General features: G+C 43.5%; 1 protein-coding gene across 5 annotated transcripts; it reads right to left on the bottom strand.

Annotated features, from left to right (window-relative positions):
• Positions 1 to 21,670: 21,670 nt before the first annotated feature.
• Positions 21,671 to 53,425, bottom strand: VEGFA (vascular endothelial growth factor A). 5 transcript variants are annotated; one of them, XM_083606263.1, is made up of 8 exons: positions 52,291 to 53,425; positions 45,289 to 45,340; positions 36,169 to 36,365; positions 33,345 to 33,421; positions 32,008 to 32,046; positions 28,900 to 28,971; positions 27,598 to 27,729; positions 21,671 to 25,521 (listed from the first exon to the last, which is right to left on the bottom strand). In XM_083606263.1, exons 1-8 carry the CDS (start codon positions 52,354 to 52,356, stop codon positions 25,500 to 25,502), a joined length of 657 nt encoding a protein of 218 aa, XP_083462389.1. In that variant the 5' UTR covers positions 52,357 to 53,425; the 3' UTR covers positions 21,671 to 25,499. The 5 variants fall into 5 exon arrangements, with proteins under 5 accessions (XP_083462389.1, XP_083462390.1, XP_083462391.1 ...); XM_083606264.1 differs by having other exon boundaries at positions 28,918 to 28,971; XM_083606265.1 differs by having other exon boundaries at positions 28,922 to 28,971.
• Between the last annotated feature and the right edge of the window lie 18,664 nt (positions 53,426 to 72,089).

Genomic DNA, 72,089 nt, shown 5'->3' with positions numbered 1-72,089 from the left:
GATAACCTACCTTCAGTCAAGTGATACAGTCCAGGAAAGATTGCATGCACTGTGTTCCTTTCTGGTATATCTGAATCAGCGCCAAGACTGTCACAGAACTCTAGCCAGGTGAAATAGAATCAGGACCAAACTGAACATGATGTTACTTATGTGATCACAATTAAGTTTTTTGGAGGGGAAGTAGAAGTCAATACTTGTTGAAACATCTCAGCCAAGGAAACACATAGGATGATCTCCAACATTAGCCATGCTCAACAGTAGATCTATTTGGGACATGGGTGGCGCTGTGGTCTAAACCACTGAGCCTCTTGGACTTGCCAATCCAAAGTTTGGCTGTTTGAATCCCCACAACGGAGTGAGCTCCCGTTGCACTGTCCCAGCTCCTGCCAACCTAGCAGTTCGAAAGCACATCAGTGCAAGTAGATAAATAGGTACCGCTGCGGCGGGAAGGTAAACAGCGTTACCATGCGCTCTGGTTTCCATCATGGTGTTCCGTTGTGCCAGAAGCGGTTTAGTCATGCTGACTACATGACCCGGAAAGCTGTCTGTGGACAAACGCCAGCTCCCTCAGCCTGAAAGCGAGATGAGCTCCGCAACCCTATAGGCACCTTTGACTGGATTTAACCATCCAGGGGTCCTTTACCTTTAAAGGTAAAGGTACCCCTGCCCGTACGGGCCAGTCTTGACAGACTCTAGGGTTGTGCGCTCATCTCACTCTAGAGGCCGGGAGCCAGCGCTGTCCGCAGACACTTCCGGGTCACGTGGCCAGCGTGACGAAGCTGCTCCAGCGAACCAGCACCAGAGCAGCACACGGAAACGCCGTTTACCTTCCCGCTAGTAAGCGGTCCCTATTTATCTACTTGCACCCGGGGGTGCTTTCGAACTGCTACCTTTACCTTTTACCTATTTGATATTAATGAACTTGAGTCCATTGATTTCAAGGTCTACTCTGAGTATGAGCTAGTTGCTTGTTACCCATACTGTTATTTTTTTTCAAAACAGAGAAACATTACCAGTTCCATCAACTCCATCCACTCTTAATGAAGGGGCCATAATCTGAGGGAGTCCTAATCCTAAAGAATCCATGGTATTTGCTAAAAAATGCAAATAGTTGAGGATTTTAGTGATTTTCCTAATGCTTCAGCTGTTCTTTTAACTCCTGTGACCTTCTTGCTATTTAACTGCCATTTTTAATTTTAATGGGCAATTAACACTTCGATCAGTGAGAGATAGAACATGGCATATTATTGGGTGTTATTTCAGATTCAGCATCTTCCAAATCAGCCCTTATTTTGTAACTGCTGCAGTGGTAAACTGAAACCTAATTATATTAAGGACCGAAGAAAATCTAGAAGAGACACTGGATATGCACCCAATTTTAAAAGGCAGTGGCCCTTTGATCTGCAGGGCTGCCTTCCGCCCCATGTCTTCCCCTCCAAAATGTTTGTGCCGTATTTGGGTAGTTTCAATTTCAGGCATGTCTAGATTGCAAATCTAACCCTGTTGCAAATGTGTTTAATTGTCATGGCTCCTAGCCAAGGAGAATCTTGTGAATAGTAGTACTGTGAAGGAAGGAAGTATATTCAAGAAATAATTCTCAGCACTATAGTGCCTAGGTTTCTTGGAGGGAAGACTGTGTCAACCTAAGCTGGTTTCAAACCATTTCAAAGCAATTTCACATGAAGAGAAAAATAATTGGTGGCAAAACCATGACTTAACCAATGTTAATAGCAAGCAACTTTTTGAAAAAGATGAAATCTCCCAAATACTACAGGTTCCTTCATTCCCATTTTACTGTGAAGCAAAGTGAAGTCTGAAGTTCTATCCTTATGGAGAGAAACTGCTTCCAATTGTGTCTCACTTACTTAGAGAAACAGCTCATTGGCATATTTTTAAGAATTTATTCCAAGTATTCTGTGCTGCTTTTTCTATTGAAAAAAGTCTTTGAAGTGACAGTCAGGCAGTAAAATTGCGATAACAGACCAGAAATTAAAATGATTTAAAAAGCAACAAAACATGCATGCAGTTTTAAGGTCAGAAAAGGAACCGAAAACAGTTAAAGTGCCTTTTCTTGAGTCCTGTTGGGATCATGCTGGCCTGGTGGAGATACACACTTGCCCTCCTTCTTTCATCTAGCCAGGTGTCCCCCAAAATTAGATCAATTCCTGAGCTAGTCTAAATCTCTTCCCAGTTTGAATGTGTGTCAAGTGGCTGAGATGGCTTTGGATCCAAGCCATTTCCTTTTTTTTTTTTAATAAATTTTTTATTAATTTTCCAACATATATTAAAACACAATACAACTGACAATACATAAACAAACAAACATATAAACACATATAATTTCATAACCTCTTTTCCTTAAACCTTATTTCAACGACTTCCCCATACCTCCCTTTTCTGCATCCCTGTTTTAAACTTTTCCAGCAACCCCTAATTTCAATTACTTATAGTTCACTTTCTTTAATCCTTTTTCTCTTACCCAATTATTTGTCACTGCAATTCTGTTTTACATTACCCATGACATTTTAGCACTCATTAATTTTACAACAGTTCTTAAGATAAACTTTAAATTTCTTCCAATCTTCTTCCACCGTCTCTTTTCCTTGGTCACGGATTCTGCCAGTCATCTCGGCCAGTCCCATATAGTCTATCACCTGAATCCAAGCCATTTCCTAACCCTCTGACATACTTCCTTTTCAGTCCTTGACATAAGGTAAAAGTAATGGACCCTGGACGGTTAAGTCCAGTCAAAGGTGACTATGGGATGCAGCACTCATCTCACTTTTCAGGCCATGGGAGCCGGCATATGTCCACAGACAGCTTTCCAGGTCATGTGGCCAGCATGACTAAACCGCTTCTGGCGCAACAGAATGCCATGACAGAAACCAGAGCGCACGGAAACGCCGTTTACCTTCCCGCCACAGCAGTGCCTGTTCATCTACTTGCACTGGCCTGCTTTCAAACTGCTAGGTTGGCAGGAGCTGGGACAGAGCAATGGGAGCTCACCCCATTGAGCATATTCGAACCGCCGACCTTCCAATCGGCAAGCCCAAGATTCTCAGTGCTTTAGACCACAGCGCCACCTGCGTCCCTTTTAGTCTTTGACATAGGCTGGGGCCAGGGCATCAGATGTTTCTGCTGTGGCAGAGAGAAGGATTCCACATCGGGGTCTTCATTTCCAACACTGGAGCTTTGTCTCCAGAATCAGAGAGGGAGACCCAATCTATAGAGTCGCATATGATAAAGAGTTGTATCCCAACACAGAAAAATGGTTAAAAACAGCAACAGTTGGAAAAACCAACAAGCCAAGTAAATGGCAGAAGCACAATTAAATCAAAAGCCTTGATGAATAAGACGGTCTTAACCTCATACCTAAACAGAAATAATGGAGGAGGCTCAGGAATCTGTCTGAGGAAAGCATTCCAAAGAAAAGGCGCCACCACTGAAAAGGCCCTTTCTATACTGACACTAGAACATTCTTCGTGTTTCTCAAGCCAGATGACTGACTGTTATGTCCCCTGATCTTGCTATGCTTTACCTCTAGTAACCTTCCACCCACCCACCCTTTATTTTGAATCTGGCTCCTATTTTAAACATACATAAGGTGACATGTAGAAACTTTCTTAGAAAACGGTCATAAAAAATGAAGAAAATGCAAAGAAAGGCTCAATGGAAAGCAGAAAATTACAGTGTCTGGGTCAGTATTTACAATAATTATAATTATTATAAAGTACAATAGGATATAGAAACCCATAATTCTCATGGTACTCTCTGACTTTTAGACCTATCTTTAGAAAGCACACACTCATACAAGAGGCATAAAAAGAATGCTATGGAGTCATCTGACTCTGTGTTGCAAGTGTTGGTGGAAAGGCGGGAGGAGAAACATGCTTGAAGTGACAATGTGAGATACTGTGTGGTCTTCTGGACCCAGTGTGGATAGACAATGCTTAGATCTAGGTTACTTGAGTTCAAGTAACACCCTTTCTCACAGTGCTGTAATGTTCATTTTCATTCAACCACATTTTAGAAAGGGAAGGTGCATCAGGTGCTATTTCTTCAAGCAGAAAAATCATTTCTATGTTGCAAAAGGCAATCAAATCCATTAAAAAATATATTATTCCAATTACTGAACTTTGGCAATCAGTAGTTCATCTTCAGGCAGATTTGCACAGAATTTTTTTGAAGCCATTGGCTAAGTACACACTATACTACCCACCACACACAAACATATTACCATAACATCTCACTCACTCTGAATCCACACAATGCAATAGTCAATTCTGTTGCACTCTCTAAATTCTTTATTCCATTATTTTTCTGAGTTGGGATGGTTCGTCTATCTCTTATGCTGTCTCTTGCTGTTCATGTGTGGCCTAGTGATGCACTATTATCACAACTAAACAGTGAGCTTTGACTGCAGAAGTCATTTGACATTGGCAATTTCTATCACAGACAAATGGACCAGAGCTCACAAAATTATTTTGAAACGAGATGAAAACAAAATTTCCAGACCCTCCAAGTGTCCCTATTTTCCAGGGACATCCCTGATTTACATAAGCCATCCTGGTTTCTGATTTTCCCGGAATGTCCCACTTTTCCTTATGATGCCCCTATTTTCATTGGAGAAATGTTGGAGGGTATGGAGTTATATGTTGGAAACTGCCCAGAGTGGCTGGGGCAACCCAGTAAAATATGTGGGGTATAGATAGTAAAATTATCATTATGTAATGAACGTCCCTATTTTCATCAGAGAAATGTTGGAGGGTATGAATTTCTACATTTTAGGTAGGAAGAATCAGATACACAAATGCAGGATGGGCGTCACCTGTCTTGACAGCAGTGCATGTGAAAAGGATCTAGGATTTTTAGTAGACCACAAACTAAACATGAGTCAACAGTGTGGCATGGCAGTTTAAAATGGCTAAGGTAATTCTAGGTTGCGTCAGCAGAAGTATTGCGTCTGGATTGTAAGAAAAAATAGTACTATTCTATTCTGTTTTAGTTGTTGGTTTTATTTATTTATGAAATTTGTATACTGCCTGAAATTTTTGAGCTTTTTTATAGAAGAAACCCCAAATTGAACACATCCAGATGTATGGCAGCCCTAGATTCATGACATAATCATTGCAGGTTAAGAAGGACACCAGCACAGGGTAACAAAGTCAATGTGAGGCCTGGAGGCCAAGTTTGTATCCAAAGTAGATGCACACATTAACACCATACATTTAAAGCGCTAGGATGCTACATTAAACAGTTATGTCTTCCTCCAGAGAATTATGAGACCTGTAATTTGTTAAGAGTGCTGAGACTTGTTAGGAGACCCCAATCCCCTCCCAGAGCTACAATTCCTAGAGTACCCTAGGAAGAGAGATTGGTTGTGAAACCAGTATAGGAATGTCTATTAATTTCAATGAGTCTATTCTGTGTATGATGTTGGATACATCCACACGTTCACTGAGGGGGAAAATAAAAGAGCTGGATATTTATTATTTGTTTCAAAGGGCGCCCAGGATGGCAAACACCTAAGTGGTAGAACAATATGATGAAAACTAAAATATATTTAAAACACTGAAAAACATCTAAAAACATTTACAAGTGTTAAGAACATCTAAAAACATTTGTTTACTCAGGCCTTTTCAATCTGGCATGGTAATATTTTCCCTGTGTGTGGATTTTTCTTATACATGACTGTTATTTGATGGATATTTGAGTTTGTTTTGGCCATTGGTTTAATTCTGTTATTTATCCTTTGCTGTGCATGGTCCTGGACTCTTGTTAGAAGAGGGGCAATCACAAATAAAACAAACAAACAAACAAACAAACAAACAAATGGGGGAGGGGAAATAGAGGGGTTGTTGACCATAAAAAACTCTCATATGTCATCGTCACTGATACCACTCACAAGGTTCCCAAAAATGCACTGCACAAGTGTGCATTTGACAACCTATGAGAGAGAGAAAGGATCAGAATGTGTCTGAGGACAGTCAACATGACATTGCTGATAGCATCCAACCTGCTATGTGTGGCCCATTTCAACACTGCCACGTGGAAAAGAACTATGTCACGTCTAAGGAGTATAGCATGTTACTGAAACATATGTGGGGAATAGTAGGGATTCCACCTTTAAGAAACAGTAGGAGTGCAAAAGGAGCTCGTGTGCAGCTCTCCTCTCATGTGCCTGTACAGTTTCCCCACCTGTCTGATCAGCAGGTCTGAGGCACAGTAGTACAGAGAAGGGTGCAGTCTGCTTGGAAAGACAAGACACAGTCTGCATAGGAAAAGGAGTGAGCCCAGTCTATTTCTAGAACATGCACTACTATTTATAGAATATGATGATGACATCACAGTGCTATACGAAGAGACAGATGGATGGATTTGGAAAGTCGAAACTAGCTTTGAATAATCTGTTAGGGCCCTTTCTATTGACATAGGCAGACAAACGAAGCACCTTCAAATTAAAAGAGACTGAATAAAAATAATAGGGTTGTACCAATCCCACACACAACATAAGCAACAGCAACAAGCTGAAGTAAGCAAAAGCTGCAGTCTAACCTCTCTTGCTATGCTGTGTGAGAAAGCTCTGGTTTCATTTTATCAAAATAGCCGTTCTCAGGTCATTGGCTCAGCTGGCAAGGTGCTATGGAATGTTTATGAACATCCCAAATATTCAGAAGCTTAAAAGCTGTCAGCACGCATTCTAGCAGATGTATGGGGCTGTGTGCTACTGGTGGGAAGAGTTCTGCACAGAATAGAATAGGCAGCATTATTAACCACCAGAAGTAACCAGCTGCTAAACTGTACGTGAGTGCTGTGAATGTATGAAAGTGGTATTTGAGTACTGCATGAGAATAGTTTGTGGTATACCGTATATGAGAATAGTTTGTGGTATATACCAAGCCAACAAACGAAAGATAATATAAGAAATGTAATTAATTTAATTGAGTACCTGGAAGTAAGGAATGAAAAACAGGTCGCTTTGATCTTTCTAGATGCGGAGAAAGCCTTTGATAATATTTCTTGGTCATTTATTATCAAGGTTTTAGAAAAAATGGAGACAGGTAATTCGTTTCTAGGAGGTATCAATGACACACTGGGCAATAGATATAGGACACAATATAGACTTAAATCTCTGGGAGAAACTTTGGAAAAGGGATTTGAATTTTACTGCGTGTTATTTTCTGAAAGAGAACTATTTGAAAATGATTCATAGATGGTATCTAACTCCAAGTAGGTTGGCTAAGATGTATAAAGCAGAATCAAATATGTGTTGGAAATGTAAAGAAATGGAAGGAACTTTTTTTCATATGTGGTGGACATGCAGAAAGGTGAAAGAATATTGGGAAATGATTTATAATGAGTTGAAAAAATGTTTAAATTTATCTTCCCCAAAAAGCCAGAGTCCTTTTTGTTGGGAATAACTCAGACAGAAATTCCCAGGTGCCATAAAAGTTTATTTATGTGTGCAAAAACAGTGGCTCATGTTCTGTTAGCCCCAAAATGGAAAGTGAGTGAAGTCCCTTGTAAAAAGGATTACCATTTAAGATGTTATAATATGCAGAACTTGCAGGTTTAACTCACAGAAAAAGAGAGCAAGAAGAACGTATATTTAAAGAAGAGTGGGAAATATTTATTGAATATATGAAAAATAATTGTAGACAGCTGAAAACACTGGCAGCATTAAGATAAATTCAACAGAGTAAACAATATTTGATTGATGTAAAAGTGGAAAATTGATTTGAATGGTTATAGTAAAATATGCAGTAGAGTATGATATATAATATGAACCATGGAATGAGAAGGGAAGTCATTTGATATTTTTAAAGTTTGTAAAATGTTTAATTTGAAATGTAGAAAATGAAAACTCAAAAAAATTACATATATATATTGGTTTGTGGTATATATGAGCTCTGTGTATAAGTGGGTGCATATGTGGAAGGATACTAATGGGGAGTGTGAGACAATGCAAGGGAAATTGGCACAAAGAGGTTATTACCTACTAAGAAACCACATCTGCAAATTTGTGGAGATTTCCACTTCCAAGGCAATATGGAGTCTGACATATTGAAATCAGTCCAATGTTCCAGCTAGCCTAATATTTGACTAGCAATGACTCTTTGGATGAGGTCCTGTAAATCAGAAATTATGACCTCTGATTTTCCCCTATAACAGGATTGGCCCTCATTTCATGCAGGTAATAATATATTTAGTAAAAGGAAATATTAGTGAACGGACCTCATACTTATATGGAGAAATTGCTTGCCAAAATGCATACGTAGGAAGAAATGCAAGTGTAAATGCAGACTTATTTTTTAAAAAGAAAATGCGAACGGATGCGAAAATAGGGCAAACTGAACTAAAATGAAAAATGAAAAATAGAAAAACCAAAATTGGCAGATTTTTCCCATCCCTACAAGTATGGGACTTTGGGCCCTCCAGTTCCCAGCATGGCCAAAAGCCGGGTCACACATTTCCTATCCTTACCATACACTTAAAATTTCCAATTTGACACAGCCATGTAAGCCATGGTGGGGTTTGGTCATCACGTTACTCTTCATTAGAAACATGGCTTATTTCTAGAGTGCATCTTTATTCTGCTCAAAATGTGATCTGTTTTCCTCTGAAGTGTGAGGGGACCACAAAGCTTTTAATAACCCCATTCCTCAGGGAAAAGAAAGGTACATTTGCTTAAGTGGATGAAATTATGACTCCAAAGTAATTCATCTCTTCCTTCTGTCTCAAAGAGCAATGCTTGTTCCTGTTGCTCCCCTGTCACACACACACTTCCTTGTTCCTTCCAAGACCTTGGCTCCTTGTTTAAAGAACTTCAAATCACAACAACATGTGTATTGTTTTGTTCATGTGTGTATAAGAGATGAGGGAACGCAATGTATCCAAACAGTGGGGCAAAGGAGAGCATGTAAAATAATCATGGAATGATGCTTGCATTAACACACACCTCCCCCCAGTCTGCTTCCAGGCCTTACAAACATGCATGATTCAGCTGACTTAAGTATTTCTTAGTATTTCAAAGAACCAGTAAGCATATCTTTAACCTCTCCCATTGGAATCAGTGTGGTATAAAAGAGTCTAACTTTAAAATGGATTGTGGCCCTCTGATTCACAGATTTCATAAATCGCAAAGGCTCTTTATGATACTAAAGGTACAATCCAAAGGAGGTGGCTTAACTGCCTTATCCTACGCCCTGGATCAAACCAGCAGGTGAAGTCACAAAAACACACTAGTCACGTCCCTTCATCTTTTCGGCACTTTCTTCCCTGGCAATTTCTCTTTAATTGGGAACAACAGAGCCTCCAAATATCCTTATTTTGCAGCGACAGTCCCAGATTTACAGAAGCCATCCTGGTTTCTGATTTGATCCTGGAATGTCCCATTCTTCCTTAGGACATCGCTATTTTCATTGGAGAAATATTGGAGGGTATGGAGTTATGCAGCCTGCAAGCCAATGAGATAAGTAACTATACAACAGACATCAGAAGGCAGCCCTGAATAGGGATATTGTTTAATGTTTAATGTTTTTTTTATATATGTTGGAAGCCACCCAGAGTGGCTGGGACAACCCAGTCAGATGGGTGGGGTATAAAGAATAAAGTGGTGATGGAATATTATGTCCCTATTTTCATTGGAGAAATGTTCGATGGTATGGAACAATGGGAGGGAAATTTGCAGGGGAGATAAAGGCAAATCTTCTGAATTCCTTCATATTTCTTCCCATTTCTGAGTGCACATCAGGGGATTGGGCTGGATCTGGATCCAAGGCATTTTCCAGTTCTCCTGTAACACGCCGTGATACACACCTTTTTGGCTGTCCAACTTTGGCTGGACCAGGGTGTTAGAGGATCCCTCAGCAGCAAGGAGGGAGAATTCAACAGGAGATCTCCCCCCAGAAAAAATATGAGAGCAATGCTGGAGAGGGATATCCCTAGATACACCCACCCAACATGAAAATGGCTGGAAATGACTGACATCACTGTGCTTAGCAGACGAGGGCCATGCAGGCCTAACACAGGATGCAGTGAGGAGCATCAACTTGGATGGCTTAAAAAAAGATGATTAGAGAAATTCATGAAGAAGAAGCTGTAAATGGCTATTAGCCACAATGGCTATGTTCTACCTCCAGTTGCTGGGAATGGCAGGGGGGTTCTTGCCCTCGTGTCCAGCTTGTGTGCTTCCCTCAGGCATCTGGTTGGCCACTGTGGGAACAGAATTCTGGACTAGATGGGCCATTGGCCTGAACCAACAAGCTCTTCTTATGTCCAGTCTTCAAAACCCCTGACATACTTCTCCACATTTCTGAGGAAATTACTTGAAAAAACAAAAGCATTCTTTAGCACACAGATGATTCATTCCTGATATGTGACCAGAGGCAGGAAAAATAGTCTTGTGATGTTGATGTATTTTGCATGAGAGTCCAAAGCTTTCTCACTCCAGTATAAAATCCAGATCCCTTCTTTGAATTGTTTAAGAGGAGGCCCAGGGGGCCAGAACATTGCGTCTTTTGCATCAGACTCCAGATATCAAACCTTTGAAACTTAAAAAAAAACCAAAAAACTTTGCTTACAGGATAGCTGCAGTGACCACACAGGTCAGAATGGAAAGTGATGCCTTGCTACATCCCTACTGCCACCACCTCTGCTGTTCACGAAAGCGTCAGCCCTGGGGTGGTCTACAAGGATTGCCTTGAGAACCTGTCGTGAAGGAATATGACATCATAATATTAATTGCTAAAATTAATTGTTCCCAACATCAGATCGTTGAAGATATACTGACCTGGAGCTTAGTAGTTAGACTTTGATTTTTCATGGGTACAGGGACGCGGGTGGTGCTGTGGTCTAAACCACAGAGCCTAGGGCTTGCTCATCAGAAGGTTGGCAGTTCGAATCCCCGCGACGGGGTGAGCTCCCGTTGCTCGGTCCCAGCTTCTGCCAACCTAGCAGTTCAAAAGCACGTCAAAGTGCAAGTAGATAAATAGGTACCGCTCCAGCAGGAAGGTAAACGGTGTTTCCGTGCACTGCTCTGGTTCGCCAGAAGCAGCTTAGTCATGCTGGCCACATGACCCGGAAGCTGTACGCCAGCTCCCTCGGCCAATAAAGCGAGATGAGGACCACAACCCCAGAGTCGGCCATGACTGGACCTAATGGTCAGGGGTCCCTTTACCTTTTAGCCTTGGGTACAACTTTCTTCAGTGGGTCGAATCTTGAGCTCCATGAAATGAGCTCTGCAACAGCACAGGAAGTGGTGCAGAGTGGCCACAGGAAGAGGGTGAAAATCCACAACAAAAATCCCTCTTCCCAATTCCATTTGCAGAAGCTGTGTTGGATCTAGCCCTATGCATTTATCTAATGCAGGGGTTGAGAACCTGTGTCTCTCCAGATATTGTTGGACACCAACTGCCATAAAGCTCAGACTACATTGCCAATTTCTTAGAGATTGTGGGAGTTGTAGCGCAGTGACATCTAGGCGGCCACATGCTCCCCAACTCTGATTTGAGTCCAATATGTTAATCCACATTTCATGAAGATATCCTTCCTTCCCACCCCACCTCCTTCTTAAACATGCCATCTATCCATTTCCTGAATGATTCTGCTTGAAAGAAAATCTATTAATTATTTCCTTGTTTCTTCACTCATGATTTTATTCCCCCCCAGTCAGTCATCTTTTTCCTAAAACTAAAACAGCCTTTGAGAAGCCTTTAAGAACTCCCATCAACTCCAGCAGTATGGCCAACAACACCTGAAAGGCATCCTTACTGGGCTAAAAGTATCCTTAGGTTTAATGTTTATAGATGAATGCAACACATGGAGCTAAAAGTTGTGGCACTGAATAAGCTGTTGTTCAGGTCTCTTTTGTCTCATCTGAACCACCAAGGCCCAAACAGATTCCTTCTCGTGAACACTTAACAGATTTACAGGCCTCAGAAATTCCCTCAAGACATGTGGAAAGTTTCTGGAACAAAGCCTATCATTCAGGTAATAACAAGAGAACATCAGACAGACTGTGACCCTGGCATTATTGTAACAGGAGGTTACTGTCAATTCCCTGCGTCACTGAGAAGATATCAGTGTATCAACAGCGGCCTTACAGTAGGAACAAGCAGGGCCCTTTAAAATATCCCCTTTCAGCTGATTTATAGGCATTATGGTTTATTTTAGATGAAACACTGGCATTTTATTCCAGTATGATGATGTCCACTAAAGTTCATGGTCAATAACATCAGTGAGCTTCCTAAAAGTGACAACTAGATATTACACCATAAGGCTGGGTAGATCTCTGTTTTTGATGTCTTTCTGAAATGAACATGGGTTTTCTAAGGCAGCAAGCCTTCCAAAGCTAAGAAATCACACTGCATTTTTCATCTGTTGCTTGGTTTATATTTATCTTATTTACAAAAACAAGATAAAATGCAACCATAAATACAGCATGCTAAAAACAACATTAAAGTGCGTGCAAGAGCCTAGGAGAATGAAGATGGACAATTGTTATTGATGATTATTATTTATTAAATTTGCTAGTTGCTGTATCTTGCCCAAGGCAACACAACATGACTTACAACCTCAGGTATTTGGGTGTTAAATCGTTTAGGGATCTAAAGGTAAGTACCAACACTTTGAATTATGCTCAGAAATAGCATGTATATAAATGCAGTAAATTAAGCAATGGTTTTAAAGCAGCCAATCCAAGTTACCAGAGCGTGGGTAACTGTGACCTGGTACCAAAGAATTTAGGGCTCATCCAGACTTTGTTTTATGCTGCATTTCTCAGTACAGTCCAAACTCTAAATCACGGGTCGGCAAAGTTTTTGTGGCTTGTGCCGGTTCACGGTCCTGCAGACGCCGCGGTGGGCCGGAGTGTGTGTGTGTGGACGCATGTGCAAATGCTATTTCCAGCACTCCTTCCGGCACGGAGGAGGAGTGTGTAGCTTCCCATTGACTGTAGGAACTTCCTGCAGCCAATGGGAAGCCAGCCAGCATCACGGAAGGCAGTTCCCACTCTGCTCTACACCGGTTTAGTGCGGCACATGGGAGCCAACTAAGCGGGTGGCGGGGGTCCATGGGCCTTAGGTTGCCGACCCCTGCTCTAAATCTCCAATTCCAAGCACATTTTCTTCCCCCTGGTGCTTTCCCAGCAAAACCCCGCTCTTTAGAGAAAATGGCTCTCCATGGAAAACCCGAATTTAGGGCTGCCATACGTCTGGAATTTCCCAGACATGTCTGGTATTAGTGCATTGGAAATAGCGTCTGGGCAGAATTTCCAAAAATTGCTGAAAATGTCCAGGAGAACCCAGGCGTATGGCAACCCTTGTTGGAAGTGTTGATTTGGGGGGCGAATTTCCTTAAAAAAAATAGCTCAAAAACTTCAACAACTTTTATGTCTGAATTTTCACTTTTTGAAATATGGCAACCCTACCCTTTATAGAGTGAGTTTTCCTGAGGAAAGTGATTGTGTGTGTGTGTGTGTGTGTGTGTGTGTGAGAGAGAGAGAGAGAGAGAGAGAGAGAGAGAGAGAGAGAGAGAGAGAGAATCTTGCTTAAATGCTGGCAACAGGCCAACATCCCTCACTACATAGAGAGCAGCAGGCTAGCTTAGGGGACACACAAAGATCTGCCTTCCAGTCCTTCACTGCCACTCCCTGCCCCCAGGACCTGCTGCCTGATCTGCCTAATGGTAGAGCTGGCCCCATGAGGGTATCATTCCAGGGTATCTTAGTCTTACTGTACATAGTGTCTCAAAGAACAATCAGGTGAAGATGCCCCTCCCAGAGGTTTTCTTTGTGTGGGATGCATGAGTAATGGAGGAAGGTACCTAATCAACAAAATAAACAAAAGTAAGCTATCAGTTTCACATCATGCCTGAGGAGACAAAGAGAAAGCAGTGAGAGGTGTGTAGAAAAAAGCTTCTCTAAACAACCTGATTTGCATAAGAAGCAGAACCAGGAGAGGAGACACAGACAGGCCAAAGGGTAAATACTTAAACAGGTAACTGCTGATTCACTTCAATGGTAGAGAAGCTGCAGGAGTAGAATTCTTGTCCCTCTTCTTGTTAAATTATTATGTTTTAGGCCATAGGGAATCCAATGTGTGTGTCAACTCAGTCACTCTGACTGTGTTTCCAGTTAATGCTCTTTTTCACATAAAGGATTGCTATCTGGTATTTCTTATACTGACCTAACCTTTTTTTGTTTTCTTCCCAGGCTTTGGGCAGGGAGGAATGTGCACTCATCAGCAATGCTGGCCATGAATTGTTTTTTAAAATGTGCATTTGAATGAATTAACATAGGAGTGGGATAGGGGGTGGGGTTTCAGTAGGTTGCCATTTCATAGGCTCCCAATGCTGTAATTCTGGGCGCCATCTTGCTTTACCCAAAATGCAATGCCCTGGATGTTCTTTCAGTCTCTGACACTGTAAGAAAACATGGTGGCAGCCATGTTTTTGTGGTGGGCACCTTTTTTTACCCACAAGGCCATGGAAGATTTCATATTGGAGGACCTTACATGGCAGAGGGGGGAGCTTTAGATGGTGGGCACAACCACAGCTGCCCAGAGTGCAGGCCCCAGCAGGTGTTACCAATGGCAATGAGCTAGCAGGTGTCAGAACTGCCAGTGGTTTCTTGGAAGCTGCTGGGAAACCCAGCCAGATGGCGGGGTGTAAATAAAAATTATTATTATTATTATTATTATTATTATTATTATTATTATTATGTCTTCTTTGAGTCCCATGGCTTTCATAGCCACATCCAAGAAACTGGCAAACAGATGAAGGAAGTCAGAAAGGTTTTTATTTTTATGTATTATTTATTTAATTTCTATACCACCACTCTTCAACAGATGATCAGGTGGCAGTTTTGTAAAAACGTGGATGGTGGGCAGAAGATTTCATAGTAGTAGCTCATTTCTTAATCAGGAAGCTGTGGAGCTGTGGAGCCATTGGAGTCCAACAAGATCTGAATAGCCATCAGTTCTCCAACCCTGCCCTATACATGTCAGTGGGGCTTAGCCAAACCTGGTAAGTGGGTTGTAGCCTTAGCCAGATTTTAGCATAGTTCTTCTTTAACACAAGGCAAGGTTACGCACTTCCTAGGCCTAGAACAGGCTTAACACACAACTGCATAGGAAAATGAAAGTAACCACAAGAACAAGCAAAAGGGTGGAGTCTTAGTTCCAACCCACAATAACTAGAGACAATCTTTAACTCTACCATTACCAATTACTGCATAGAGCCTAACAAAACTTGTAGGCATGGCGAGTCACCATGGACCTTTGATCACAAACTGCACACCCAAATAGCTTAATCTTTATTACCACAACTTGCAGGCATTTGTGTCTGTAAACACCTGCAACATGATGTGTTGTATCGCCTTTCACAAGGCGGCAATGTGTGGGACATAAGGCTTTTCACACAGTCACCCCTGTAACAGGGGGCAGAGGGTGCTTGGAAGATGCTGAGGTGCTTCTGCTGACTCATGCTAGCCAATAGCATTTAATAGCATCCCTCTGATAGGCTGAAGGGTTTGCATGTTCATGCCTCTTCAAGGCAAAGTCCACTAAGAGGAGAGTTTCCTGCCAAGGGATACCCTAGGAATAGCCAAGTATAGCTGAATTGATGGACAATTATCAGGAAGGACTGCGGTGCAATGACATCCAGTGTGTACATGCCGTATTTACAGCAGAGTGAAACAAACACATGATTGCATCTACACAGAGGAAGCACTGGAGCAAGGTGTAGGTTACACCAGCTTCAAAACTCGCATCTGAATTTAGCCTTCGCTCTGCACACTAGGGCACTGTGTCCTAATATTACAAATACCAAGGTTGACATACAGGGTTTATTAATAGTGTGAGAGGTGTTTATTGCTCAGCAACAGTCAGTGGCACGGAGGATATTACATGCCAAGGTCTGAGATCTTTGTTGTTATGGAGTCGGCTCACTCCTGTTCATACTTACTTCAGCTCACAGGAGGATCAAGGCCTGAGGAAGCTGGGTTGGAGTAAAATGAGGCAGGGAACTTTTTTTGGATAATTTTTTTCCACATACAGGAATCCCAGAGTATTCAAGCATCCCTGTCAGAAGACCATCTTGCCATTGCTTATAAAAACCTCTAATAAAGGTTCTGAGGTAGTCACTTAAGCAGCTTGCACCATTAGGTTCTTTTTGCTGAATGCTTAGTTCAAATCCATTTTCTTGTAATTCGAACACATTGCTTAACCGTCAGGAGCAACAGAAAATAAATTTGCTTAGCCATCTATGTGACAGCCCTTCAGATATTTGAAGGTGGCTATCATATTGTGCCTTAATTGTCTCTCCTCCAGGCTATACATACCCAGTTCCTCCATAGGACTTTGGCTCCAGGCACCAGATTATCAGGTTATTACAGTGGTACCTCGGGTTAAGTACTTAATTCGTTCTGGAGGTCAGTTCTTAACCTGAAACTGTTCTTAACCTGAAGCACCACTTTATCTAATGGGGCCTCCTGCTGCTGCCGCACCACCGGAGCACAATTTCTGTTCTCATCCTGAAGCAAAGTTCTTAACCCAAGGTACTATTTCTGGGTTAGCGGAGTCTGTAACCTGAAGCGTATGTAACCTGAAGCGTACGTAACCCGAGGTACCACTGTATAAGTAGTGTGTTTAATATTATTAGTGTTATTTATTGGACTTCTTACCTGCCTTACACCATGTGATTCCAGGTCGGATTACAACAATGTTAAAAGACAACATTAAAAGCCAGTTAAAACAATTTAGCGAGGCCCTATCCAGTACTATTATACCACTTTAACAATCATGGCTTCCCCCAAGGAATCCTGGGAACTGTAGTTTATTAAGGATGCTGAGAGTTTATAGGAGATCCATATTCCCCTCTCAGAGCTACAATTCTCAGAGTGCTTTAACAGTTGCTTCCTCTTCCCATATAACACTCTGGACATATGTCCTACTTTACAGGATACAAAAGAGGCATCTTCTCCAGGGAAAGGATATCTGGTCCAAGTCTAGTATAAAGATAAGGAGCCATAAGAAGCTGAGAGCCTTGAATTTCGTAGAACTGAATCCTTCATCTAAGTCATTTATAAAGATGTTGACCAACAACGGACCCAGGACAGAACCCTGCGGCACCCCACTTGTCACTTTTTTCCAGGATGATGAGCAATAATTAGTGAGCACTCTTTGGGTTCAGTCAGTCAACCAGCTACAAATCCACCTAACAATTACCTCTTCCAGTCCACACTTTACAAATTTCTCCACAAGAATATCACAGGGGACTTTATCAAAAGCCTTACTGAAATCAGGATACACTATGTCCGCAGTATTCCCCTGATCCAGCAAGCTTGTATGGCATGGCTTGTTTTTGAGAAACCCATATTGGGTCTTAGTAATCACAGCAACTTCTTCAAACTGCTGACACACAGACTATTTAATGATCTTTCCCGATATCAGTGTCAAGCTTACTAGTCAGTAGTTACGTGGGTCTTCTCTCCCACCCCACTGCCGCCTTTTTGAAGATAGGGACAACATCTGCCCACCTCCAGTCTGTGGGGACCTCACCTGTTCTCCAATAATTCTCAAAGATTTTAAACAGAGGCTCTGAGATTACTTCCACAAGCTCCTTTAGCACCATCACCATTCCTCAGAGATTGAAATTCATTTAAAGTAGTTAGATGTTCCTTTACCACCTCTTTTCCCATCTTGGGCTGCAGCTCCCTCCTTGCATCATTTATTCTGTTACCACCAGGTTGAGTTTGTATGGGGATGAAGAAGACATTTTCTTTTCTTTTCCTGACACTATATTTGCCCTTGGTGGCCTTTATATACCTGCCCTATCTTTCCTGTAGGAGGCTTTGCAGGGTTGGAGGTCAAATTTTTCAATTTCAACGAATGAGTTAAGCTCTTAACTTTCTATCTCTTGATTAAATCAACCCACTGACCTGTGAATAATGGACAACGAGGGACTCAATGGGTCTTACATTGGAGAAGACATATATAGGGTTACGCCATGAGGCTGCAGTCTCAGGCATGTTTACTTGGGGGTGAACCCTGCTGAATTCAGTGGGACTTGTTTCTCAGTGAACATGCTTAGGATCACACTGGAAAAAGGCCTTAATTTGAGCTGGGCTATTTGTACCCCACACTTAAAATATCCAGTGTGCTTTCTGTTCTTGATTCAGTGCAGTCCACTTGTCTTTCAATGTTCCACATGACTTTCCCTTAATATGCGAGTTCAGGGCACAAAAACTAAAACAAGAAACAAGCACTCTCCTAGAAGTTGCATCCGTTGGTCTTCTTCGCTCTTTAGTGCATATTATCGTTCTTCAGAAGCTAATTCAACCTTTTTAAAGCAACTTTTCTATGTATTAATGAAAGTGGTATTTGACAGTTGCATTGTGGTTTGCCGTTGTGTTGCAATGCATATTGTGTAACGTTATGTAACAAATTAACAGAAAGTTCTTGGCCTAGGAGGCAGTATTACTAAATACATATCCAGTAAAAGTGTGTAATAAATCAATTGGTCTTGAAACTGACAAAAAGGCAAGGATTTTTTTCTTTTCTTGTATTGACCATGCTTCAGCTGTTGGAGGATCATGAAGGGTTTTCAAGTTCCTAAACCATTAGACTTTTAATAGAAAATGTCAAATTTACAAGTTTAACAGTGTCATCTTCATAGATGTCTTCTTAGAAGTAGGTCCCACAGATTGAAAGGTACTCTCAGTCTGTATTCTCAAGTATGGATAATTCTTTGGTGACCAATGTAGCATTTGTAAGCTTCTTTAAATAATATTTTATGTTTTAGCTATTATTATTTAACTCCAATTAACATTAAACTGTTTGTTAACTGGTTTAATCTTCCCTACAAAAATAATAATGAAATATGCACTATTGTTGGCTAACTCTTGTTTTGCTTTGTATTTATGTACTTAGACATTGATTTGGCAGGGGTTTTTTCTTTGTTTTGGTAATGCTGATTTATTCTGCATTTGTTGAATTGTTGATTTTTGTCATTTGAATTTACTAACATGTTCTGTATTTTTGTATTTTCAATGTTTTGATGTTTTTAAATGTTTGGTGTGAACTGCTTTGGGCAAAGCTCATTGTGGAAAAGCAGCATATAAATAAATTCAACCAATCAATATGCTACAAGTAGTTTAAATGTTTTTTTTTTCATTGTGGGGTGTTTTTTTTTAAATGTGACCAAAGTAACAGTTTTGCAACCTCAATAATTCATCTGTAACTTTGATTCCCCCCCCCCAAAATATAGATCAGTAATTTGTTTTCCATCTGAGCTAATGTTTCATGGACAAGTCTCAAAATTATGGTAATGTTTATTGGAAACTGTGGGAAATAGGCTCTCTGGTAAATGACCTGGAACCAATGTATCATGACCAATATAACATGTGACAATTCACTGATAGACATCCACAAATAAATAGCTCCAAAGCTAAACCCTCTTGCATTTACAAGTTGCCAGTCAGCATCAAGTCCATGAGGGAAGTTGCAACTTCCAAAGGAACTTACATTGGTACCTCGGGTTAAGTATTTAATTTGTTGTGGAGGTCCATTCTTAACCTGAAACTGTTCTTAACCTGAAGCACCACTTTAGCTAATGGGGCCTCCTGCTGCCCCCCACACCGCTGGAGCACGACTTCTGTTCTCATCCTGAAGCAAAGTTCTTAACCTGAAGCACTATTTCTGGGTTAGCGGAGTCTGTAATCTGAAGCGTATGTACGGTAACCTGAGGTACCACTGTATACTTAGCTGCAGGCAACACTCAAATGACTTGCTTCTTTCCAACGAAACAGTTGTCATTTTCAGGAAGGCAAATGCCAAAAAAGTTCCTCTTTTTGAAGATGACTTCATGTTAATGAATATAATATTGCATCACCCAGTCCACTTTTTTTTTTTTATTTCCCAGTCTTAAACCCAAAAATAATGAAGTTGCCAACTGACACTAGTAGTTCACTGGTTGTTTCTGCTTCTGCACTTTCATTCAACATAATCACATTTCTCCTAGGGACATTATTCCCCATGGTTGTAGCATTTATCTTAAATTATGTTGAAATTCATTTATGCTTTGTGTTCCAAGGTTGCCTTCAACATTTCACAGGCAAGAGACCTTCAGTTCCTGAGGTGAAATTTCGAGATCAGGGGTCAGGAAACTCCAGAAGATGGCCCAGTCTTGACCTGACAGGCTTCCATAATCGGGCCATGAGGCCATTTTGAGCAAACCATAGCTACCCAACCTGCAACTGATGTCATACAGGTGTGTGACCAAAAGAGTGGGGCTTGTCCAGCTTCCCAAGTGCCAAGTGCCTGACAACCAGCTGGTTGTTGGAGACTTTGAAGCACTGCCCAAAGTGGGAAAACCAGTTTAAAATCCAACATGAAGTCCTCTGGCCACAGTTTTACCTCACTTTTTTCTCTAGACACCCAAAACATCATAACCTTTCCTCATAGGGGAACCACTCCAACTTCATGTTAATTTCAGTTGCAGCTTTGACATTTTTATTTTCCCGTTATGTGTTGTAAGCCATTTTTAAAGATCTCTGAAAGAAAGGCATGGTGTCCATGGTGCCTTAACAAAATGGAACCTGGAACCAGCTGGAACACCTATCAGACGGCCCCACAGAATCATCTCACTTGCAGTTAACCCAAGCATGTGTTGCAATTGTATTTTCTGAAAGCCCAGACTCATTCTTGGTGTGGATATGTACTTCAGGAAATCACTAGGGTATTGATAAACTTAGTTGCGAATGCCATCAAAAGACTGGCATCTGTGACATAGGTTCATATGAAAGAACCTTCAATAATGCCCACCACAACTAGCTTGCACAGATAAACAGCAGTCGTATGAAAATGCTAGGTTGTTAGATCTTGCAGCAACCTCTGTGTTCATTAGAGCCTTCTGAGTGGACATCTTACTTTCTGATTGAACTGTTTGCTAGTACAGTGGTACCTCGGTTTTCGAATGTAATCACTTCCAGTAGACCATTAAGATTTCTGAAACATTCAAAAACCGAGGAGCAAAGGGCCGTCTGCAAATTCAATAGAGAAAATTGGGGGGGGGGGACTCAACGAAAGCTATTTGACTTCCAAGGTGCGGTCGAAAACGGAAGCATTTAATTCCAGGTTTTCGGCATTTGAAAACCAAAACGTTCGACTACCGAGATGTTCGAAAACCGAGGTACCACTGTATATAGGAATATTTGGATATCTTAACAGCACAAGTAGGGAGCATTGAAAGCATACAGTGGTACCTCGGGTTAAGTACTTAATTCATTCCGGAGGTCCATTCTTAACCTGAAGCAACCACTTTAGCTAATGGGGCCTCCTGCTGCTGCCGCGCCGCTGGAGCACAATTTCTGTTCTCATACTGAAGCAAAATTCTTAACCCAAGGTACTATTTCTGGGTTAGCGGAGTCTGTAACCTGAAGCCTATGTAACCTGAAGCGTCTGTAACCCGAGGTACCACTGTATTGGTATTCTGCCCATAGATCAAAGAGGGCTGTTTTGTGGCCTTAGGTCACTACATAAGACAATGCACTTTCACAGCTATACAAGCCCTTCCCCCCGTGACCCCCTCCCCACAGCCAATTAGCAAAATCAGTTCAAAAAACACCAGCAGGAAAAAAAGATGCAAAAGAAGTTTGGGAAAATAAACCAAGTGAGAATTAAATTCTTTATTACAAAAAAAGCCATAGATGGTGGTTTTTTTAAAGATATATTTGTTATTTTTTTGTCTAAAAATAAATATTTCATATGGAATCTTGAGATTAGCCAGTGTGGCAAATGTATTCTTTTCTTGCCACATTACAGATAAACAGTAGCACCAATAAATAAAATGATAGTAAATTTTTCTATATTTCTGGGGCGCAGGAGCGGGTTACATATATAAAAATCGTAGTGTCTATTTATTCCGAATCACACATATACATAAACATATATATATATATATATACACACACACATACATATAACCAAATATATATATAATATGTAGATGTATAACCCTTGCCTCAAAAGGAATGTGTAGGGGGAGGGTGTTAAGAGATATTAATTAAATAACTGATCATGCTACTGACTCTGTCAACAACTGGGGAGAGATTGGATGGAGCAGAAGAGTTAAAAATTTATACATAACAGTACAAAAAAAGAGGTACGGCTTATAAATAGTAAAATTAAATATTAACAAAGAATACTGAAAAATACCTAGTTTAAATTATTATTTTTAATTTCTAATTTTTAAAAAGGGATATTAAACAAGTATATAGAACAATGTTTGTCACCTTGCACAGCATGAATATATACATTTCAGCTCTGTGCGTGTGTGTGCACGCACAAGCACACACACACCCCTGCACGCACACACACGCACGCACACTCACACATACACCACACTTGCTATTGGGTAGAAGGGAATTTCATAGTGGTTAATCATCAAACTTGCAACAAGTTGATTTTTTGCTTGTCTGGAAACAGACAGGCATTTGGCAGCATTCTCACACAGACCAAATGTAACTTGATTTTTTTAAAACCCAAACTTCTGAAACTGAGCACCAGGCGTACACCCCACTCCAGTGAAGGCAATTGGAAGCAAGCTTCCATACACATACACACACACACACACACACACACACACACACACAGTTCTAGACCTCTGCATTCACAGCCACCCACCACTGAATTAGGAAACAGGTCTGCAATGCGAAATGGATGGCCAGCGCTAAGTGCTGAATCTCTTGGGGGTGGGGTGGAGAATCCAGAACCTACAGCTACCCCAACGCAAGGGAAGAAGTTTGGATTCATTCCGCCCACTCACCAAGCCAATCAGAGCTGGCCTTACTACCTTTTGAGCAGCCAGGCAGCCACGGGTCCATGCATGCAGCATCACTCAGGTGCGCGCACACACACATACACACTGAATGCTAACATATTTTACATAAATTAAATAGGAATAGGTTTTCAAAGGCAGCAATGCTGCTTCAAATCTCAAAGAGTCTGCGCCACATGCACCTGCTTAGAAGGCAGCAGAAGCTGCCCACAACGTCACAGGTGCTGGGTTCAATCCAACTGGGGGAGGGGGGCAAACGGAAGCACTGCCCTTCCAGGATCAATCCAAGTGCAGGAGCACCAGTAAATTTCATCTAGAGCTAATGAGTGAGGGGGGGAAGGCTACCAGTGGATTGTATCCATGTTGCGCTTGCCAAGTCATCAATATGGCCCTATTATCATCAGCACTCATTTGCTGGCTAAGGCCAGGGTATATTTGGGCAAGTCAACAAACTTCAGATATTTAAAGTACATTGCTGCCAGCTCCTTTCCAGATCAGAATGTTTACTTAATACCTAGTGGTTTGGTGTGCTTTGGTGTTTATAGTGTTTTATCTTGCAAAGGCACTGAGCATTATAGCCTGATTTCACAAGAGCACTTAGGCATCCGTTACTCAAAATTTGTGCATTATATCTAGGTGACTAGCCCAAGCTTCTGTGTTGTAATGCAGTCCCCATACCAGTGTTACAATGGAACTCTTGCCAGTTTTAGGAGTTGCAAAGCTTTTTTCTACTTTCCCAAGGGTTGTGCACACATGGTCCCGCACATCGCAGGCAATGCATGTTTATAGTGGCTGTTGACTGGGCCTGATTTTACAAACACACACACACACACACACCTTTAATTCAACAGCCTTCCTCAACCTAGCTGAGTTAGTTGTAACCCCAAAAAAACTTAGTTGTAGTAAAAACAACAGTAACCACTGGAAAGCACCAGGTTGGGAAAGCTGTGCTAAAGGGGGTTAAACGAAACTGCCAACATCTAGAGAGCCTGAATATATTAGCCACTCTAGGGTGCTACCAACTTTAATCAGGTTCCACATAAGAATGTTCCGAACCTTGTAGTGCAGAAGCATGATGAATGGGGTCAATTTGAGGCTATCTTTGTCACATCAAGCCAAGTCAGACAAGTGTTTTCTGAACAATTCAACACTGAAAATTCAAGATTCTACATGGCACATTGCTCAAGGTTATTGGGGAAGGAAAATTTAAGATGGGCACCCCCAAAGTCCAGATGAGAGTTTACTTCAGGCAAATAAACTCATTATGAATTATCCAACGTTTGGTGGCGAATGCTTCATAAGTCTCTTGTTAAATAAGTTTCTGTTGCAACGGAACACGTTTTCAAATAAACAAGACCGTGTATTGGTAGGATAGGCAACATTACGCCACCAGTATGATGGTGGACAGAAATAAAGTTACAAAACTCCAGCATAGCACAAGATGTCTTGGCACATTCATGTTACAACAGATTGAGAATATTAATGAATTCACAAAACGAGAAGTAATCTCTCATCGGATACTGCCCAGCAGGCTGTAAATGCCACTTTCCAATTTTGAACCTGTATATTTGTGTGCATATACTCCCCACACAGACACACACTCACCCCCCGCCCCAATCTATTGTACATATATACTTCAGATTAATATCCCTTTCCAGAGATGTTCCATAAGCATCTTCAATGGCAGCTCTGTGCATAAGGATGGCAGACAGCACTGCTCAACTGCCTGGCTATATATTCTTGCTTCCATGTACTGCCAAGCCCCTATATCCTTGATTTAAGTAGCAAAGAGAGGTTGCAAGATTGTAGATCCCAGCAACGCCTGCTCAAGTTGACAAGCACCAGCCACTGACAAGCACCGTTAAGGCCAGAACATAGATCCAGGGCAAAGTTCCTGCAGCAAAGTCAATTCGACAACATACACCAGTGTCCCATCAAAACAGGCAGGTTGCAAGACAAGTTGGGGCAGATCGTTTTGGAGAGGAGGGAGAGGGAAGTTGACCGAATCCTCAGACCTAGTGGCTAGAGTCACTTCCTTGACCTTTTGACCCATAATATTCCAAGGCCCCATCTTTGGAATCCCCTGCCACCTCCTCTCTGGTGCCAATGTCTCTCCATACAAGACAGGGCCTGGGGAACTGAGCTTGGTGGAGCAGCATGCTTAACAGAGTCAGCAAGAGTATGAAGATTACACTGAGCGCTTTTGGCTGAAGTCCAGTCATCGTTTCTTTCTTACGCCCCAAGTAGCCCACTTGTGTCCACAGCAGTTGAATATATCCAGTGAAGACACCAATAATGTTAGCAATGTTTTTTTTCTCTCTTAAAACTCAGAATATATATGTATATCTATATTTACAAACATATATATTTTTATTCATGTGAAACGGGAGTCCCAAAACATACCACTCCAGTCTCCCTGGCTCTATTATTTAGCAGCATGAGAAGGAAAGTCTCTATAGAAAACCAGTTCAAAACCAAAAGGTGAATCTTGTGAGGGTCCTTGGGGAATGTTCCTTCCGGAGTCCATCGTCCGTACTCAAAAGTGCTGTGCTCTACTGATCCTTCATTTTAGTGTTCATTTGGATTAGTGTTTTTTGACCAGGCGAGATATCAGGCTCCAGAAACCAAGGCTCTCTTCCCCCACTCCTTTTCTTCTCTGCTGCTCACCGTCTCGGTTTTTCACATCTGTTGAAGAGAGTGGGTGGGGAGAAGAGGTTATGGTTAACTGAAGTAACTTAGGTGTGGGATTCTCTGAGGTGATGAAGGCTGTGGTATGGGAAGAGGAGAACTACAGAGCTACTAAATGAACAGCCAGTCCCATTGTTTCCCCACATAAATCCATACAAAGCAGGTGAGGTGGGTGACTTGAAATTTGTCTTAAAGAGCAATTTTTTTAAAAAAAATTAAAAAACACCACTGCGTTTCCATGTGTTTCCTGCTCCCAAATAATGACAGAAAATTACTTTCCTCTCCAAACTGTCATACCTCCTTGCACGTCGCAACTCACACAAATTATCCCCTCCCAATCTATATTGTTTTGTTTTTTTTTATGTGGAGGTGCAGCCAAACAAAGCCGTGAGTGTCTCACGCAGGCAAAAGGGAAACAAAAAATATATATTGTTTGTCATTCCACTCTTTGCCAAGAGACAGTGGTTAGTGCCTGAACACAGCAGCAACAGTTTGTGGCAGAAGCAGGAAGAAGATGAATTTGCTGTGCCCTTTTAAGGTCCAGATTTCATAACTCAGTAGGAATGAAAGTTCATCTGAAGCAGCTTTCCACACGCACACAGATATGAGGTTGCCAGCCCCAACGAGTACAGCCTCTCCTCCCACCCGATGCACTGACAAGACACTCTGAAAATCAGCATTCCACCCTGGCACAGGGGAGAACCTAACCATGGGGTGAATAATTTCCAAATCCTAGAGCATTTTTATTCCTCCTTTGAGAAACCTTCTGAGCCTTAAGCTTCTAGCAAGGATGGTTTTCCAAAGCTGCTCTTTGGAAAGTTTGAGGAAAAACTATAAAGGTCAAGGGCAAGAAGATGCCTGGTTTCTCTCCAGGGACTACTTCTACAGGGTGAACTGTAACCCAAGAAGAGCTGGCTCCCTTCTTTCTGCAGCAAAAGGCATCCACACTCAGGTTACAACCCCTCACAAGATTCCCCTGCATAGAGAGCAGTGTGTCTCAAACTCCTCCACTAGCAGAGAATGGAGCTTCCTGGCCAATCATATCAAAAAGCCCAACGGTATCCAGCTCAATATCTGCAAGCACACATGGTCGACTGCGGATACTGTAGGTCAGTCTTCACCAATCTAGTGTCTTCCAGATGTTTCTGACTACAGCTGCAACTCTACAGAGTCCCAGCAAGTCCAAAGCATCTGCAGGGCACCAAATGGACAAAGCTACTGTAGAACCACATGTGCTATTCTCAGAGAACTAAATGGACTCCTGCCCTTCTAGCCTTGGCTGCAGGGGACCCTTTCTATTGAGGCAGAAATGCACATTTCCCAAACGTAAAAACAGGATGTATGAAACCTCTTGGTGGCAGGAAGCTCTGGCATCTTTGTGAAGGGTTGGGTGGTATTTGTGGTTACAAAGTGGATACAGAGATGATGACATCTTGTATGCACTCAGTCAGACTTTGAGGTGGTGCATATCATTGGCTTGTGGCATTGCTTCTCTGCCTATTCTAGTCCACGCAAGTCACTCTTCCAATTACACCACAGATGGAAGGACTCAGTCCTAAGGTGGACTACTGCTGCAAGCCTTAATAAAGATTTTAAAGAGCTTGTCTAGTTACACTTCAGTTCTCCTTGCAGCCCTGTGTCTGGAGCAAAAGGGACTTCTATTATGATCCAATAGCCTATATCCTATTATACAAGCATTTGCATCAAAGGCACCGAGCCCTTTCCCCTGGTTTCCAGCAGCATGAAATGAGCCATCTTGCTAGCCAAAGAGCACGTTCTATCTTAACACCACCCTGTCTTGTCGTCATTCCAGCCCAGCCCTACCATAACACAGAAAGCTTGTGACATGAGACTCATAATAGCCCTATCCTTTTCCCTATTCATGTCAAGCAGGGAAAAGGAGGGATCATAGAACATTGGCAGCAGAAGCCAGCAGGAAGCAAACTTTCTCTCTCTTGCTCTTTCTCAACTTGAGAGTGTTTGTGTGTTTGTGTGAGCTGCACGCACATGTGTGTGTGTGTGCCCATATGTTTGTGGGTATTTTCTCTCTCTTTCATTCTTCAGGACACAAACCTGCAAGTGCGCTCGTTTAACTCAAGCTGCCTCGACTTGCAACGTGAGTCTGTGAATTTGCAGGAACATTTACAGGTCTGGGGATCTTGTTTGAACAAGTGCTTTCTCCTTTCTGAGCAAGGTTCACAGTGACTGCAAAAAGGCAAAAGGAAAGAGGTCTAAGCTACAGCGCTTTAGCGGGAAGAAATTTACACATGCAACACCCTAAACATTGAAGCAACCCCTGCCCCCAACCCCCACTCGCTCAGCACTGCTCATTCAGAACACTGCTGGCTGGCAGACAGTCCCAAAGGCGTTCCAACACTTACTTGCAACAGCTTAAAGAGAAAGAAACCGGCTCTCTGCAGCTGCACAATTCACAAATCCTGCATTAGTCCAATTGGCCAAGGTAAAAATGGCGAGAGCCTCCTCATGTTAACAGAGGTCCCCAAAACAAGAGTGAAAACATGTTAAATACCCAGTGGCAGCTCCTCCTACAAAGAAAGTCTTGCTAATGTCAACTGGGGCAACAGCTATACCAAAAGGTGGAGAGGAGAGGAGACAGTCTCCTAGATTCAGCTGCTTTGTGCGTGGGGGCCTAATAATAATAATAATAATAATAATAATAATAATAATAATAATAATAATTTCCCCCTTAGGGATTGAATCAAAATAGCTCATTTTCAAATCCCTTTCCTGCTCCAGAACTGCCACCAGATTATTAGCAATGCAGGATTCTGTGAATTGAAGAGAGAGAGTAAAAGAGGAACCACCAATATCCAGAAGAGAGAGAGAGAGAGAGAGAGAGAGCGCTCCTCATATGTTTCCCAGAGTCCTCTAGCTCCTCACTGGTTAGTGTTACCATCAGATCACACACACAGACATAAACATGCATGAATGGCAAGCACCAAGCCCTTGTTGCCAGCCTCATTAACAATGACAGCCTTAAAGGGAAAGCTGAAATTAAGGGAAGCGAGGAGATGGGAAATCACACAGGGGGGATTGCAGGGTGCAGCAACAGTGAAGCAAATAAGCCTGCCTGTCCCTTCATGTTGTTGTGCCTTCAGAAGAGAAAGAGTAATCCCAAGCAAGAAGAAGAATCGCTCCTCCTTTTATGCCTCTGCGTCAGACGTGCCAAAGCTGCTACGCTACCACCACCAGTGAGGCCACCCCAGCTCTCCACGAAGGAGTGATTTGGAGAAGGGGGTGGGGAATTGTCTCTATGTTGTAATTAGGTGTATCGCAAGCAGGTGTTTTGATTTGAGGGGTGATGGGAAGAAATGGGGAAGGGGCAGAGTCTACAAGCACATGATGCAAACGTACAAGTTTTGTGGTTTATACCGGCCTCTCTTGCGCTTTCTCTTTTGACCCTTCCCCTTTCCTCGCTTTGATTTTCTGGAAGAAAAACAAAACAAAAAAAAAGCAGAAAGAAAGAAAAGAGAAGGAAGGAGGAAGAGAAGAAGCGGGAAGGAAACAGGGAGGGAGGACAGGAAATGGGGGAGGAACTGCCCTGTGGGCTTGGGCGAACAGGAAGCCCAGGAAGAGGAGAAGGCTGGAAAGCCTTTGGCTCAAGGTTTCTTTTTTGCCACCTCTTACTCTAGCCCCCTTCACACCACCAGCACAACCCCTGTCAGGGCTACGGAGCTGAACCATGGCAGACCCAACAATGTCTCAGCATGCAACCCTGCCACTGGCCCAAGAGATGGGAGGAGCTACTTCTCCCCACTTGGCGGAGGGGCTTGCTGAAAGAGGCCTGGAAACTGCCTGTGCCCAAATGAAATGCATTGTTCACCATCAGCTGGTAAGAGACAGCGCAGGCAGGCATCCTTGATAAAGCATTTGCGCCTTGCCCAGCATATGTCTGGATTATTCTGACACACAGAACTTCTGACCTCAGAAATCCAGTTTGAAGAACTCCAGTAAAATTATAAGGGTGGAATTCAAAGTAGCACTAAAGAGATCATCCATCTTTGCCCCTGTTCTGTGGGTTGATTTGGGGGGCACAGAAGGAGGGAAGCCCCATTACACTAGCTGGACTTCTTGTGTTGGCTCCCGCTAGCACAACTATTTAGTTGAACTCAGCCCTAAGTGGTGCTCAAAAGTAGGCAGGCGGCAAATGGAACTGCTGACTAAAATCTCAACCTCAGTCCCTTTGGCCTTACTCTGGAGACCATGAACTCTGGGTCCATTTGAACCCAGCATGCTGTTGCACAGCTATGAGTGTCTTGTTGCAACTGACAGCAAAGCAGCCAGTTCTGCTATCCCTTTGCTGCTGGGGTCATCCACAAAGACTGAAGCAATAACTGGTGCTGGCAGGTGAACAACGATGCAAGAAGAGGAGTCCTAACCCAAAGAACCAGCTGCTGAACTTCTCTTGCCTCTCAATCCCTGCTGGGAACAAAGACCTGCCAAACAGCCTATTTCTAAATGATGAGATGGTGAAGTAAAGCCTCAACCTAGCTAGCGCTCTTTGGGTTATGGCACAGTCCTGCCAGAGAATTTGGAGCCACCTTCCTGTAGCTAAGACTGATAACCTGCTAATATGGGAACTCAAGTCTTATTCCAATATGGGAAGCTGCCTTATAGCAAGCCAGACCACTCAGTATTTATTATGCTGACTAGCAATGGCTTTCCCAACCCTACCTGGAGATGCCCAAGACTGAACTTCAAACCCTTTGGGTACAAAGCTTATGCTTCACTGCCGAGTATGTTGATAATGTGAATTGATCAAGATTGGCAGGAATGCTCAGCTCCAACCCCATGACCCAGAATCTGGGGAACCCTGATTCCCTGTGTTAGCAGCAGATCAAGGGAGAGGTGCACACAGAAAGAAGCAAGAGCATTTTGAGAGGGTTCCTACATCTCGCTCCCAAGTTCTACCTCCTTCCCTCCCACAGGCAAGTCCACATCAATGGGATGGGAAGAAGAGGCGGGCTGTGGGGGTAACTGGCTGCATCTTTCCTGAGACTTGTTCAAGCCTGTTGGTTGGCACCAGTTTCTCTTTTCCTTACTACAGGCAGAGCAAGCACCCCCAGATCGCAGCTAGAGCTACAAACAAGACAGAGGGAGTGGTGCCTGCTTGAGGAAAACCTTTCCACAATGCTTGACTTCGTGAAGGACACACTCCCCAGGAGGAAAGCAAAACCAACAGCATCAAGCGCAAGAGGAATTTCAGCTTAACTCAAAGCAGAGTGCCCCCATGTTCTGCGAAATTTGCAAAGTGAAGCAAGCCACCTGAAGTTCAGCCAAAGGTGAGGAGTGGAAGTTTCAGCAGAAGGTGAGAGGACTTTGGCTACACGAGCATTTTCTCTCCATCGCAGCAGCACACCCTGATCTCTTTCAGCCACTCCATTGAACAAGATATTCCAGAAAGAACAAGCCAAGCTGTGAGTGCTTTGCTGGGCTCTCCCCTCTTGATGGTTCCGTGAAACGAATCCCAAGGAGAAGATTAGAACATGGTAATGGCAACATAGCTGGCCATTAAGAGTCTCTTTCTTCCTTTCTCTCTCTGTTTCTGCCTAGCTGCCATACCAAACCAGAGACTGTCCACTGTCCTACTCATGCCCTCATAATGCATGTGTAATTTACTTATTTTTTAAGCCAGGAGTGGGAGGAGAAAACATTACATTTGCCCTTGTTCGGTATGGTCTGGGAGATGGGTAGAGAGGGATTTTTTCCCCCAATCAACACTGCCGCATTAGTCCACACAAAGCTGAAAGCAGATTGCCGTTCACATTATAACATCAGCTAGTCCCTTTCCCACAAGGCAGCCCATCCAATGTCAAGAAGGTTCACATGTCAAGAGAGTTCATTTTATTTTATTCTACCCATTGTGATCAATATGCGAAGTTCATTCGCATGTCTGTCACCTGACCGCCCATACCCCGAACAGGCGTCTACTTTCAGCTTTTCCCCCTATAACTGGCAGAACTCCCCTTCTCTGAGAGAGACAGCAAAGCTCACATGCATAGCCTTGGTGTTAGGAATCTATGCAAGCGGCTATGAATAAGTCAGCAAGTTTTCACCCAAGCAGCAAGAGAGAGGCAATGATTTCCAGTGTCCACAACAACAACTGCTCATGGAAGGAAACTTTAACCTAGAATCCATTCCCAAAGGGAAGGAGGGAGGGGGAGATTCTGTTGCTTCATTGTTGTTCTTTACCAATTTTGTCCTTGCTATTCTTTACAAATTTCTATGAGTAAGCCGTTTCAGTATGTTATCAGGCAGGAAAGAAGCAACAGTCATCAAAGCTAGGTGTGTGTATGTGTTATCTGCCTACAAGGAATGGATTCAGGGTGCAGCCCTTATGATGGCAATTTTGTTTGTTTGTTAAATCAGTTATTGTTTCCCATGATTGGAAGGAAAGGAGGGAGGGAGGGTGGGAAATTACCAACACCAAAAGAGAAAAAGAACTTAAGCCAAGTTACTTACTTTTCTTGTCTAGGTTTCACTTCTTTCTTTGGTCTCTCTCTGTGTGGAAAGACAAGAGAAGAGATATCAGGAGGGAACCAAGAATATATACACAGGTATCACACCCCCGCTTTCGCCATGTTAAACCCCCTCTCCCCAAAAAAATTATTACAAGGGTGCCCTTTCTATCTTTCAGCATTTTGCTTGTGTTATATGTTGTGTGCGAATTTGTTTTTATTCACACTTCTGTAAGCCATCCTGGAATCTCTCAATCAAGGGCCATTAACAAACATTTTAAATAAGTTATCGCAGCCAGATGCAAAATAATTCCTGGCCATGACGCTAAGATGTTTCACAGCTAGCTATTGGCATCTAATGGAGTCTCATGCTGTGTGCAGGTATTTTGCCTGAACATGTGATGCTCAAAAGCAAGAGATGGAGGCAGGGGTGAGCATACAAGCTCCTTCCCCCCCAGCTTCCCTAGGCACACGGGCTTCCCTTTAGATTGGGAGTGGGGGGCCACTTTCTGCCCAAGGGCCTGATCCTAACCTGGCTAGCCTTCTTCCGGGGGCTGCAATACAACAGTGGGCAGGAGCAGAGGCAGAAGGGAGTAGGGCTGGTTTCAAAACATATCTTACATACTTTTATATACTGTTGTATATAAAATATTTCAAAAATATGTAAAAATGAATGCAAAATACGTAAAATGCTAAGCCCAGCCCTAGGAAGACTGTGGAAAATGGCGAGGAAGGTCAATATAATTGTCAAATGCCATCACATGGCTGGGGTTTGCTAGAAATGACTATTCAGAGAGGCCTGGCAGGCCTCCTTAGGCCGTGCTTCAGAGGTCACAGAGAGCTGCTTCTGACCTTAATGGAAGCTTCTGAAGAGGGTTTCGCAAGTGTGCTCCATTGAATGCACTTAGAAACCTCCCCACAAGTGGGAGACACAGCTTAGTAGGGTTCCTGGTTGTGGGAAGTTTCTAACCATGTTTGATTGAACATACCTATAAACCCTTTCCAGGTGTTTACAACTAGTTGAGTGAAGATCTAAAGGGAAGCCAACGCGGCAAGAGATGTTGGAGGTGGGAGTTTAACTAGGTGTCCCTGCCCCAACTTTGCTAGCACTATGCATTCACGGCTTCAGTCTGCACCATCCTGTGAACATACCTAATTGGTGGCGAGCAACCTACAACTATTATATTAATAACATAATACCTCTATTGAAATATTCTCCTTCAAACAATCATCAAACAGAGGCCCCTCCATACTAAGGCTGTGGATCTTTTTTGTCTTTTCTTTTTTTAAGATGCAACTGTAAAGCAGTCAGTTCAATTCCAAGAAGGTATCCACTCTCACCTGCATTCACATTCTCTGTGCTGCTGGAAGCTCATCCGGCTTAAGTGCTGGCCTTGAAAGTGTTTAATTCTCAGGATCTGAAATGAAAGGAGGGCAAAGAAAGAAGGTAGAGGCTGAGTCTCATTCACCAATCACAACCTCTCAAAACAAAGAGGCAAACAGCACTATGGCAAAACAAAATTAAGAGAGGCTGCAATCCTATACCCGCCTAACCTGAGAGCAAGCCCCACTGAACTCAGTAGGACTTACTCCTGAGTAGGCATGTATAGACTTGCTTTCTAAAGCAGTAAAGAAATATAAAACTGTGTAAATCCTGCTCCGGATGACCAGCACAAGAACCCTCAATCAGCAGTTTGTTAAAAGAGCAAGTCTATACATATTTTTCGATCGTCTTCCTCTTACTTCAATTTTAGCTACCAAGCAACCTACTTGCCCACAAAAATGACATGCTTCTTCACAGGTGGGGCAAAGGACCATTTCTGGAGGCATATTGGTGGATTGGCTGGATTCAGGAAGACACAATGAAACATGACTCAGGAGACTTTTGGCAGCCACAATGATTTCAAATGTCTGTAGAGCACACAGGATGATGAAACTTGAAGTGCAGGTTGCTACTGAGTGTGTGTGCATTTGCAATACTAAGGAAAGAGAGATGTGTGCAGGAGCAAACCACACATGCAGGGCTCATTCCATCAGCCAACTCTATCGGGCCTCTTCTCTCACTTGTCAACTGGAAGCAGCCATTCCAGCCTTAGCAGAAGAAACAGGAAGCAGGGCTCAATCCATCAGCTCTGCTGAATGGACCCCTCCTGCCCCTGAACTGTTTCCATTCCAGCTGGTCACTAAAATAACTATTCAGCTTTTAAGAACTGGCATCTGAGTTTGCTTTTCCTCCTCTCCCCTCCCTTTTCCTTTTGTGTTAGATCTTTAAGATTTCACACCTGCAGGCAAGGACTGTCTTGTCTGAACTGCCTGCATGCAAGAGACTTTTGGGTGGAGAGCAGGGTACTAATGCTATAAATACTGAGGCTCCCTATTTCTGCAGACACTAAACTGTGTCTCAAAGACAGGCTTGCTAGTGTTGTCTGTTTAGTGAACAGCAGGTTTAGGTGATAAACCCTTCAGCTTGGGGGCATGTTCCTCTGCCTTGTGCAACAGCACGCAAGGGTGGCACCGCCGAAATGATAACTGGCAGGAATGCAAGCTTAACTCAGTACTTCACTAAGGTCATTAGTAGAACTGGTTTCCTTGGAATCCACATTGCCACTTGTGGTCTTGGGTCTGTATACCAAAAAACCACCACGGCATTTACGCCCTCTGTTTGGGTGAGGCCAGGTCTAGAATGGCAGGTTGACATCTGTAAATGGTAACTGGGGGGCATCAGCAGTCGTTTTCTTAGGCACGGATGCGGATGCAGATGAGGATTCAAGACATTTTTGCAAAGCTGAGAGGAATAGACAGGAAGCAAGTTCTGGCAGAGGCGTATTGGCTGTGCTCTGTGTGGAAAGCGTGCATCCTCACAGTATGCTTTGGCCTTAGCTATTCTTTCCAACCATTTCCCTTCAGGATGACTAAATTCAAAGTAAAAGAGAGAGGAAGCTCTTCCATTTGTCTCTGCATTGTTGTTCTTCCTACCCCTGCAGTGCCTTTGCAACTAACAAGTCAGAACTCTAGCTTGGCCAGTGGACCCTGACCTGGCCAACTTTTGATGAAGAAAGTTCACAGCTCCTTTTGTATGCCACAGTCTGCTGCACTGGGAGATGGGGTTGGAAGATACAGAAGCCAAAACAAGAATTAAGCAGAAGCCAGAGTGAAGAGGGGCCAATGGACCTGAGGGGAGCCCTGTCTACACATAGATCCTCAGTTTGTAGCTAACGGGTTCCCTCCAGATATTGCTGGACTCCAGCGCCCACCAGTCCCAGCCAGCATGGTCGATGGTCAGAGATGGTGGGAGTTATAGGCCAAGAGGATCTCAAGGTGCAGAGGCTCCCCATCCCCAGCTTTTCTATGAGACTTAATGGGGACAAAAAACAACAAGCTCATCTAGTGCAAGGGGTAGTGTGTAAGCTAGATTGGAGTGGGCAACATATTCAGTCAGGGAGTAGATGGATTCTCCCCATTCAAGCTGCTCAAAAAATCATGGACACTCCAGCTGGGCAGCCCAGTAGCTGAGTGAAGGGCAACAATTCACATGCTGCTTCTAGACCAGCTAGCTATTTCTCAAATTATTATTATTATTATTATTATTATTATTATTATTATTATTACTACTACTACTACTACTTATTGAATTTATATACTGCCCTATACCCAGAGGTCTTAGGGCAGTTCACATAAAAAGGTCACAGTATATAAAATAAAAATAAAAGCAATAGCCCAGTAATACACACACACACACCAAAAATAGAGCCACATTTCTCACTTAGCTGCTTGGTACCCTTCCCTCGAGAGGAGAGGAGAGGTCTCTGTAATGCTACAGAAATCACTAGGTCAGTTCCCCATTTTCTGATGCAAGGAGTCTCTTGTGCTCCTTTTGACTTCACCAGCACTCCCTAGCAAGTAAAATCGCTCAAGGAAGGATTGCCACCCAGCACGCAAAAAGCAGAGAAAGAGTAAGAATAATAAAGAATCCTTCTACTCCAGTCCTTTGACAGCATCAGTAGATGGAGGAGGCTGATAGATGTGGTTCAAGAGCTACCAGCTGACCATTCCTGATTTAGATAAACCACCCACGGTCCTGTGTGAGTTACACTGAAGGAAACAAGCAATGTCACCTCCCTCTTTGCTCTGTCCCCCACCTCCAGTTCCTTAGCTAGAGCCTCACCTCCATGGTGACATTGTACGTCGATGTGGGTACGCACTCCAGCGCCTCGTCATTACAGCACCCTGCACACCTCATCAGGGGCACACAGGATGGCTTGAAAATGTATTCCACCTCGTCAGGGTATTCTTGGAAAATATCCACCATGGTCTCAATTGTCCTGCAGGCACTGCGCTCAAAGACCACCAGAAATGAGATAACTACAAAAAAAACAAGAGTTGGGGGAGGGAGAGAAATTAGGAATTAAGAACATCTCTATTTTGCACTGTGATCGTTCGTAAGCTGTTTCAAGGCAATGTAGGAAACAGGGCTGTGGGTGTGCGGATTAATGGCTCTGCACTCAGTGCTCTTTCTGCCTAGATACCTTTCCCATTATCTCATGGGCTCACTGAAACATGCTGTCAATAAATGCATTAGTTCAGTTAAAAAGCACTTAAACCCAAGGAGATACAGAGTAGAACAGGGGTTGTAGAAAAGCAAGATAGGGCCAAATCACTGGCAGGTTCAGCATTTGCCTGTTTGAATTTTAATGAGCTAGATATTCTGAACGCATTTGCAAGGCAGAAACTAAAGCGAATTGTGAGCCTCCGAAATCAGAGCAGTTCTCACAGAGGACCATGGCAGACCTTATTAGAGCAGCACTCCCCTGAAGCTAGTGGAAGTGGAATGAGGAGTTTGACGCACTCTGCTCAGAAACCAGTTTACCAAACCCAGATAACTCAACCCAATAGCTCACCATATGAAAAACAAAAAAGCCACTACAAGTCCTAGACATTGTGCATTTCAAGGCCTCTCTTAAAAATTGGCATTTTTCACAGAATAAAAGGCAGCTGTTGGGGAGAACCAGACATCATCTCCTAAGGAAGCACTTTTGCGGTGGGGATATTTTCCTGGCACTCATCACATAATGTTTCATCACAAGAAAAATGTGCTTTTTCCTTCAACTACAGTATTAAGCTCATTGCGATTGGCATAGAATCTGGAACAGCAGCTATGGAGGTTCTAGAGTCACCTACTGGATACCTGTCTATCACTCAGGTAAACCCTTACGGCAAAGTAAAGGAAGGAATGACCTGACATTTTTCAAGCCTTTCAGAAAATGTTCAGGTTACTTTTTTCGGAGCTGTGCTCTCACTCCTTCCTCATTTCAGCACTGGAGTGTTTGTGTCCCAGGATGTTCCTCCACCCCACCCCACCTGGCAAAGAGCAAAGAAGCTACCAGCACCGTCCAACAAGGCTGCTTCCATACATTACAACGAGACAGGGTGTATATTGGTATGGCATTAGCAAAAGTAATGCACTTTTCCTCCCCCCCCCCTTCTTCCTATTGCTTGTGTTTCACGCTCTATACTTTGTGTGCTTGCAGGAAGAATCCTATATGACTTCCAGTATTGGGGAAAGGCCTTAGCCTGGGTCCAGCCCATCATCACCATAAGCTTTAATAATGTATTTCATTATCCAGATCGGCTATTAGACTTGTGTCACCATTTTTTATGAATATAAAAGGAAGTGTTGCATTCCAACAGTACTGAAGACATGAACAGGGCCACAAATATGTAGATAGTAGAACGGAAAAGGTGCAATGGGCTGAGGTGCACCCATTTCAGCTGCAGATTTTCCATGCTATACAAACATAGGAAGCTGCCTTCTCGATTTCAAGTAGTTATACATTGCTTTACGTCGGGAAAGAGCACAACGCTGTTTTACAAAAAAAAAAGGGAGCAAAGGTATGTGCAAGAAATTTAAATTATAATTTTTATACTATTAGCCCATTGGTCAATCTAGCTAAGTATTGTTTACACTGACCAGCAGTCCAGGGCTTCGGTTAAGGGGTTTTCCCAGCCCTACCCAGACAGAACTGGGGACCTTCTGCATGCAAAGCAGATGTTCCACTACTGAGCTGCAGCCCTTCCCCAAAGACCTTGTGCATATGCCAAGAGAGAAAAACTTAACCAATTTCCACACACACCAATTTCCCAATGTTCCCAAGTGCACAGCAGAGCTCGGACTTGGGGAGGAAAGGCTGCAGAACAACACATGCAAGCGTGCAAAGTCCTCGTCCCAAGATTGTGCTGCATACTTCCAAATACACTGCCAGCAGCATGGGATTGTTCCTTCTTCCTCCAGCGTGCAACTGTTTTTTAAAACAAGCTGTTAGCAGGGCTCAGTTCACAGACACAGCAGATAGCATCTGACCCGAGCTTTCTTGCCTTCAGATCATACGCCTGTGCCGTATGCAGAGTCCCTGCAGTAGTGAGGTTGATAACCCGGTGTGATAACAAGCACAAACTGCTTGCATCATGGAAAAAAAAGGGACTCTGGTAAGCGTTTCTGAAGAGCCCTGAACCTGTGACAAACCTGCATAAAGGTTGTTCCATCGAAGCAGTGGAGGTGCAGGGAGGGAGGGAGGGAAGAAAGGAATGTACAGAAGCTGCCAGGCTTTGAGCTCAGGGCTTCTCAATTAATTGTCAAAAGTTAATTCTCGGTCATGTGGAGCTGACAGTGCCACAGTGCTGCTGGCAGCAGGTATAACTAAGGAGGAGGCTCCGCCTGGGATTTCTATGGGCTGCCCTGCCTAAGTGCCTATTAAAGAGGCAGTTGCTCAGGAAGCAAAAATGCAGAGTACTGCCTGGCAGCGCTCATGGAGGAAACGCAAGCCCCTTCATTGCTTTCGCCTCCCCCCTCCTCTGCCCAGTCCAAAGTCTGGAATCAGCCTCTCATATCCTTTCTTGCCTGGTATGGGGCCACCTCCTTCTCCTTCCCCTTCAGAGTGACCTTAACCTTAAAATACAGCTATCTATAAACTGGAGAATTAAACAATTCAGCGCCTGGGAAACTTGCAGGCATGCAGCCAGACACGTAACCACATTGCTGATTATTCACACCTTTCCTAGCATGAGGCAGCAAGGAACCCATTGGGGTAAAAATAATTTTTCTGCTCAGTATCCATCTGCGTACAGTGGACTCTCCGGATACGGACTTAATTCGTTCCAGGGGTCTGTACGTACTTTGAAAAGTCCGCATCTATATGACCGCTAAGAACCTAAACTTATTTAAAGATAACTATGAGAAATGTTGGTCAGAAGTGAAAAAGAATCTTGAAATATGGTCAAATTTGAAGTTCTCCTTGTTTGGTCGAATTGCTGTTATAAAGTTGAATGTATTGCCAAGAATGTTATTTTTATTTCAATCATTGCAAATTTTGGACAAAATGGATTGTTTCAAGAAGTGGCAGAGAGATATTTCTAGATTTGTCTGGCAGGGCAAGAAGCCTAGAATAAAATTTAAAATATTAACTGATGCAAAGGATAGAGGTGGATTTGCCCTGCCAGACCTTAAACTTTACTATGAATCAGCAGCATTTTGCTGGTTGAAAGAATGGCTGCTTCTTGAGAACACAGACCTTTTGGATTTAGAAGGTTTTAATAATGTTTTTGGGTGGCATGCATATTTGTGGTATGACAAGGTTAAAGCACATAAAGCATTTAAAAACCATATTGTCAGAAGAGCACTGTTCAATGTCTGGACAAGATATAAAGACTTACTTGAAAATAAAACACCAAGGTGGTTATCACTGATGGAAGCGAAGGCTCAGAAAAAGCTCAATATGGAGGCCAAATGGCCAAAATATTGGGAGATTTTGGAACAGGAGGGTGACAAACTGAAACTGCAGAGTTTTGAGAAACTAAAAGATAAAGTGCGAGATTGGCTTCATTATTATCAAATAAGGGAGGTTTATAACTTGGACAAAAAAATTGGCTTCCAGGTGGAAAAATCAAAATTAGAAACAGAACTGTTAGATCCCAAAACTAAGACATTATCAAGAATGTATAACTTGTTGTTGAAATGGAATACTCAGGATGAAACGGTTAAATCTGCTATGATAAAATGGGCACAAGATGTTGGACATAACATAATGTTTGCTGACTGGGAACAGTTGTGGACCACAGGTATGAAATTCACGGCATGTAATGCCTTAGGAGAGAATATTATGAAAATGATATACAGGTGGTACATGACACCAGTCAAGCTTGCTAAAATATACCATTTGCCCGATAATAAGTGTTGGAAGTGTAAAGAAAACGAAGGTACATTCTTTCACCTTTGGTGGACGTGCCCAAAGATTAAGGCTTTCTGGGAAATGATCTATAATGAAATGAAAAAGGTATTTAAATATACCTTCCTGAAGAAACCAGAGGCCTTTCTCCTGGGCATGGTCGGCCAATTGGTGCCAAAGAAGGACAGAACTTTCTTTATGTATGCAACAACAGCAGCAAGAATACTTATCGCAAAGTATTGGAAGACACAAGATCTACCCACCTTGAAAGAATGGCAGATGAAAGTGAAAGACTATATGGAATTGGCGGAAATGACTGGCAGAATCTGAGACCAGGGAGAAGAGTTGGTGGAAGAAGATTGGAAGAAATTTAAAGACTATTTGCAGAAACATTGTAAAATTAATGAATGTTAAAATGATGTAGGATTGAAATGAGATGGCTTTAGTAATAAAGTTAAAAGAATATCTAAAAAAGGATTGATAATTAGATGGAAATATAAAGTAATAATATGTTAAGATATATAATTAAGATACAAACGAAGTGGGTAAGGATTTGCTGAATTAACTATGTGAATTGGAATACAAAAAAGGGAGGTGTGAGGAGGTCAGGAAACAAGTAATTGAAATATAAGATGTGAAAAGATTGATTTGTTTTTAATTCTGTTTTTTTCTTATTTTTTCATGTATTTTGTATTTTTCTTGGTATTTTTGTATTTTTTTCTCTTTTTCTTTTTCTTTTTTATTCTGTAATTCTTTATTGTCTGTAAAATTTCAATAAATATCTTTTAAAAAAAATAAATGAAAAGTCCGCATCTAGAGGCACCGCTTCTGCGCACACGCACAGTGTAATAGAGTGCTTCTGCGCATGTGCGTGTGGCAAAACCCGGAAGTATAGACTTCCAGGTTTGCCATGTTCGCAACCCGAAAGTTATATTACCCGAAGGTAATGTAACCTGAGAGTCCACTGTAAAATATATATATATATATATATATATATATATATATATATATATACACACACACACACACACACACACACACACACACACACATATATATATGTATATGTATGTACACACACACACACCAGTGCTAAGCAGCTATGGGCACAGAGACAGAGCATCTCAAGATCCCTTCCATCCATGCTGCAAAAACACAAAACCCAGCAGGTGTGGGGTTTTTTTTACAGAGTATGCAAAGTGGCAGCAATTAAGTGTGTTGATTTATCCACTGTTCTTACATGAGCAACCTCTTCACCCCCGGTCACATCAAAATTCATCAAAATCTGGAGGGCTGCACCTAATTATACAGGACAAAATGTGCAACTGAACATGCAATCTGCATATCACTCAAAGAAATATGCCAGGTGCCCAAATATAATCGATAGGCATCATGCTCTCCTTTTTTTATTCTGACATTTTCACCTTTAAATGGAAGGGGGTGAAGAGAGGGGTTGCCTAGCCTCTAAGAATCTTGGAATCTCAACAGACAGCCACATCTACAGCACAAGAAGCAGAAATGTAAACCAGCTAGGAGCTTCCAAAGAAAGTGGCCTGACAGTTTCCGTTGCCTACAATGAGTTACACATTAAGATGAGGAATAAGAAAGGGAAACTGTGTGAATATAAAGAATTTTGAGAATTAGTGCTACTAAATCATAAGATGTCAATCCCAGATGGCAGAATCAGGCAGCTCTGTGGAGAAAGTGATGCACAACTGGAAGGAGAGAGCATGTGTTGTAGAGTCCCTCATTTGTGGCTACACATACAGTTGTGGTGCTTTATAGATAGTGCATTATGATAAATTTCATTATTAATATAGCGGTGAATCTGCAGGTGAGCTTTAAATGCAGTTGCCTGAATCTAGCTCAGTGACTGTACCACATCTGCCCACCACTTATATTCATCTGTGACAATCATGACAATGCATAGTGATAAAACACACTGTCACAAGAAATTTCCTATAGAAGCTGCCACTTTAACTGGCTGCTTCTTGAGCATCTGAACACGAGAGGCATGTTCCACAGTCTTTAAACAGCATTTGAAATGTAATTAGGATAAACCTACAAAACCAGGAGCCTGCTTTTGACAGCAAAGCTAACTTGGCTGGACAGTTTCAGGACATAGCATTCTGTAGAACTGATATCAGGCCTAAAGCTAAAGGATGAAGGAACCCAAACAATTGCTTTGTGATAGAATAGCATCAACGATGAACCACAGCTTGAGCCTCTGCTGCCATTGATATACCTGCAGCTCAACATAAAGGGCTATACAATCTAAAGAGCAATCACAGCAGCCAGAGGTTTCCCTTATATACATACTACAGGGAGGAAGCATTTCCCCTGAAAGCAAACATGGTTTTTTGGATTCTCTCTGTGCTGGTCCACGTATTTCAGAGGGATATAAATTCTAAATTCTACCTCCACTGTCAGAGGTAATACGTCTCCGGAATCACAGGCGGGAAAGTGGGTCCTGTTTGCTGATTTCCCACGGGCATCTGGTTGGGAGTAGACAAGATGGGCCATGGGCCTGATCTAGCAGGCTCTTCTTATGTCTGCATGTTCTTATGAGGTCTGATCTGGCCCTGTGTGTAGAGCTGCCCCTGTCTCTGTCACCCACACAGGGACAACTCAGGGCCTGCACACATACAATCCTATGCAACATCGGCCTAAATAGGTCCATTGGATCCTAGGATCCTCCACAGAAAATTAAGAGATCAACCCCATGACTTCGGCAGAGTTGTATATATACAGGCTCCACAGGTGGCCAATCTGTGGATATCAGAAAATTAAACCTGGCGCACTTACTTCTGAGTATGCATGTATAGGATTGCGCTACAATTTAATGTACTCCTAAATCATGTAGACCGACAGCTAAGTGGTCGTTGGCCAGGAACAGTAAAATACAAGTGGCTATCCCCAGAATAAATCATTTTAATCAATGAAGACCAGTGTATGCCTAAGCCCATTTAAAATCCCAGGGGAACAAAGTGATCTTTCATCCCCAAACCAGTACATGTTCTGTGAATATTAAGGAATAGAGGCTAAGCATGAGTACGCAATAATTGGGAAGAGAAACTCAGAATTCCGGTCCTACTCCTTCCTCTAGAACTCAACAATTCTCCTCCCATTTAGTTAAAACAAACCCAGAGAGTAACAAATGTTCAACTGTCCCACCAGGAAAAGAAATCCGGCGACAATATAAAATGGATCCGTTGTTACCAACTTGCTCTCCTATAAGCCTCTGGCAATGCTCCTCTAGTTTACCCAGCCAAAAGAAATTGTTGCAATTGTAACCTACTGTGGCAAGATGAGAGGCTGCCCCCTGGTGCCCTGCACTAAGAACAGCAGCCCAGTGCCACTCCCTGAGTGTCCCAAAGCAGGTAGGTGACATTGCCGTTGCAAAAGTGGTACATTGCAAAGCTGGAAAACAGCAACTTGGTGATCTCACTGTGGGTGGAGACTGCACAGCCTAAAGGTCCAAAGTTTGCATCATGTATTGTTATACTGAGGTCCTCACAACTAGGAAGTAAGTCTTGCAGAGGTGATTCAGTCACCTATCAAAATAAGCTCTGCTCTCTTTACTCACTAAATCCTCCTCTGGCTCCACCTCTTCACCCAATGCTATTCCTGCCTCCAGCATCTCTCAACCTTCTCTTTTATGATGCACATTCATGCAAGATATAAGACTTTTGCAAGGAGCAGGGAGCTGGCCTGTTGTGAAAAGGCTACACTCACTTCCAGAACAAGACCTAATTGCCCAGCACTTGCTGAAAGTCTAATGACCAGGAAAGTCAACATGGTGTCCATCAGATGTTGTTGGACTGCAACTCCCATCATCCCTCAACATTGGTAAGCTGACCACAGCTGACGAGAGCTCTAGTCTAAAAACATCTGGAGGGCAGCACATTGGGTCCCCTGGTTCAGAAAGCAAATGCATTCTGACCCACCACCACTACCCTCCAAATCGGTATAGTCACAACATCCTGGCCCCAGAAGTGGCTGAATTGCCTGTTCCAACATCTATAACGTCAGACGCACCAAGGAGCTTCCATTCACCCTTTGCCCATATTCCCAGCTATACTGGACTCTGATCCCTAGCAATGTATTGACTGGAAAAGTTCAGCCCCAATGCCCTGCCTTGTGCAGAACAACTGATCTAAAAATTAAAAACATGCCCACACACCACCACATGCGTTTTCCCTCCTCCCAATACATTGACAGTGCCATCGTGTGCATGTTTCCTCCAAAGTAAACCCCACTATATTCAGTGACGTTTGTCCCAAGGTAAGTATGCCAAGGATGGCAGCATTTGAAAAGATGGCCACCTTCTGATAAGTTTCACTGCTGCTAAGGATAGAGAGCGAATTGACTGGAAAATTATCCCCTCTTAATTCCCTAACTCGGGTTTGCCAGCGGCATGATCTTTGGAAGACTCAAACACTGGTTACTAGTTTGGTGTCTTGCTTCTGTGTCGGAACAATACAACCTAGGTCAAAGGCTTGCCAATGGGAAAGACGCTCAGGTGCCCAGTGATAACAAAAAAATGCCAAACCTTCCACAGAAACCATGGCAAATTTCTCCGTAGTTCTTCAAAGCGTTGCTGAGAATGGGGGGAGGGGCATTAATTTTATTTTTAATTCATTCAAATTAAAGGGCAAGCATCCTGGAAACTGAAAAATAAGCTTCAGACAATATGTCTTATAGGGTTTGGTAAAACTCAGGGTTTCACACTGTCTGTGCTCCAAAACAAAACAATATTTTTCTTGGTTGGGGCAATTTTAATTGGGGGGGGGGACAAGCTGGGATATATTGAAGCTAAGGCAAGGTTAAATCTGGTTGTTAACTGTTCAAACTGTATTTCCCATTCCTTCCTTTTAATATGTGTGCTTGATCCCCCACAGTTTATACCCATTTTCCAGAAGGTGGCAGAATTAATGAGGCTCCCCCCCGCCTCAGCAGCCCAGCAAATGGATCCAATCCACCTCCACAACCTGCCATCCTTCTCCCATAATGTATCCGCACCCACCATGCCAATTAGGGGAGCAGAAGGAAGACAAGCCACTTACCCTCACTCTGTTGCTTTTCCCCATCTCCCTGGGCAGGAGCAGCCTGCGAGAACTGTGAAAACAAGAGAAAATTCATCAAAACACAAAAAAAACACTGTTAACCTGTCTCCAGGAAAAAATGCTTCTAATCAAAAGAACCAAGTTGCTTCCCAGGACTCTACAGCAAGGCAAAATCAAGACACCATTTTAAACAGTCATGGCCCCCCCTGCAAAGAATCCTGGGAAGTGTAGTTTTTTATGGGTGCTGAGCATTGTGAGGAAAGCCCTATTCCTCTCACAGAGCTACAGTTCACAGTGATCTTTAGGAAGTTGTTAAACTACTCTGGGAATGGTAACTCTGTAAGGGGAACAGGGGTCTTCTAACAACCCTCAGCGCCCTTGACAAACTACATTTCCCAGGATTCTTGGAGGGGGGCCATGATGCTACAGTTATGATAAAGTGCAGAAGAGGCCTGCTATAATTTGTGGCATTATTACAAAAATGTTGATGGCAAACAGTTGCAAGTCCGCAATTCTTCTCTTCACTGGGAAATGAGACATTCTCAAAGGAACGTGTCTGAATTATCAGCTGAAACACTTCTGGGGTATGGCAGGGCTGCGTGGAATTGTTTCTTTCTTTTCATTTGTGGGGTGTATTTCTCCAGTTTCCATACTGAAACACCCACAGAGACCCTTCTCTTTTCCTCAGACAAAAAGGAAAGTGGGCTTCAAATGCCACCCATCAGGGCAAGGGAAGGGCAGGGGGGAAGGAAGGCCCAAGAGAGCCAAGTTCCACAGGCTCCGTCCATGAAAGGAGGGGAGCTCAGGAAGAGAGATCTCACAGAAAGCTCTTCTCCCTGTCACTTTAACAGGCAACAGAAGTGCAACTAGCTGCTCTCAAAGGCATTTCAGATTATTAAGGTCGAAACACAAGAGAGCAAAGCTGAACTGGGGAGCGGGGTGGCTGAGGAGAAAACAACATTGGTGACCTTCTAGCGCTGACATGACAAATATGCCACGAGATTTGTACACGTCCCTGTTCCATGGAAAGTCAGTAGAAGGTATTTCGAAAAGGGGCCTGCCTGCTACAAAGCACTCCAGGAGCAGAGCGCAAAAGGGAGCTGGCAGAGCCGTTAAAGGGTCCACAATAAAAAAAAAAATTCCCCTTCCTAGTTTCGTAACAGGGTGGCCATGGCGTGATGCGAGGCAAATTTGGAGCACAAGTGTCCCTCAGGTTGGAGACTCTACCTGTGCTACATCTACCTGTGGCTCCTAGCTAGTCTCAGGGCCAGCGTGTGGTGTGGTGCCTAGCGCTGGACCAGGACCTGGGAGACTAGGGCTATAATCACCATAAAGCTCACTGAGTGACCCTGGGCCAGTCACTTTCTCTCAGCCTAACCTACTTCACAGGTCTGTTGTGAATATAAAATGGAGGGAGAACATGCATGCTGCCTAGAGCTGCCTGGAACAAAAGAGGAATATAAATATAATAAATAAATAGTCTTAAAGGCAGTATCACAAAATATTGGGTTGTTTCCCCACAAGTCTTTGAAATTAGATGTCCCATTAAAATAGGATAAGTGTTAGTCCTCACCATCCCTGCAAGTACTTCCATCTTTTTTCTCAATCACTCCATCACAAACAAGCACCTATCTCACATTTAACCTGCCCAAGATATGCTCTATAGTTCTTGTTATCAGAGAACTGTTTAAATGGCATTCTTCAAAAGCAGCTCCTTTCTCAAGTGCTCAAATACTAAAACCCTTAGGAAGTCACTGTTAACAGTCCTGGTTTTCCAGCTAAGCCATTCTCTTCACTGGTGTCTATGTGTTTTGGGGTGAACGTGCGGCGTATATATACTAGCAACACACAATTTGCAGGTTGCACGTTTAGTCAACAAATTAATTTCTATAGCTGCATGAATGGAAATTTAGCCAGAACAGTGAAGAAGGATGGCACAGGTAGACAGCAGGTGGCCATATCTATATGCAAGCAGTTTGCACATTTATTTTAGAGAGAGTAATGGGGGTTTAAAATTTGAGGAAGGGGGGAAGTATCCACATAATTTTTCCCCTTCGGTTTGCATTTGCTACTGATATGCCTCCAAGTCTCTCAGTTTCTGTCCCAAAACTTCAAGGAATTTGAGTGATGCTTAGTTTCAAATCTCTGAGTTACTCAGCCAAGGTCGATAATCCAGTTTCAATGAGGAGAGAAGACCATCAGGCCATTCCATTAGTGTCAACAGTCCTGATCTGCAAATAATGAATAACAACCCACAAAGGTGGCTGCAGGAGAAGCGAGAGGAAAACAGAAGAAGATGCCCGGCCTGTGCTCTTGAACAGCTCGGCTGCTGAACTCACATTTACATCCATGAAATCTAAGCAGCCTAAACTGTGTGCTGGCCAAGTGGACAGAACCACCTGTTCTTAAACAGAAAGAAAACTCACAACTGGCTGGCTTTCTTAGCATAGAGAGCTTGGTAGTCAACAGGCTACAATGTTAAGAGCAGAGGAAGATTTCTATTCAAAAACAGGGAGCGGTTTCTATCCCAGTGTGAAGGTGATGACAACAGGTATAACCATGATTTGGGAGGAAGAGGCCACACCTGAACCCCAGTAACCAACCAAGGCCAGCAGGCAGCTGGAATATACTCAAGGAAAAGTTGCGTCCGAGGCCTCAGATGCACAGCCTGCAAGTGAGATGGCAAGCTGCCACAGCTGTCAGGCAGGTGTCCACCCACCTCGCCGGCACCGCGTATCGCACGTAGCCCTTATGAGCAAGCATCAAGTGGCAAGCTGTCCTGGGACTCCTCCAGTTTATGATGGAATGCCACACCTGCAGCAAACGTGATCGCATGCACCTGTTCCCACATGAGTAGGCAAGAACACAATGCAGGCCAAACACATTCAGGGCCCTAGTGAAAGAGTAAAATGTCTCAGCTTGCCATCCTTTATTTCCTCTTATTCTTCTTTGGGAGATTCTGAATCAGCTACCTGCTGCTCATTACTTTTTAGCTAAAGTTGCCTTTGAGGTACTTTGTGTTGTTTTTTCAAAGTCCTGCTAATTTCACTCTGTCTCTTGCTCTCGCTCTCTATCTTCAATGTTCAAAACAAAACAAAAATACATTTAGGAAAGGGACTGCCAACTAAGCCATTGATGTGGAACCTGTGGCCTGCAATGTCTTGTTGGACTCCAAATCCCATCAGCCCCAACCAGCAAGCCAACAGACAAAGATGATGGGAGCCATAATCCAGCAACATGTGGAGAGATACAGGCTCCCCATGCCTGGGCTACACTATTGCTTACAACACTCTGCTCTGCTAAAACCTCTAAGTTTCGGAGCTGGCTGAAAGGCCGCTAGAAATCATTCCAGACACTAAATGGAGATTTACTCTGGGTTGGTTTTTTTTAAGTATGTGTTAAGACGAGACTGAATACTGCTGATTAACAGAGATCAGCTGTATTACATTGAGGTATTCTCCTGAAAGGGATTGCCATCTATCTCCATTGCTCCTGTAACGACACAGTTGTTAGCCATCACGTACAATATTTTCACAGCATTGCTCATGCCGTTTGCCTTGGGATCGAGACAGCCTCTTGGAGCTATTTATACAGCAGTGTCACCTTGAGTCTATATCAGAAACATGAAGGTGCTTTGCTTGCCTACAGTGCTGAATTATGTTCTCTGCTGTTGCGAATGGGCAATCCTCAGCTAACCAAAGCAGCAGTGCTTAGGCGGAGGGCAATTTGTCCCCATTTACACCAAACTTTTCTCCATCGCAGGGAAGACACTAAAGGGGGGGCGGGATCCTTCCGAGGGACAAAAGGGCCTAGTGCCCTTCTGAAGGTCAGGCTGCTTCCACCCATCTCCTTTGCTGGCTTGGGGTTTTACTCATTGTTTCTATACGATGGCTATCTTTCCATCTCACTTCAGAGTTTCCCATTAGACAGATTCTGCCTTAGAGAAAAGACAGAGCAAACTGGGTACTAGGGAAAATGCAGGTCACCAAGAAAGACTCTCTTCTTGAAACCACTACCTCCTGCTTTTACAACAAGGTGCCCGGTTCCAGTTTGAACCAATGAAAAGGTTAATCCAATAAATTACACACACACACACACACACACACACACACTTTACTCCTTCACACCACAACTACCCCTTTCCCTCCTCCCCCACCCCTCCCCCTAATCTCTGCAGCCTCATTAAAAGAGCTTTGTAACTGTTTAGGACTGGAACAAACAATCCAGCTACTTTGGAAGGCCCCCTGGGACAGGAGTTAAAACCCTTTCCATCTCAGGCGCTAAAAAAGTCTTCTCAGAGGTTTCTACTTAAGGAGGAGCTTTGGTCTGCAAAATCTCTCTCCTTCCACCCCCACCCCCCATTATGCATACAAGGGGAGAGAGGCCAGTAATCCAGGCAAGCAGCAAGAGAGGGATCTCTGAAATGGCACATTAAGAGGAGAAAGAGAGGCTTGAACTGTTCAGAAATGACAGGAATATTACCAGAGGAGCAATGGAAGGGGGGGATCTGCCTTTTGCTGAGAATACTTGTTGATCCTGGTGGGAGGTGACCCACTCTGTTTCTTTTGAGCTTAACACAAGGAGTTGGGAGGAAAGCCCTGTCCCCAGTGTGGCCTGATCAACAGCAAGCGGCTAGTGGCTGCAAGATCATTAGCAGTCTAGTCACACGCTCTTGTCCCCTCCCCCCCCCTCCTCCTCCCTCTGCGTTTGATCTTTGCCTGATCCCACTGGAAACACATCCTGGGAAGGAGCTCCAAGGCATGTTCACTACACCTAACTTAACATCAAACTGCACTAAGTAAGGTGATGGCGTAAAGGGAACTGCAAGATGCCAGTTAAGTAAAAACCAGGACAGAATAGAACTGTCCAAGGTTTTGGACGGAGCCTAGATCCAAATGGTCTTTGAACTAGGGCAAGAAAATCAACAGGAACATGAAGTACCCAAAGTCATAACTTGACAAGTTTGGAGCAAGTCATCTAACCCTCTTCCCACCATATCCTGACCAGCAATTTCAGAACTGGCTAATCGCTGGGGTAGACAAGGAGCTGGGGAATGGCCACTGACTGCACCAATATATCCACAGGAGGTACATATATTGGAAACCAACACCTGTGGTACCTCTGCCAGGTCACTGACTTGCAGGTTTCCTGGACTCACTTCACAGCCTCCATCTGTGGTTAGTAAATGTATCTTTCCCTTGACAAAAGGAACCTTATCACAACCCGGCACCTCCCCTTTTGTGCTCACTTAAAAGCAACTGCACAGAACTCCAATTCTTCTCCCTCAACACATTCAGCGGCAGGCAGGTGTGTGTAGTCAGAACTGCAGGAAGTTGATAAATATAAATTTATCAATTTCCCTTTCCCAGCAGAGACACAGCTTGCCAAGAACGTGAGCTTCGGCTACCACTCCTATTACTCTCCTTTACTATAGTTCCATACAATCTACCCAAGGGACTGTGCAGTCTTCACAGCTGAGCATCCCATCACCACACCTCCCTGGAAGAAAAGGCATCTCTGGTTCCCTCTATCTACACTCAACTTTTCATTCACCTCGGAGTAACGCTCCCTCTTTCACTTCACCTGCAGGACCTCATATTTAAACAATGCCATTTTAAGAGCGCTTTCCAAAGCGAGCATGGAAATGGTATCACGCTGCCTTGCTGCAAGGCTCCCCAAAGAAATCGGAGCCACGTTTCCCCATCAGGCACAGCCTAATCTGCTGATGTCACTTGAAGACAAGTGGCAGGCTAACAGGTTAGCAGGAAAAGCATGTGATCCCCCTGGCAACAGGACATCTGAAATGGCTCCTAACTGAGGTCTTACATTTGGTGCTAAATTAAACAAATGCAGATTCATTTTCCTATGACACACCGATTCTCACATGTGCCCACACTAACCTCCCCTAGAATTTCTCAAGACTAACAGCAGAATAAAACTTATTCTGTACTAATTATGACATGAATCTCTACGCAACAGCACACATGAGCCACCTCAGCTGGAAAATCTGTCTAAACTCCGAGACCCAACTCTAGACTCTCTTTTTTAAACAAGGAGAGTTCAAACAAAAGTCCGATGAAAGAGCAGGATAAAAGCCCTTTATGGTATACATTAGGAGTAATGGGGTGGACTTCTACAATCAGAAGTACCAATAAACTGATATAGGAAAAGAGTTATGAGGGCAGAACAAACTTCCTACTTATGGTAGCTCAGCAGAGCCGTTTATTTTGAAAATCAATCTGGAAGAAATACAAGGATCCATTTTGTGGTCTTTGATCTCTATTTGCTTTTCCAAGCCAGGAATTTTGAACTCCGGTCAGCAAACCTGCCTCTACCTAAAGCAAACAGGCCGAAACAGCCCCCCTCCCCGCCCCATTTTGCAATGTCAGGAAGGAGAGAGCGTGTGTGTGTGTGTGTGTGCTGATGCAAGAAGTCGGCGCGCTCCGCTGCCTCCCCGCTCGGCGATCGATGACGACGCAGAGCCTGTGTCGTCTTCACGCCTGCTTTTCCAACTCCTGCTCAAGTCCGCAGACAGACAGAAGGGAGGGCAGCCCAGCAGGAACCGTCTGGGCAACGTGCGAGGAAGAGGAGGTCCGACCTGTCCTCCTGGGGGATCCGATCCCGCGCCTCCCTTCTTGCCACAGGCCCCGCGCGCCCCGTTCGCGCGAACGCCAGCAGGGAAAACCTCCACGCCTCGACCCTGCCTCGCTCCCGGCCTTTTGTTGGCAGCCGCAAGCGGCGCAGACACCGCATGTCCGCGCCAGGGCAAGCCGAAGGCGGCTTGGCGCCGAGGAGCACCGAGGCACCTGGATCTGCTCTCCATTTGCGGCAAGGCAGCTTCCGACACGCGCGCGCGGATTTCTGTCTGGTCCGGCTGACGATCCCCTGAACCCCCGCGACGCGCCCCGGCCGCCAAGCGAGCGTGCAGCGAGCAAGGCCACGCGGGGGCAGGAGGAAGGCTTCCCCGCCGCCCCGGATCCGCCCGCCCGCCCCCTGCTTTACCTTGGCGTTCTGGAAATAGAGCAGCGCGGCCAACCCCCAGTGCATCCAAGCGAGCAGAAAGTTCATGATTCCTGGCGCGAGGCAAAGAGGAGCCGGAGTAGCTGGTCGGAGCCGCGCTGGCTCGCTCTCTTGAACTCCTCTTCTTCCTTTTCCTGGGGCCGCTCCGATCAAGGAAAGCGCAGGGGTGGGTTGTGGGGGGGAGGGGGGAGACTTCAGTCTCTGGTTTCACCCGTCCATAAGCCCGGCTCCCTAGGCGCCCGAGACGCAGACTCCGCACACCTCTCGGCTCTCTTTTCGGCTTGCAGAAAGGCTCTCGGGGCTTCCTCGCTTCGGATTCGGAGTCTCTCCGTAGGAATCCCACCAGATTCGTCAGAAGGTTCTGAATTGTAACAGATTTCCAGCCGCCCACTCTCTCTCCAACCCTCGGTGGCAAGACACCACACGCGAGCGAGCGTGCACTGCACAGGCAGACACACACACACAAAAAAAAAAAAAAAATAGAGAGGGGGAAGCGAGGAAAGTTTGCGCGAAGTTTCAATGCATTTTCTCTCCCCCAGGTCTCTCTCGAACGCACGCGTGGGCTTGGATCCTGCAGCCGCTGTCGCTGCTTCCAAGCAGAAGTGGCTGGGTGGTTTGGGGGGGGGGTTCTCTCTCTCGTCTTAGCACCACCTTCGGGGCCCGGGATCGCTCAGCCCAGTTCGATTCGGGACTCTCCTCTGCTAGGCGTGAAGAAGAGGAGCAGAAAATGTCCCCCCTCTTTCTTTCCACTTAACCAAAAATTAAAAAATCCAAGTTGCTTAGCGAGGAAAGCGAAACCTCTCAGCCGATCGTGGTGGTGGAATAAATTAATAGGGGGAAAAAAGAATAGCAGATCCTAAATGCGTAGGATATAGGGAAGATCGGTCCTCCTCGCCTGAATCTTTTCTTTCCCGTCCTTCTGTCTTTCTTGCCTTCCTTCCTCTTTTATTTCTTCCCTTTCCTTTCCCGAGGGAGCCTGCACTTTTTGCTCTCTGTGCGTCCGCGGCTCCCTTTCTCTCTCGATTGAATGTCAGGCAGCAGCAGCAGCAGCGACGCTCTGACTGGCTGGCGCGCTCGGTGAGCTTTGCCTCTCGCGACTCTGCTCGGAAAGAGACTCTTTTTCAGGCTCCGTAGTCCCTCCCTCGCCCTCCTCCTCCGCGCTCCTCCCTCCTCCCCCCCACTCCCTCCCTACTTATGACACTCCGTACTTGTCACCTGGAATTAAAAAAGACCCTCCTCTTTACCACCGCCCGCCTCCCTCCGCTGCACACGCAGATTCTTCAGCGCACTGAAGGCTGAGCCGGGAATCCGGGCTCGAGGCGCATGGAAAGGCTTCCGCGCGAGTCTATTTCACTCAACGAGTGGAAAGAGCGCAGATGTCCCATTCATTTGCTCGAGGGTTTCTGACTGAATTGTGCCAGTGCGGTTATGACCATCATTATAAAAAGGCTAAAAAACACACACAAAAACCCCACATTAAGAAATGAAATACCGACTCCATATAGTGACCGTGGCGCCTGTTCACGGGTCGGTTGTTAAAAAAAAAAGACCCCAAGCTATTGGCGTGGGACAAGGAGAAGTCGCGGGTGGAGTTCCTTCCTTGTCCCCGTGTTCCCCGAGGAAGAGATCTCGCTCAGTTGTAAAGCGTAGAAAAGGTTCGATCCTATCCATCTCCTGGGACAAAAAAAGGAAGGGGGGTGGTTATCTGTTGTGAGCCGCCCTGTGATCTTCGGGTGAAAGGCGGTATACAAATTCAATAAATAAGAATGATAATATCTGAAACGCTAGAGAGCCGCTGCCAGCCAGTGCTGACAGTGTGGAACTAAACAGAGCAACGATCTGGTACACGGCGGCTTCCTTCCCGCCCCGTTTTTTCTTGAACTAAGGCTTGCGAGTTTTTAAAGTTCTAGGCAGCTTTTGTAAGCCTCTCTTCTCCCACACGCTTTTGCCTGCAAAAGAGGCAAGCATGCCACTCCTGAGCGCGCATGTGGACATACTTTGTGCTTTCCAGGGAATTGGCCTTACTGTCTGCTCCATAGGTGAGCGTAGGCCAAAAGCTGCGCGCACCATTCTCTCTCCAAGTTCATCAAGCCCCCTCTTGGCTTTGGAAAGCCATTCCCAGTGTATTCCCCATTTGGGAAGCCCAGTTTCACCCCCCTCTTTCTGCCCAACCACTTCTGAATCAGAATCTCTCCCTGAACTCTGCAATGGTTTCCACACTTCAGAAGTTCAGCCCGGGCAAAATGCAAGCTCTTCGCCGCAGCTGAAGGAAGCAAAGCGCGGTGGGGGGTTGGGGACGGGGAGAGGAAATATCATTAGAAAGCAGTCGGCGCTAAACCTAGGGACCTTGAATGAAATGGGCAGAGCTGTGACTGTAGCGCTACCTGGTGGCAGAAATTTGAAGAAACTTGAGCAAATGTGGCTAACTCCTCACAGAAAGTGTGGGGAAAGGAGTTGTTTGGATATTTGCAGCATTAAAGCTTTGCACATTGGCAGAATATTTTTTAGTCAACGAGGTTAATCGGAGGCATGGTTATTGCGGATTTAAAATGACATGATTTTTTTATGTTGTATTTTTTTGCACCAGCCACATTAAATGTGACACTTTTCCACTTTTCCATTTAGGGAAAAGCATGAAACAGACTTGCACTTTGTGATCGCACGTGATGTTCACACCTGTATATAATATTTCACTAAGAAGATAAGACGAGTCTGCTGGATTAGGCCATTGGCCCATCTAGTCCAGCATCCTGTTCTCACAGTGGCCAACCAGATGCCTGTGGGAAGCCTGCGAGCTGGACGTGAATGCCATACTGCCTCTGACTATGCAAGCAGAGCATAGCCATCATAGCTAAAAGCCACTGGTAGCCCACTCCTCCTCCATGAATTTGTCTCATCCTCTTTTAAGTCCATCCAGGTAGGTGGCAATCTCTACATCCTGTGGCAGTGAGTTCCATAGTTTAACTATGCACTGAGTGAATAAGTACTTTCTTTCACCTGTCCTGAAACTTCCAGTAAAGATAAAGGGACCCCTGACCATTAGGTCCAGTCGTGGCCGACTCTGGGGTTGCGGCGCTCATCTCACTTTATTGGCCGAGGGAGCCGGCGTACAGCTTCTGGGTCATGTGGCTAGTATGACTAAGCCGCTCCTGGCGAACCAGAGCAGCACACGGAAACGCTGTTTACCTTCCCGCCAGAGCGGTACCTATTTATCCACTTGCATTTTGACGTGCTTTCGAACTGCTATGTTGGCAGGAGCAGGGACCAAGCAACGGGAGCTCACACCGTCACAGGGATTCAAACCGCCGACCTTCTGATCAGCAAGTCCCAGGCTCTGTGGTTTAACCCACAGCGCCACCTGCGTCTCATCAGAATTTTCCAGTATTCAGCTTCATTGGACGTCCTCGAGTTCTAGTGATATGAGAGGGAGAAAAACTTTCCTCTCTCCGCTTTCTCCATGCCATGTCTATCAGGTCACCTCTTGCTCACCTTTTCTCTAAAGTCTCAAATGCCGCCAACTTTTCCTCATTGGGGAATTACGCCATCCTCCTTATCAGGAGGTACACAGGTACTGGGCAGTTTCATGCAGTTGTATACATGCTGAGCAGCAGGTTATACACATCAGGATCATCTTATATGATAATGTACATGGAGGTCTATTTTTCCTCACACATTCTCAACCTTCAACTCTATGCACAGATACCTGAGAACAAGGGCAAAGCAAATTTCCCTAGTCAGGCTTTAGAATAACCAAAGCGTTTTCTTTGAATTTTTGAATGTGACTTATTTGTGTGGCTTATTCAAAGCCAGATTCCTAGCCAAATGGGAACCCCATTGTGCCCACAATGATGGACGAGGGCTCAATCCTCCCTTCATCTACCTCCATTGAGCTTCCAAACTGCTTTCCTCACTTGCCCCTATACCTGTCTGCCTGCCTCCTGGCTTGCTGCTTTGGCACTTACCTGCGGAGTACCAAACTAGTTGTGATGTTAACTGTATGGGTGCAATTAATGCACACATGTTTTGTGATGTACGCAGTAACTGCTGGAAAAGCCTATAACTGCTGGAAAGCCTACAATAATTATTATTAATTATTATATTATTATTATTTTTCTTCCCTTCTTCTCCCCACCCTTATGGCTCAAGGCTACCCAGACTACCCCTCACTAGCTTTTTACACAAAGAATTGCATGATTGTTGGCTCCAACCCATTAACACCATGCAAAAGCTTCAGAGATTCAGTGACATCAGATTCAGTTGAACTCAGATTCCTCCTCTTGACTCACAATTCTGTAAATTTCTTATAAACAGTAAATTCGTTATTAACTTGCCCTGTTTATTGTGAAATCGCTCATTAGTGGCTGCTGCAATATTATCAAAATGGAAAGAGTTTCAGTGAGGTAAGAAACTTACTCGGAGTAAGAAACTACTCAGAGCTAGGGAAGGAAGACTTTGGGACAAATACAAAAGAAGAGGAAATGATATAAACCAACAAAAGCCACCAGTCCCATTCCTATGAGTGCAGATCATTTTTTAATTATTATTTTTCTGTTCCTTTTGAGGTTCTGTAGAAAACTACAGTCATACCTCAGGTTGAAGTCGCTTCAGGTTAAGCCTTTTCCGGTTGCGCTCCACGGCGACCCAGAAGTAACGGAGTGCGTTACTTCCGGGTTTCACCACTCGCGCATGCGCAGACGCTCAAAATGATGTTGCAAGCATGCGCAGAAGCAACGAATCATGACACGTGCAGATGCGGGTTGCGCTCGCTTCAGGATGCGAACAGGGCTCTGGAACAGATCCTGTTTGCATCCAGATGTACCACTGTATACCTATTACGGTCAGGGAATTAAAAATATCTCTGTGTGTCATCATATACAGAGGAAAAAGCCAAAAGTGAACAAAGCCAGTGATTTGGAAAAATCTGTCCTGGTATGCTAGGATAGGAGAAGTGTTCAGAATTACCATGTCAGATAAGTTAGTTTGGTATTAATCAGAGATGCTATGTAAGGATTATCCAGGATCTCAGTAAGTTAATCAGTTTATCCAAATATTTTCCTTCTAAATTGTCCATAGTTTCCTTTACTTTACAAGTGTGATTAAAATCCTGCCAATGTTTTAACCTGCTTGCAGTGGTCTCGTATATAAATTATAAACTTTCCCCATTCTTTTTAAAAGTTCTTGTCTTCTTGATTTCTGAGCTTCCCAGTTAGTTTTGCCATTTCGGCATGGTCCGAAATCTTGATTTGCCATTCTTCTCTGGTCGAGGTTGACTCTTCCTTCCATCTCTGGGCCAGTAGCATCCGTGCAGCTGTTGTCGCATACATAAATAATCTTTTCTGATCCTTTGGGATTCCTAGTAAGAACGCGTCTGGTTTTTAAACAAATGTTATTTTCAACATTTTTAAAATTTCATTATATATCATCTCCCAGAAGTTTTTTACTACTTTACACATCCACCACATGTGACAAAAAGGTACCTTCTTTTTCTTTGCATTTCCACAAAACCTTGGAGATTTCAGGACCCAGACTTGAGACCTAGGGGCAATCCCTGGTGATGTCATGGGGCGGCCCCTGGTGATTGTTCCCCAAGAGACTGCAATAATTTGCAGCCAGCTCGTGCCAGGCTGAAGCTTGCAAGCTGCACACATAGTTTTCTTAATGTTAAAAAAACTGCAGAGGCATTCTCCCTCACCTGGAGATTCAAGCCCTCCCCCTGCCATGGGGGTGGGAAGGTAAAGCTGGAGACTTTGGGTCAGCCCTAGAGGTCTGGCAACCCTAAGTCCTGCTGAACTCAATGGTGCTTGCTTCTGTAGACATCCATAGACTTGCACTGTAAATGTCTTCTTTGGAGCTGAAAAATCTACAACAAAAGCAAAGGAGCTGAAAAATCAGTCTTCTCTAGGCGCTTGGTCATCCAGTTAAACAAAATAAATACTCCCTTGTAATGAGACTCGGGGTAAAAATAAAAGAGGCAGAAATCAGCAAAATGCAATGAGCCAATAAATGGACCTAGAGGTTACTGATCAAATAATTTCAAACAAATTCTCAGCAAACCGCAAGTTGTCTATGAGTAAATCAGCATCTGAATCGTGGGCCAGGTTTCTCAAATAAATTCCTTATGTGAAGGTGAATATAAAAGGGAGAGAAAGCAACACAGTGGCACACGGTTCTTTCTTTGGACCATCACATGCTGGGGAGAATTTCAAGGTAAAGTAATCCATCAAAATAGTTTGCTGTCCACTAAAAGGGGATATCCCTGTAAAGCTTCAGTGCAGCCTCTCTTCTAAAATTACCACCATGGCTTTGCTTGGCTGGTTTTATATTTCATCTGGATCTCATGGGCCTGACACTTGCCACAACATCCTGTACCCAAAAAATCAGTCAACGTTAAATGAGTTCGTGCAAGTGCATGAATTCAGTAAAAATGCCATGAAAGCCCAATTCTTTTATTTCATTCCAATTCCAACAAAAACTCTGGTGTTGGAGACAGCTATATGTTTTTCCAGGGATCTTAAAATGCTGGCATTCTGCATTACAAAGTGACAAAATAATGCCGTTTTTAAAAATATGGTGTGCATTATTTCTGCTCTCTCTCACACACCCACACCATTGTTTCTGTTAAATTATTATTATATAATGTATAGCATTGTAGCGTGCAGCCCAATCCTATTCATGTTAATTCAAATGTAAGGAGCCTACCTGTGCAATCCTAAACAAGTTTACTCAGTCTAGAATCCTATACACACTTCCATGGAAGGTAAGTCCCACTGAACTCCATCAGGCTTACATTTGAGTAGACATGTCCAGGGTTCCTCTACCAGCCTCACTTTGTTCAATGGGGCTTATTCCCAGGTTCTGTGTATAGATTTAAAGCATAGCAGTGAATGGTAGACCAAGGAATCCACAGTTCAAATTCCATCATAGCCATAGGTACCCATGCTTAAGTCAGGGCTTATCCATACTTCCTCTGGCGATGCTGCTTTCCACCCAAAGAAAGCTGTTCTTTAGCACTCAGTCAGAGCAAACAGCAAGTTAGGGTTTCTCTGGATTGCCCTTTGCTCCAATTTAAAGCTAAAGAGTGAGTCAAGCAGAAAGCCGCTCAGACCCATGCTTTCCAGACAGGACAAACAGAAGTGTAGATGAGCCCTTACTCTTTTCAAACTCATTCACCAACTGCAATGAAGAGATAACAGCGACCTGCCTTACTGGGCTGCTATGAATATTAACACAATAGGGTAGATGAATAACTTTGAACACTCTGTGGCAGGGCTGATGAACCTTTGGCCTTCCAAATGTTTGCTGGATTCCAATTCCCAGCATCTCCATCCAGCATGGCCAGTGGTCAGGGATGATGTAGTCGAGCAACATCCAAAGAGCCACAGATTATCCACTCCTGCTCCACTAGGGGGGAAGAAGAAGAAGAAGAAGAAGAAGAAGAAGAAGAAGAAGAAGAAGAAGAAGAAGAAGAAGGAGAAGAAGAAGAAGAAGAAGAAGTGTAAGAAACATTTGCTCTTTTGTACATTTAAAGGTAAAGGGACCCCTGACCATTAGGTCCAGTCGTGGCCGACTCTGGGGTTGCGGCGCTCATCTCGCTTTATTGGCCGAGGGAGCTGGAGTACAGCTTCTGGGTCATGTGGCCAGCATGACTAAGCCGCTTCTGGTGAACCAGAGCAGCGCACAGAAACGCCGTTTACCTTCCCGCCGGAGCTATACCTATTTATCTACTTGCACTTTGACGTGCTTTCAAACTGCTAGGTTGGCAGGAGCAACGGGAGCTCACCCTGTTGCGGGGATTCGAACCGCCAACCTTCTGATCGGCAAGTCCTAGGCTCAGTGGTTTAACCCACAGCGCCAAAAGGCATCTGTGCAAGAGTACTACCTACTCAGAGATAGTCCAAGCCATGTAAATTGTCCTGCACACTGAAAAGTCTGAGGCACTGCACATTAGTAATAACTTCTGAATCTTATCCCATGAAACTATACAGTCGTACCCTGGAAGTCAAACGGAATCCATTCCAGAAGTCCATTCGACTTCCAAAACGTTCGGAAACCCAAGCCAGTTGGAAGTTGCAGAAGCCCCATCAGACGTTTGAGTTCCAAAGCACATTCGCAAACCAGAACACTCACTTCCGGGTTTGTAGCGTTCGGGAGCCAAAACGTCCAAGTACCAAGGCGTTCAGAATCCAAGGTATGACTGTATTCCCATTCTTTGGAAGCAGTTTGATCTGTGTCCTCCAAAGAAAAGTCCAAACATTTTTAAGGGAGTCCTGTGCAAGATTCAAATGTCAGGTTCTATTTGAGAAAATCTGGGCTTTAGAGAAACCAAACTAAAAACTTATTTTCTTAGAGTTCCATCTTGTGAAGTTATTTGGATTTGGATAATTCGGGAGAGAAGTCAGGGAAACTAGAAGAAGAAGCGTGTGATGGTATTGGTGTGATGCCAGTTTTATTTCTTAACTCTCAAACCACACTCTGATTTCGTATAAAATCCCTGGACAGGAAACCCAAAGCCCAGCACCAGAAAAAGCAGCCGACATCTTAGGTTTCTCAGCAGATCAAGGGAAAAGGCCAAAGAGCATTCACTTCCGAGGAAAAGCAGTCCAGAAATCCTCACATCTCAGAAATGCTTCAGGTCACTCATACCAACCAAAACTGCAAAATAAATTTTAAAAATGCAATCACATACAGTAGTTGTACAGTATTATTGCACAGTACTGGGACTCTTGCAGAAAGCAAGATTCGTTTCAGCTGCACTTGCATGAGTAGCTTAAGATATCAGAGATACTTTTTTTACACAGCATGACTAACGCTCCCTCTGGTGTGTTCAAGGCAGAAATACACTTTGCATTTGCCCAGTATCATCCCTGGAAGCGCGGTTTTCCTTCAGATTCATCCCTGTGTACACTGATGAGCAAGACTTTTTTGTGACTGCACTCACTTGCATGGAGTAGCAGCTCCTCTTTTGTTGCTGCTGATGGCAGCCAGTTTGTGATGACATCCACGGCCCTTTTCTTATTCTACGAGTACCAGCACCTCAATTTTTTACCCACCAACAGCACTGCCTATGAGTAAGCCCCATTTAGCACAGTGGAATTTATTTCTGAGCCAGCATGCATAGAAGTGCATTTTTTAAAGTATATTATGCAAGCCTGTTGCTTTTGTCTGTTTTCACACGCACCTTTTAGTCTATGCTATTCATTTGAATATAGAAATCAAATAGGATTGTTTTCAGATCAAAGGTACAGTTGTAGTTTTATCAACCCATTTATACATGTGGAATTTCTTTTTAAGCATTTAAGCATTACTGATGAATCATAGAATTGTCGAGTTGGAAGGGATCCTGAGGGTCATCTAGTCCAACCCTCTGCAATGCAGGAATCTCAACTAAAGCATCTGTTGCCGGAAATATCCGAGGGCTCCCTTGGACAAAAAGTAAAGACACCAACCAGGATAACTTGGAGCAAAACAGCAGCCTGTAGGCTTGGCCTTTATTGAACTGTTGCAACAGGGTGTTCCCCTCACTTGCAAGAGAGAGGAAAGACCCAGAAAAATAGTGTGCAAGGTCTTATAAAACTTTTTGAAATTCCCCTCCTCTAGGTCAAGCCCACCCCCAGAAACATCATGCATACATTACAGAAAGGAGGGGTTGAGGGAGGAGTTGGTGGTAACCTGAGTGTCTTGTCACCTGGCTAGTTCCTCCTTTCCCCCCTCCCCATGAGTCACTTCCAGGAGACAAAGGGGAGTTTGCAGTTTCCTGCCCCCAGAGGGAAGATCTGATCATTGTCCTTTGTTTCAGTCCATGCTGAATCCACTCCCATATGCAAGTTCTTTGTGATCTTGATTGTCTTCTGTCTGGGATCATCAGGGTTGGCATAGCAACTGGGCAGGGCTCCTGTGGATGTGCTGAGACGGTGAAGGGATTATGGCTGACCAGGACCAAGGCACCCCCCTTTGATAGTTCTTGTCATATGGAGTAAAATAAAATGGAACAGTGCAAATCCGATGTATGGTTGATTTTCCATGAATTTATAACAGAAATGTGGCGAATGTAGTGTGTGAGTGTGTGTGTGTGTGAAGTTTGTACAAACAGAATGATTGGGGTGGGGGGGTTCCTGCTACACATCCATGACATATGGCCATCCAACCTCTGTTTAAAAACCTCCAATGAAGGAGAATCTACAACTTCCTGGGGGAGTCAAACAGCTCTTACTGTCAGAAAGTTCTTCCTGATATTTAGTCGGAATCTCCTTTCTTGTAACTTGAAGCCATTGGTTCGGGTCCTATTCCTACTCTCCGGAGCAGGAGAAAACAAGCTTGCTCCAGTCTCCATGTGAAAATGACCTTTGGTTCTCTGTGCCTATTGTAGAACTTGATCACTGGTGCTCCTCTTCATCCACTATTCCTTCCTAAACTTTAACTTATTCCTCTTTGAAGCTTTTAATTTCTACCTGCACAAGTAGAGGATATTGTTATGTGTGCAGCCTTAAAGCAGGCCTAGCCAATGTGGGGCCTTCTGGATGCTGTTAGATTACAACTCCCAGGGATGATGGGAGTTGTAGTCCCAGAACATCTGGAATATACCACATTGGCTACCTAGATTTAAATTAACTCACAGAAGCCCAATAGCCAATGTGAAGTTCATTCTACTGAACTGAGTCAAACATGAAACAGGAAGTAAAACTGCCAATTGGGGTGAGATTTGAAGAAACTGTACAACATAGGTATGATCCTAGCTGTCAACATTTCCCTTTTCTTGCGAGGAATCCTATTCGGAATAAGGGAATTTCCCTTTAAAAAAAGGAAAACATTGACAGCTATGGGTATGATAAAGATTTCAGGAGTAATGAAGGTTCCTTTCTGATGCCAATTATCTTGGGTAGGATTGGCTTAGTTTAAGATCAAACACTTTTTCTTATCTCCCTAGAAAAAGAAGGTCACTTAAGGAATATTGGCAAAATTATCAACCGATGAAGAGCATTCCGCCTTGGGGAAAGCATTCCAAAATGGCATTCCCAGCCCATTCCCACCTGCAGCCTGAGCAGAACTGCTTGTCTCAGGATTCATTCAACTGCAGTGTATGGACTAAATGCATCACAAGCAGTGAGGAAGCTTTCGATTATCTAGGTATTCTTCAAGCTAAATATTCAGCTAAAATCTCAGACAGGATGGGGAGAGAAAGATTTTTCAAGGGATGATAAAAAAGTCTCAAAGTCTGCCATTTGTAACAGTTTTAAATCAACTAAAGAACTCAATTACTCCAAAGGCCATGCCTGCACACAGAATTTGTCTCCCATCTGAGAGGAGAAATTAAATTTACTCCTACACCAAATGCAGGCTAAAAACTTACAAAACCTGTTAGAGCAGATCCTACAACAGAACAACAACAGGGATATGTATAAACTGTGGGCAGTGATAGCACAATCACACCATCCAACCACTTTGAAAATGTTACTTTGGTATATAAGCTGAGTCGTAACCCCATTATCAGCATATCCTGGTACCATTTTTATATGACTCTTCTCTGTACGTTTTCCAATTTATGACATGAATTGAACAGGACAGTCCCTAACACTCAAGTTATACTTAGAAGATGGAACCAAAACTATCAGAAAATGCATTTTCTTTTCAGCAGCTAAGTACTCTGCTGTTAGAGAGACTTCGTGTTAATTTTTATTTTAATAATTTGTATATTGCTTAATCACAGTCACCAGGAATATGCTATCCCTGTCCAAGAATGGCCATGGCTGGCATATCATCCATAACTGGCAAAAGGCACTACTGAAGCTACCCAAAACTCCAGCTGCAGAGATGGTTCCAGAAACATCTCCAAACTCTGAATGTATTATTACAGAGGGAGTGCAACCCATCCAGAACTGGTCTTTCAGCTTATTAGCCCTTATCCACTCCACAACTCCACTCATTTTTGTCATTTCCTATTTTACAGTTTAAACATCAGTTATCCGTGAGTAATGAATGGCAATATCTTCAATTACAACGTTTGTTAGTGTCTATGTATGGGTCATCTGTTCTGAGTATTTCAAAGTCTCCTAAATTGTTGGAATGGATTATTGAATCTTTATGGATAAACCACTGTTTATAAATGCTTAATGGAACTTTTGTGATATAAAAGTTCAGGAACTTAGAGAAGTGTGGATTAGGGAATTAGAAATCATGTCCTCCCTAAAAGATGGCACATGTTGCGGTGAGACCTGGAGACCCTTGTGTTGTGGGTGGGTAAGATTGGTCAGCCACAACACCTGATTGGTAGGTTCCTCCATGTTTGGTTCAATCTGGCCAATGGGGCGCAGTCCAAACAGATCAAGGGACCTATATATATGCCCATGCACGTGACCCAGAGCTTCCTCTTTCGGTGTGTGCATTCGGAACACTCGCCCACCTCTCCCTACTTTTAGGGCTTTGCGCTTGACCTTGATATGCCGTCGTGTGTCGTCTGTTGTTGGGACAGCGGCACGGCAGGAATTTTCCCCACTTGGCTGATAGGCTGCTGCCATTTGGGTTTCGCCTGCTGCGTAGCAAATCGTCACAACTTGTAAGGTTGCGGATAGGCTCTGGTTCAGGTGATAGGGATGGGAGAACGCTCTCACCATCCCTATGTGAGGGGTATTCCGTTAAAGGAATCCAGGGACTCAAATGGTTTGGTCAAGCCCTGTGAGGGGGTTGTGCCCATGCCTGAGTCCAGGCTACATCTGGGTGGCGGGACATAGTCTGTTCCCGACTTTTCGCCCATCTGGGTGTTCACCCTTGGCTGACCTATGCTGGAACCCTGGGTCAGCGCTATCTGCAAGTGCAGGGAGCTAATCGAACCAGAGCCTATGCAACTTTCTGTAATCAATAAAGTTGTGGACTAAATTCTGCGAAAAATCAAACTAAAATTTGAGTCAAGTGTGAATTTATTTAGTGGGGAGGTCTCTGGGTCTGAACACGCAATGTCTATTACAGTGTAAACAATGTAAAATTGCTTTAGAATCTATATGGAATGATTCTTTAGATTTGAAGCTGAGATCAGTCTGTCAAAAAATAATATTTCAGGTATATTGGACTCCACAACATCTGTGTAGGCAGGCACTGTTCAACACAAATAGATGATGGAGGTGAAATTCTGAAAAGGCCTCACTGAGGCACATGATGTGGGTTTTGGGGTGGGGAGGGGACGTTGTCAGAAGTTGTTGTTCACAGTTTTGTCCCTGCAGTATACTTTTTAAATTTTATTCCTGTGGTATGGGAATTAATGGCAGGACAACAAAAATGGATATTTTAAAAACCCTTATGGCCATGAATAGATTATACTTGAAGCATAAATATCCACAGTCTATCACAAAATGGCCTGAGGACCTCACCGCTTTGACTGCACTTGAACATATTTCATATAGACATCAATTTTGTATTGATACCTATTTGGACATCTGGAGAGCTGATTATAATTTATGTTTACTTTAAGATTGATGCACTGATTGCATCCTTAACGAGAGGTAATGGTATTACTACTACTACTACTACTACTACTCATATGATCTCTTTTTTCTTTATTTTTAAAATAGCCATTTTACTTCTCTTTGTTAAATGTGGAAATAAAAAAATCAAACAAAAGAAGAACTGCGAGACTCCAATAACCATATTCATTTGATTTGCCTCAGGAGGTAGTTTCTAAATTTTAATTATTCTGCCTTACCACCTGCACTTTCCCTTGGGTACTGCTAATATATTTACACACCAAACTTCTTTCTTTACTTCATGTCTTGGGTGCATGCAGCTATTTTGTGGGGGGGGGGTAGCTTGGGTTGAGGGTGAATTTTTTTAATTTTTAATTTTTGATTTGGAATGTTCACTACTTTTAAAAGGGAGCTTTGTTTGTTAAGTACCTCTTTGGTGAAGTTCCTGTTTGTTCCACCTCTTTTTAAAGCAAGTTTCAGGCCAGTCTGTCTTTTGTGGGGTTGACATCTAGCATCCTGCATCAACTGACAGGTTTATATTACACTTCCGCAGTTCATTTATTAATTAGCACATTGCCAAGCCATTTTCCCTAATAGCCCCTTTCAGGGTTGAAACTTGTGCTGGCTGTCAAAAATCTGCATCTTTCGAAGACGGTGATTACCTTGTAACCAGCAACAACTTGGCCAAACCATTTAGTTTTTTTTCATCTGTGCCATATCATTCTATAATTATCTTGCATCCTCAAGAGAACCTTGTAAACGGTCTGCTGCTTGATTCAATTAGTCTTCAACATTTTGCTAGAAATTTCCAAAGGCTGGGCCCTGGACCAGGTGGAGGAAAAACTCTGTAACTGGAACAAATAATGCAAATTAAATAAATTGTTTCAATTGACTCCTCTTGGTCACACAGTGTGTTCTGTGGTCCTGTTAAAAACAGATCATTTTGTTCCATGTATTAAAATTACAATCTGTCGCTGCGAGTGGTATTCAGTCACATACCTGCCAATTCAAGTTGCGCCATTTAAAGAGGATTTTGTGCTCTTGCACAACAAACCCACTTCCAAAAATAAAATAAAAACTAGACTTTTGCAGTAAGGAAAGTGATGGAGAAACACACTGAAAAGGGTGGGATTCAATTTGCTCCATGAGATGTCATAAAACCTCATCAGAAACAAATCAAAATGAATGCTCATTAAACTGTGGATATCACAAGCCTTTCACAAACAAATGATGACGATGGCTGAATAAACAGACAGTGTGACTGCACAGAAGCTGTAGGTGTGGTGAGAGAGAAAGCTAGGCTTGAGGGGAATTAGGAAGATGAGGAGAAGAAGTGCTGACTGGAGCTCAGTAACTGCAAGGCCTTTCAACCCATCTGGGATTAGGAGTGACAGCTTTCAGACTGGGGTTGGGGGGATTTTATTTTTATTTAAGCAGATGTGTGCTCAGTGGTACTAGTCTTAAATACTGTGGTCCACAAAAGCTTGTGCCATCATTAATTTGTTAGTCTTTAAGATGCCACAAGATTTCTTATTTTTGCTGCAACAGGCTAGCAGGCCACCCCTCTGTAGGTTGATGCTATTGGCAAAGCTATGTATGGAAGAGATGCATGTGTTTTATATAGGTTTAAGATAGCTCAGTCAGAAGAGCATGAGACTCTTAACAGAGTGCTCCCCTTGGCCCTAAATTGAATACAACCCATAGTACATTTGGCCTGTGAAGCCACACTCAGTCACAACTTCCTGCGCATAGATTTGATAATAATATCTGACCATCTACATGCACTTTGAAGCCTTTCCCCCTCTACAGAGGTGCTTTCCTTGGTGTAAATGATTGAAGCACCTTCTTCTTCTTCTTCTTTGGCGATCACTGGTAGCCGAGTAAGATTGTCTTCCATAAACACAGTTTTAACAATGGAAAGCGTAACGCTGGTGGTCAACGAAAGAGGTTTAAAGACTGTCTCAAGGCAATTTTTAAAAAATGTAGTATAAACACCAACAATTGGGAAACACTTGCCTGCAAGCGCTCCAATTGGAGAACAGCCTTTACCAAAGGTGTCACGGGCTTTGAAGACACTCGCACTCAGGACGCAAGGGAGAAACGTGCAAAGAGGAAGGCATATGGCTAATTGTGTCATGAGCCACTATGAACAAGAATTCACTACAGATTCATCAAATGGGGGTGTTGCCTGTTGAATTATATTTCTCTGTTGTGTTGATCAATAAATCTTTTGTATTTATTTGGCTCTGAAATAGCCTTGAGGTTTTTACCCTCACTTTTGCATTGTGTGTATTTTACTGTTGGCTGTGACTAAAGACAACTCCCTTTTTTGTGTTTGTGTAGATCCTAAAGGGCACCCCTGACAAGTACCAGCATATTGCACAGAACAGATAGTGATGCACAGGTGAATGTACCTTTGAGAGCATGGCTGATGCCCCCTGCGATACAGAGTAAATGAAGGGAAACAGCTGGTGCCAAAGCGGCAGGTCTTGATGTTTTGCTGCATTGGGTGGTCGACTGCTGGTGGTGAGCAGCTGTTTCAGGTTAGACACCAGTCAATTGTAGCCATTGTTAATTGAGCAGAACCCAACCAGGGACACAGGCAACCAATTAGAGTAAGGTGCCAGATTAGAATTTCCTCAAGCATTTTTAACCAATAGCTTCCCTAACGATCCATGACAGCTTGGGTTGCAAATACTGAATATCAGATTTGGACAATCAGCTACTGGCTATGAACTGTCATTCCTCTTCTCACAGGCCTTTGGCCAATTAAACAAGCTATGGCCTTTTAAACTGTGGGTGGATGTATTGTTTCTGTTTGTTACTAGGTTGTGTATTTTTGTATTTCTATATTTTAAAAGGGCAGTATAGAAATTAAATAAATAAAATCCTTAAAATTACACATAGAATTGTTGTTGTTTTGAACTCACAAGGTTTCCCACCCAGTCCTTAATGTGATCGCTACATTTACCACATCCCTTTCCTCTATCTTTTCCTCACAGATCGCAAGTTTCCTGTTTTTTAGAAGCTGTACTGCTCTATTCTGAATACCATTGCTCTTTTCTCTACTAAAGAAGCAGAATACTGTATTATTCAAGCACAGAACTTAGAGAACAGAAATTTGGAGGTAAATTTTTTTTGTTATTTCTAACTGGTTTTGAAACCAGCATAACTTGAGAATGTAATTCTGTGGTTGGGATAGATGTGGTCAACTCTTTCTCCTTCCTCCTTTTCTCCAGCCTCTTATTGTTATTGAGCTAGATATCAAGATAATATAGTGCTGTCACAGGGGTTTTGCTGCGTCTGCTATACTTTCAAAGCAGCCAAGGGGTAAGCTTCACTCTGCAGCTTTACTGGGTGCCCACGCTTCAATTAATGCCTAGGGGTCGACATCCTGAGGTAATTCCTCTCCTGGGACTTTTCAGGTCAGGAAGCATATGGGCAGACAGGGGGGCTGCAAAGTGCTGGGGAAATGTTTATAGGGAAGAAATAAAAATGCATACCACCTTTAACGAATGCACAACAATAAGCCCTGCACCCATACTAGAGAATTTCTGAAGTGTCCTGAGTATGAGAAAGAGAGAAATCAAAGCCTCTTTCACAGGGGAAGAAAACTTCTAAGAAATTGGAGGACAGGTTTCAGCTGAGCACTAAGAGGAGAAGAAGTCGGAGCAATGTCACAGTTTCGCTTCAGCCAGCCCCCTCAGGATGCTACATTTGATGGAGTGGGCTCTGGTGCTAGTCTAACTCCATTGTGTCCATGTTAATTTTGAAGCTCCGTAAGCCCAGCCTTTGATATCTCTGCTGGATAGATTTTACCCTGCTCCTGGAACCACTGGAAGGCCACAGCATTAATCCCATTAACCTACAGGAGTAGCCAAAGATCCCTTGGCTTAGGATCACCAAATACGCCCTTGCCCTGAAACCCTAGCAGTCTTTCTTTTCTCTTTTTAAGAAGTTACATTTAACAAAACAATGTAAATTGAAACAGAAAGTAATTATTACAATCCTGTTTGGTTATTGTTTTTAAATAATTTTACCAAACTATAAATAGCAAGTCCTCACATTCTTTTACGATTAAAGATGGCGATGGTACTCCAGCCAAGACATAATTGCTGTCTGACTTGAAGAATGCTTTCACATGAATGACAAATGGTATTTTTATTTTTCACAAGTGATGCTTCTGCTTTTTGCATTTTCCATGTCTGTAAATTGAATGAAAGCCCTGCATTGTCTAGGAGGCACATTCAATTTAAAAATGGCTCTCTTCTGCTTTCTATACCACATTAACAGCGTTCAAAAGTGACATTCCTGTCTTTAGGCTGCTTTCCTGTACTTTCTGTATACATTGCACAAACTTGATGGTAGGATTGTACCCTAAAAGTGTTCTTGGCATCCCTTGGTGAAAAACACTCACAGTCTTTTAAAATAAAGCAGCAAGCATGTATTTGAAAAGAAAAAGGCAAACAATGTTTGTGAAGAATAATTGCAAGTTTCCCCCTCCCCCTCCTTTTGTGAACTCTTATATAATTAGTCGAAACAGCAATTGCCCGCAAGCACAAAAATGGCCTTAAAAACTTAAATCAGTCTCCAGACCCAGAGTCTATACAATTTCTGCAGACTGCTCCCTCTCCCTTTAGAAATCCAGGGGGAATGAGGAACAAAAACCATAAGTAATTACAGAAACCAATATCCTGTGGTTACTGTCCAGCACTTAAAAAAAAAAGGCTTCACACACTGCTGACCATAACTGTATTTCCATTCTGTGTTTCCATTCTGGCCCACAAGTCCCACTTTCAAAATGACTCGAGCAGAACGAAGCACATCACACAGAAAGCTGAAGGAGAGGGAGTACAAATACGATCGGGAAGAAGAGAAACCAGAGGCCTTTCTCTTGGGTATTGTCGGCCAAGGGGTGTTAAAGACGGATATAACTTTCTTTATGTATGCTACAACAGCAGCTAGAATACTTATTGCGAAGTACTGGAAGACGCAAGAGCTACCCACACTGGAAGAATGGCAGATGAAGGTGATAGACTACATGGGCTTGGCAGAAATGACGAGCAGAATCCGAAACCAGGGAAGAGAAGCAGCGCAAGAAGAATGGAAAAAATTCAAGGACTATTTAAATAAATTTTATAAAGTTAATGAAAGTTAGAATGATGTTGGACTGGAAAGTAATTGGTTACTATTAGTAATGGTTAAGACAAGGAGAATAAGAAAGAATAGTCTAAATTTAAACTAAAATAAGGGAAGATTTGCTGAACAATTGATAAGAATTTGGAATACAGAAAGGGGAGGCATGAGGAAGTCGGGGAAGAAAGGTATATGAAATCAGGATATGAAATGATACATGTTTTTTGTTTTGTTTTTGTTTTTTGTATGTTTATGTTTGTTGTGTTGTGTCTATATGGAAAAATAAAAATATTATAAAAAAAAAAAAAATACGATCGGGAAGAGGCAAATTCTCTGTTCAACAAGGAGCCACAATCACAACCAACTCCAGTTCCAAAAGATAAGGATCCTGAATAATTGGCCCTGTAGCTTCTTGTTCCCATGAAAATAGTTGTTGCTAATTTCGAATTAGAAGGCAACACTTGGCATCATGCAATTGTCCGTCTCTCACACAGTCAAATAATTCAGGCCCAAGCCACATAAAGGGGTCCAGCTCACGACAGCAATATTTTGCTCTGACAGATCAGGGGAGACTCTGGTTGTACCAGGGTTTCCGCCATGGAGTCCTCTGGTTTCAAGGCAGCTCGCCTCACCCCCTTCTTTGAGGAAGCAGTTGGCACTCCCTGGAGCGATCTAGTCAATCTCCTCTGGCTAGCTACCACAAGTCATGATGGGAAAGGGTCAAAGTTGCGGGTGGTAGGCCCAACAACTTTACGCCACATAATAAGGCTGCAACAACTGAAAATAATCTGAAATAACCAGACACAATATGCTCAGGGTGCCTATGCCAGAGTTGTAACAACTGTAGTGTGACATTCAACTCCAATGCAGGCAATTTTTGCCTCAAAGTGCCCTGGAAACTTGCCACAGCAGGCCTCCAAGTTCTCAGGGCTCTCTCCCAGAGGAAAGGATTGTACCAGCCAGTGGCGTAGTGTGGGGGGTGCAGGGGGGGGCCGGTCGCACCGGTCGCAACATCTGGGGGGGGCACGCTCGCACTCGCAGCTCTCTGCCCTTGCCTGGAGGGGGCGCAAATTACTTGCCTTGCCCCGAGTGCTGACAACCCACGCTACGCCACTGGTACCAGCCCCCTAACCACCTGGGAAAGCTCCACTGGATAACTATTGGAGCAGTTGCAGCTGACAAGTCTGTTTCTTT

Source organism: Podarcis filfolensis (assembly GCF_964270895.1).
Source record: "Podarcis filfolensis genome assembly, chromosome: 3".
NCBI lineage: Eukaryota > Metazoa > Chordata > Lepidosauria > Squamata > Lacertidae > Podarcis > Podarcis filfolensis.
Note: the sequence above shows the minus strand (reverse complement) of the source record. Positions and strands in the feature narration are given on the sequence as shown.

Bases quoted from the DNA above. Each gene is read 5' to 3' on its own strand.
- VEGFA (XM_083606263.1), bottom strand. From the start codon at position 52,356: ATGAACTTTCTGCTCGCTTGGATGCACTGGGGGTTGGCCGCGCTGCTC. The intron at 36,366-45,288 runs GTAAGTGGCTTG...TTTTTTTTGTAG, and splicing joins GGAAAAGCAACAGAGTGAGG to TTATCTCATTTCTGGTGGTC. The intron at 25,522-27,597 runs GTTTGTGTCCTG...TCTCTTCAACAG, and splicing joins TTAAACGAGCGCACTTGCAG to ATGTGAAAAACCGAGACGGT.